The 71,588-nt window shown below is 38.4% G+C and overlaps 2 protein-coding genes and 2 long non-coding RNA genes across 6 annotated transcripts; 3 read left to right on the top strand and 1 right to left on the bottom strand.

The window, feature by feature from the left end:
• Positions 1–27,179: 27,179 nt before the first annotated feature.
• Positions 27,180–52,484, top strand: LOC125270355. Its single transcript, XR_007185334.1, has 2 exons — positions 27,180–27,812; positions 50,619–52,484. It is a non-coding gene; the product is annotated as an uncharacterized LOC125270355 (long non-coding RNA).
• Positions 51,927–57,847, bottom strand: zic2a (zic family member 2 (odd-paired homolog, Drosophila), a). Of its 3 annotated transcripts, none has more exons than XM_048193841.1 (4): positions 57,618–57,847; positions 54,778–56,344; positions 53,205–53,368; positions 51,927–52,912 (listed from the first exon to the last, which is right to left on the bottom strand). In XM_048193841.1, exons 2-4 carry the CDS (start codon positions 55,754–55,756, stop codon positions 52,718–52,720), a joined length of 1,338 nt encoding a protein of 445 aa, XP_048049798.1. In that variant the 5' UTR covers positions 55,757–56,344; positions 57,618–57,847; the 3' UTR covers positions 51,927–52,717. The 3 variants fall into 3 exon arrangements, with proteins under 3 accessions (XP_048049798.1, XP_048049799.1, XP_048049797.1); XM_048193842.1 differs by having other exon boundaries at positions 54,778–55,460; positions 57,618–57,842; XM_048193840.1 differs by lacking the exon at positions 57,618–57,847 and having other exon boundaries at positions 54,778–56,622.
• A 2,272-nt stretch (positions 57,848–60,119) lies between these two features.
• Positions 60,120–64,563, top strand: zic5 (zic family member 5 (odd-paired homolog, Drosophila)). The gene is made up of 2 exons (XM_048193839.1): positions 60,120–61,564; positions 63,090–64,563. The coding sequence occupies exons 1-2, from the start codon at positions 60,514–60,516 to the stop codon at positions 63,533–63,535; spliced, it is 1,497 nt and encodes a 498-aa protein (XP_048049796.1). The 5' UTR covers positions 60,120–60,513; the 3' UTR covers positions 63,536–64,563.
• A 2,268-nt stretch (positions 64,564–66,831) lies between these two features.
• LOC125270352 lies at positions 66,832–70,382 on the top strand. The gene is made up of 2 exons (XR_007185333.1): positions 66,832–67,172; positions 69,293–70,382. It is a non-coding gene; the product is annotated as an uncharacterized LOC125270352 (long non-coding RNA).
• The last annotated feature ends 1,206 nt before the right edge of the window (positions 70,383–71,588 follow it).

Here is a 71,588-nt window from a genome sequence, read left to right as displayed (position 1 = left end):
TTCAGGAGCCAGTAGCTTGAGCTGAGGTGCTACAGCGACACACTAAAGAGCCACAAAACGTTTTTTATTGTTTGAATTTCTTTAAAAAATTACATAATTTGAAAGCTGGGACTTTGTTTAATATCATAAGTAACCTGCTCTGTCTTGTCTGTCGACGTGTTGTCAGTGTCCTCTTTGCTCCAGTACGTTCAGAGACGGTCACGATGTGGAGTTCTTTTAAGGTTTGGGGGACATTATTTGGTGGGCCATCAGGAAACATTCAGGACGTTCTGGGAATGTTTAGGGGACTATTACTATAGGACGTTCTTATAACTTCCCAAATATCTTCTTTGTAACATTCTTATGTGACCATAAAATTAACCAAAATGGAATGTCCCCCTAAAGTCATTTAAGGAACCTTGAACTGCAGCACTTTCACTACCAAAAGAGGACGTTTTAGAAACATCCTGAATGTTCTGTAAAGGTTCAGAATTTTCGTCACCTTTAGAGAACTTTTAGGCAAAGTTGTGCAAGGTCACAAGAACGTCGCCTTCTGCGTGGGTGTTTTATAAAAAATAATAAAGTTTGAAGTCACCGTTATGGAGGTGAGCATTTGCTTTAGATGGGCTCTTGATTCTTGAGGTTTTAAAATTAGATTTTCTCTGGCTGCTTTAACTGTGTTTCCAAAACACACATGTTATAGCAAAAAATGCAAGAGAAAGTCTGATCAGATCACTTGGGTTTAGTGATCGTGATTCACTGATCCTCTTCAGAGTCTAAATTCTAAGTGTATTAACTGTTAGTTTTCCATTAATTAACAGTTAGTTTTTCTTACAGGTTTTATTTGTTTTAAAATATATTACAGACAGAGTTTTGAGCGGTGTCTTTTAGACTCACACAGACATCATGAATCAGAATACGAACTTCAACAATGGTGACAATAAACAAAAATCTTTTTTGTGAATTTAAATAGCTTGTTTTGTGATGTTCAAAGTTAATCTGTTTATCTGAAAATTTTGTCACCATAGTTGAGGTTCATAGGCAGAATCTTTATGTCTGTGTGAATCTACATGAAGCTGCCTGAGTAATTTGTGCATAATGATGATAACTTACAAAACATCAAAGAAGGGCAGGATTTTAGGCATTATCATAGAACTACAACAACATGAAAGAAATACAACATTCAGAGATCAGTGAATAAGGCCACTGTACGATGATAAAATCATCAACAAGCAACTAAATCTATTGTCAGAGTGATTTGTAATAAGTGAAGATGCAGAGATCTAGAGAGATCTGTTAGTGTTTAATGTTCTGTTTCTCTTATCTGAGTTTTGTGAAGTTACCATTGTGCTGGAGAGTAGAGCCTGTGCTTCAGTCAGTGATGAACCAGAAACACTGATGATCTGCTGCGTGTTGCTCTATTTAAAGGCTGCAGTAACTGTATAGTTGCTGATGCAGTAATACAGCAGTTACGTTAGCTCATGCATGTGCTGTTGTCATCTATAACTTACTGCAAAAGATTTGCATTTTAAAGAAAATGTTTCATAATATTGATCCAGGAATTACCTGTAAAGAGCTTTTTTTGTAAGACATTTAAGAAAAAATAGTTTTTGTTTGGACAGCCACTTTTGTAGTCAATTTAGCTCTAATTAAGGGTCCAAATAAAATATGGTTCCCTAAATGTTCAGAGAACGTCTTGAATGTACTGTGAAGGTCAGCCAAAAAACGTCCCCTAAACCTGAAAAAAACTCCACATCGTGACCGTCTCTGATCATACTGGGAACGTTACTAGGCAACGTCCTTAACACCATTGGGGATGCTCTGAGAATGTTCTGGGAACGTAAAATTTCTAGCGGGGACGCTTTCTCCAATGGTAAGAGATACAGACCCTCTCATCTCCCTATAATATACAATCTCTGGGAACAGTGTACTTCTAAACAACCAGCAGGAAATATGGGACACAAGGCGTGATTGGTGCAATATAGTCCGAAAAAATGTTTCTAGGGTTGTATACAGTTATATCACGAGTCATGCATGCGAAAACATGTACCTAAGTTGGAATGATAAATCGCCTCCCTCCAAAAGGTGGTGCGCTATTGGCGGTCGCCTATGTAGTAGGCCAGGCCTACATGTGCTTGGCCAGTTCTTAGTGTGAATAATATTACATTCAAAATGTTTTATTTTAAGGACATTTCTTTTCATCTTTAACTTTGATGGTAGCCACTTGGTGTGCTCATGTCGAAATCTTTTATTTTTGGTTTTATTCCTGTAAAAATATACAGATGTAGAATAGAGGAATGCAAGTTTATCCCGCCCTCCAGCTCTGATTCCACCCAGAGAAAAGACTTTACAAACGTGTGTTAATAATCTCTGCAGAAACAACATTTCACATCATGTGTGAAAGCCGCATCGTCTCAGGCTGGGGCTTTGGAAAAATAAATCAATAAAAAAACAAAATAAAGTAGGAAGAGAGGGTAGAGAATGAGAAAGTGGGAAAGAGAGAGGTGTAGAAGAAAGAGAGAAAATGGACGGACCGCTGTTCTACAAATATTTGGAGATGTGGTGCTGTTTTCATTGCTGACATCAACATAAATTTGTGCAACGGGGCCCAAGATGCTCAGCAGGTGTCACTTTCTGTGAAAGGAGTAGAAAGAGAAGTAGAAGATGGTAAGAGAGGTTTTGAGGGTGGGAATGGAATGAGAGAGATGGAAGACAATGACCTTTGCCCCTTTGAACTGTGGTTTCGCTCCCTCAGAGAAGTGTAGGTCATCTGCTCTCAACCCTTGGCCTCACCACCTCATACCGCAGTGCTTTCCTTCTGTAGCCATCTCATCTGCCAAACCTACAAACTCCACGTCAAACCACAGTTCTGACCACAGCGCGCATACACACAGGCAGAAAGAAAAAGAAAAACACATACACACACACAAACTCCACAGGAGGCAGAGGTTCTCTTTCTAAGAGGCTCTAGCAACACATTCACATTGCAAAAAGAAAAAAAGAAAAAAACATTATTAATGGCATCAAGTGCAATGTTTATTCCTTTACCTGGTGAATAGACATGGCACTTCTTAATTTTTTGAGAAACAATTGAATATTTGAATTTATTCAATTGTATTCTTTTTATTGATGTCTTTTATTCATTTCTTTTATAAATTTTTCATCTTTATGAATCTTATCCTATCTTTTCTTTATGAAGTCTAGATCCCTTCATGCCTTATGTTACATGATTATTCTTTTACGTTATTAATTTCTTGAATCATTTACATTTATTCTATATGCTCTGAGATGTTTCCAAATGTAAGATCTTTTGTGTTTCTTCTGTGCTGTAAGATCGGGTGTATTTTCCATTAGAATTAATTACGTGCATGTACCTTGGTATCAAAATATGTCTGCAGACATGAGATAATGCAAGATCTGCAATATTCTCTTAAAGGGATCACCCTTCAACAACAAGCACCACTTTAATTTACAGCCCGCAATGTCATACTTACCCTGTAACTACATGAAACAAAAGTATATTTCCCCATGTATTAAAAAAGATTGCAATAGTTCTTTCTACTTGCCTTGAAACAACTTAATCAGTGCACTTTCTCGCTAAATTGCTCCCAAGCGTAAGATTGTTATCTATCATAATAGTATAAGTACCCCTTAGTTCTAAAATACTTACAGTATAAATAATTTGTTATTTTCCTGGTTGTTATTCCCAAGACTTTACATATTGTTCCCCTATACTTACACATACTTACTTTATAGGTACACTATAATTATCGAAAGTTACGCTGTAAATTTGTTGTAATTATGCAGTACTTTCCGGGATGTAATCTAAAGCATTACCGGATATTTTTGAAAAACCCATTGCTTCGCTTCAGAAGGCCTTTATTAACCCCCTGGAGCCGTGTGGAATACTTTTATGATGGATGCATTTTTGGGGCTTAAAAAAAGCACCATTCATTATAAAGCTTTGAAGAGCCAGGATATTTTATAATATAACTCCAATTGTGTTCATCTTAAAGAAGATAGGCTTGCTTGAGGGTGAGTAAGTCATGGGATAATTTTCATTTTTGGATGAACTATCCCTTTAAAGGTCTTAAAGGTGTTAAAACCACAGTTTACGGTGGCTGAGAGAGCTCAACGCGCTGCAACTGAAGAAAACACATGCAAATAGCAAAAACACCAGCAAATAAAGAAAACATCTTCATCAGTTTGACAACACATGCGCTACAAAAGTTCACAATACATGCAAATACAGAAACACGCTGCAAAAGTTCACAACACGCTGCAAAAGTTCACAACACATCCCAATACAGAAACGCGCTGCAAAAGTTCACAACACATCCCAATACAAAAACGTGCTGCAAAAGTTCACAACACAAGCAAATACAGAAACGTGCTGCAAAAGTTCACAACACATCCAAATACATGCGCTGCAAATAGGCTACTCACAACACAAGCAAATACAGAAACGCACTGCAAATACCACATACCTAAGGCCTGGCGATCTTAAGCCCTCCTCTGCGATGATCTGAATGATGATGATGCGGCTACTTTTAATATTAAATTAATATTTTAATTTGCCCTGCAATAATCACGCATAACTGACGCGCTGTAATAAGTTAGCTAACTCCTCATTAAAAAAACAACTTGTTTAACATCTACATCTCTTCTCATTTTTTTCACTACGGGCCACAAGAGAAATATTAAGAAATAAATTAAGGTAAAATAGTGTTATCAGAACATGTTGAAATTTTCTGCAGTGAATAATTGACTGGGATTTGAGACATAAAATTGTTCAATGTTTACTCTTCAGTGGTGTGCACCTGAAAGGTGGGTTTTGTTTATCTTAACGTCCTGATCGTATGAGCATTGTGAGCAGGCCTATTTGCACCGCGTTTCTGTATTTGCTTGTGTTGTGAACTTTTGCAGCGCGTTTCTGTATTTGCTTGTGTTGTGAACTTTTGCAGCGCGTTTCTGTATTTGGATGTGTTGTGAACTTTTGCAGTGCGTTTCTGTATGTGCATTGTTGTGAACTTTTGCAGCGCGTTTCTGTATTTGGATGTGTTGTGAACTTTTGCAGCGCGTTTCTGTATTTGCATTGTTGTGAATTTTTGCAGCGTTTCTGTATTTGCATGTGTTGTGAACTTTTGCAGCGCATGTGTTGTCAATCTGATGAAGATGTTTTCTTTATTTGCTGGTGTTTTTTCTATTTTGTATGTGTTTTCTTCTTTTGCAGCGCATTGAGCTCTCTCGGCCACCGTAAAATTGCTTATTGAAGAGATAGTTCACCAAAAAAAAGAAAATTCTGGGGCACCACTGACTTCCATAGTACGGAAAAAAATACAGTGGAAGTCAATGGTGCCCCACAACTGTTTGGATAAAAACATTCTTCCAAATATCTTCCTTTGTGTTCAGCAGAACAAAGAAATTTATACAGGTTTGAAACAACTTGAGGGTGAGTAAATGATGACAGAATTTTTATTTTTGGGTGAACTATCCCTTTAAGTTATTCTGTGTGCTAAACAAGTACCATGGTGACCTTATAAGACCTGCTAGGATACATTTTGTTTTGAGTGCATCATTAAATGGTTGCAAGAGCTTCAATAGGTACTTTCAATAGGCACAGCATATAAAATGTTTAGTTTCAGAAGAAACTTCTTCTGCTTCTTCTCTTCTTCCTCTCCTTGTATTCTGCAAATATCTTACTTCTTTCTGGCCTTTCTTTCTCTGATCTTCACAAAATTCATATTTTAGATACAACACTTTGGATGTTAATAGAAGATTCAAAAGAACAGCATTTATTTGAAAGACATTTTTGTAACAATGAAAAATTCTTTACTGTCACTTTTGATCAATGTAATTGCATCCTAGCTGAATAAATATTATTTTATTTTAAAAAGAGTCTTACCGCAAAACTTTTGAATGGTAGTATATGTAACGATATATACTATACTTTGTGCATAAAAATGATGGCATAGGTGGCATGAAATAAACTTGTTTTGACATTCCATGACGTTCTTTTAATGAAACGTCATCACAAAGCTGACAGCATTTATGCCAGTTTCCTGCTGCCATTATCTGAGATTAGATTTAATTGCAGAATATCACCACAAGTGTCATTTGAGTATCGACCAGACCTGTTGATTCATTGCTTCTAACATTGCTTCCACACACATTATTTATTCAGCCATCTTGTCCAAGTCCCTGGACACTTCCTGGGTCAGGACTTCCTGGGCAGCAGCGCTGAGTCAGCAGCCAATCAGACAGCCCCACTGGGGCTTGCCGTGTCCAGAGGTATGCTTCCTGTTTTTGTCAGTGCTTGTCAGGAGCCACCTGGCCAGTGCCGACCAAAGAGGGTCAGTTTGCTCGGGGGTCCGTCCCTGAAGGGAGTTCAGGGGGTCAGGGAGCGGGTAAAAGCGACCCAGAATGACACACAGCGTAGCCGTAATGCCACACATGAAGCGTGACCTGTTTGCTACAGCATAGCGAAGGCAGCGAGGCTTAATCTAGTTAGTTCCAACAATTCCTGGGTCACTTATACAATGACAATTGATATACACAATTGAGGCTGACTGGATCTTTAGCATACCATGTACATGCTCAAAAAAATCAGGCCTCCATTCACAGCTGCATCAGTTAATTACTCACAAAGCCACAATTTCACCACATAAAAGATCATTGTGCAAAAGTGCAGGAGCAACAGTGCAGTAAATAACACAGCAATTAGCACAGGTTGCGGCAGCGATTAATAACTGTCCTGGCTCTGGATCACGTCTGCTCCTCTGTGCAAGTGCAGAATGGAGGTTCGGGTTCCTGCTGCCCACAGCAGTCTGGACCTTTCCACTTCACCTCCTCCTAAAAGATGCCCCACAATGGCCTCCGGCTCTAATGAGTTGGCTTTTTGCGTGGACACTAGCACGGCGAACAGGTGCGACTGGGACTGGAGCCGTGGGGAGAATGGGAAGAGGTCTCTGTTTGTCTCTCCAGTGTCTGCCAGATAAACAGACTGACCAGCAGAGCAACCTTAAATTCTTTCAGGGAATAGGTGAAAGACTCTACAGCTGGAGGGCTTGAATGGACCCTGCCACACTTCACCAAACTCTCTAATGAGCAAAAGCTTGGCACAGGCTATTCGAAAGGACAAAACAAAAAGCCACTGTGGAGCTAAAATGAGAAAGAAAGAAAGACATACCACACGGGTCATTATAGGGACATTCTGAAGGATGAAGTGAAGACATTGGGATGGGTAGTTCAGGATGTATGGATGCCAACACGGCTTGTCGTAATTATAAAGCTTTTCCGACTGTTCCTGCTCACTCAACCACCTTGTGAGTCTGAACCGAAGTCAAGAGACAATGGACATCAATGAATAGATATGGTGCTTATTTTCAGTGAACTCTAATGCAGTTTAGATGAGGGTGTTTTTGGAGTAGCAGACGTGGCAGGGTGGTCATTGTGTCTCTTTAGCAATAGTGGGTGGCGGAAGCTTTAAAATAATGCAATTAAACACTGACCTCTTGGATGCACTAACACACCCATCTGGGTAGGCCTTGTCAATCAAGTATGACAAGAGGGTCTTCATTGTTTTATTCTGAGTTTTAAATGTAATACTTCAGCCAAAAAAATGAAACTTCTGCTGTCATTCAAACCCATCTGACATCCTTTTTTCCTTGGAATACAAACTCCTACTACTCATGTACTATATTCCATGTCTTCTTCCATATGACTAAATAAATCAATCAATAAATAAACAATAATATATTTACACTATCGTTGGAAGGTTTGGGATCAGTAAAATTTTGTAATGTTTTTGAACGATGTCTCTTACGCTCACCAATGCAGCATTTATTTGATAAAAAAATACAGTAAAAAAGTAATATTATGAAAAAAAAATACAATTTAAAATACCTGTTTTCTATTTTAATATATTTTAAAATGTAATTTATTCTTGTGATCACAGAAATACATTTTCAGCATCATTACTTCAGTCTTCATTGTCACATGATCCTTTAGAAATCATTCTAATATGCTGATTTGGTAACCTTTCCTTAACCTCATGTAAAAAACAAAAACAAAAAAATTGTGCTGCTTAATATTTTTGTGGAAACCGTGAAACATTTTGTCCAAATTTATTTAAAATAGACTTTTTAAAAAGTCTTTACTGTCACTTAAATTGAATATGTCCTTGCTGAATAAAATTAGTAATTTCTTTAAAAAAATCTTACTGACCCTAAAAATTGTAAAAATATTTTGCTAATATAGATTTAAAATGTTTACATAAATATATTTATGAGAATTTTAATTATGTTTGATTTTATATTAAAAATACATTGAAAAAATATTTTCTTGCACTTTGAAATACATTTTGTAATAAATTCTTTCATTTTAAGGTTTAAAAAGTTGCACTGTTTCAGTTGTACAATATGCCAAAGTAACAGTCAGTCAGTAAAACACATTCTTTTTAAATGCTTTATTTTGTTATACCATGACCGCTGTCATATTAAACAGCAGTTAGAACAAAGTCCCTCAAAATATGTTTTGTCCAATGATTCAAATGGAACTATTTCTCTCCAAGATTTCTCTCCACTTCACAAAGAACTGCAGAGTGGCTATGAAGACTAAACAGTGCATTAGCATTATGCTAACATAGTCCAGGATTAAGGAACATGAAAGGCAGTAAAGCCTTGGTAAGATGGTCTTCAGCAGTTGGCAACTGGATAAATCGATGTCATTAAGACAAGCAAGGCGAGTCACTCTGGGCCACACAGAAAAAGAGAACCTGCTTTTCTTAAAACACATTATACTGGCATAGAAGAAACTCCATAAAAAATACATTCAAAAAGTGTGTAGTTCAGCCTCTGATGAATCAATAAAGTCATATATGTACAATTACAGTTTAGGAGGAAAAATAACAAACTCACAGCAATTGGCTGCCATTTATTGCTTTTCATTTGTCAAATTGGCATTTCTTAATTTTTTGACACTCTCAATGTTTACTCCACTCCTGTCAATCGCACAATCCTCTGTGCGATGTTTCTGCTCAGCTTCTATATAGGGAAATAATTGAAAACACATTTCTTATTTTATTCCATTAGCCTATATTTATTACATTTTATTTCACAATGCTAAAAAGAACGCTTTGAAAGCAATTTGAAAACGTCTCGAGCTCACACTTATCTTTGCAAAAAAAAAAAAAAAAACCCAGATGAGTGTGTTTTCTGACACAGCTGCATGGCCTGGCTGGAATATTGAGACAAGTGCATGGCATATGAATGCGGATCACCCACTGACACGCCTACAGCATCAAACATTCTTGCACCTTCCTGCCCGTCTAAACAAAATAAATCAATCATGTTAAAAACCCACACAGAAACAAGCCATGTCAACACTAGGCCTGATATAAGACCGATTGTAATTTTTAAGTAGATTTTCATGTTACATCCTTGGCCATTACAACAGAACACAAATACAGTGGTGAGCTTTGATCACAGCATGGTGAAAAATTTATGAAGAACAAGATGGCTGAGGGAGACCAGATCGAGGTATCAGTAGGCAGGACAGAAGGTTCTTTGGATGTGTGCAAAAACGTGCCGTCACACTTGTCTGCTGCCAAGGGAGAGATGAAGGGCTCCCAAAAAACCTTCAAATCACAAGCTGTAGGAACAAGACACATTTAAGAATTAAAATACCTTAACACAATCTGGACATTGGAAACCTGGCTCACTTTATATCTAAAACATCTCCAAGTGGAGATAGTGTTCATAGGTTTTTGCAATTCAGTAAATTCATGTTTCATTTGTTGTTAAAGGGTTAGTTCACCCAAAAATGAAATTTCTGTCATCAGTACTCACCCTCATGTCGTCCCAAACCCGTAAGACCTTCGTTCATCTTCAGAACACAAATTAAGATTTTTGATGAAATCCGAGTTGTTTTTCCATAGAAAGCAACGTAATTACCTTATTCAAGGTCCAGAAAAGTACAAAAAGACATTATTAAAACAGACAACGTGACTACAGTGGTTCAACCTTAATGTTATGAAGTGACGAGAATGTCGTCAAAAACAGAACAAAAATAACGACTTTATTCAACAATTTCTTCTCTACCCTTTCATTCTCCTAAGCTGTTTACGTTTTATAGACCTTATGTAGCCCCGCCCCTTTTCAGCGCTGCGCTCGTTGTCTTTTGACTTCCGGCTTGTATTTCCACAGCGATCTTATGTATTTATGAATGAACTGCTCATTTTAAAATCTTCCCGGTCTACTGACATTTGTTAAGACATCTGCTTTAAACATAACAATGCTCATGATAACTTTCATTAACTCTGCAACAGGTAAATCCACTTCACCAGCAATATGCCATAGAAATATACAGGGCTACCGCTAAAATGGAAGTTCAAAGACAATATTCTAAAGATGGCAGCGCGCTTGTTTCTCTGGTAAATAAGGTCTATAGACAGTACAGGTTTCCAGGTTCTATGGTAGAACACCGAGTATTGGTATTGGCCGGCTCCTGCGTCAGCATCACACGCACGAGTCATGCTGCTCACGTGTCCAGCATCAGCCAATACTCGAGTCGGCATTCTAACGTAGAACCGGAAGCTCTGCACTGTCTACAAAACGTAAACAGCATAGGAGAATGACAGGGGAGAGAAGAAATTGTTGAATAAAGTTATTTTTGTTTTGTTTTTGCGCACAAAAAGTGTTCTCGTCGCTTCATAACATTAAGGTTGAACCATTGTCATGTTGACTTTTTAACGATGACTTTACTACTTTTCTGGACCTTGTGTTCTGAAGATGAGCGAAGGGTTTGGAACAACATGAGGGTGAGTAATTAATGACAGAAATTTAATTTTTGAGTGAACTAACCCTTTAATGCTTGATGTTCATATATACAGTATATATAGTCAAAGAAAAGTGTAATCTCACTGATGTGTCCTTAAAAATGTAGTTATTACATTGCCACAAAACATTTTTTCTTTACCTTTCTGTAATAATTTTATAGTAATTTTGCATCTATTTTTTGCTTCCTTTTTGTCTATAATATGGGTGGCAGTAGGCACAAATATTTACGTTTAAAATGAGTATTAGCAATGGAAGTGTTGCATATACTACTTGCATTAAAGTTTGAGTTTTGGGTCAGACAAAATCAAAACAAACAAACAAAAAAAAAGGTTATTGGAGATTCTGAGTTGATGAGCAGCCCTCATGCATTCAGTTCCACTTGGTTCCACACAGATAAGACAGGAATTTTAACACACTCAAGCGTGGGCTAATTAAAACCCCACACTCTGTGTTTCCAGAACAGGAATCAATATGCTTATTTAATTAATCTATACATCACACAAGCACACACAAGATCAGCCCCAAAACAGCTCACTTGGCTAAAGACGAAACAGAAAGAGAAAAAAGACAAACATTCTTGGCTCTCCATTTGTGCTTGACGATAAACACTGAATGTTTAAAAGTGCTAAAAGTTTGTTCCTTGAGGGCTTACAAAGTCAACTGCATACAGAAACACATGTATACTGTGCACACTATATCACAAACATGGGCCCTTTTCGCTAATTGAATAGAGTTCAATGGCATTAACAAAAGAATCTCATTATCTAGACTTCTCCAAATGCTCTGCCCTCTGGAACTCTTTCACACTTTCAGGCTGCTCAGAAAACTCGGCTCCGTAAAGCTGGTCCCAGGCCTGTGAGAAGTGCTAATTTGTAAACGTGCCTGTGAAAGAGAACAGAAGGTTATTAATAATTCCCTTGACCTTGTTCGAATCAGATATCACAATGAAGGGTAATGTTCAATAATTGATTTACTCAGGCTCAGTTGTCTCTTTAAGAATGATGATTTTTAAACATGCTGACACTTTTGCTCTTGTCGAATTAAGGGATACTGGCAAAAACTGGTTGAGATTTAAAACCGAATGTGGGCTTACTTTTCTTGAGGCCTGGATTTTATATTCAAATGCGCAGTTTCTGGCAAATAGCACTGAAACCCCTGAAGGGATCTTGAGGGGGTGTTCTAAATTTTGTGTCATTTAAAATGCAAACGCTTTCAGTTATATATAAAACATAGAAAACATCCCAAGCTGATGTGCTAATGAACTTTAGACAAAACGGCAGCAATGATTTGGAGTGTATCTCTTTATCTGTCTCAGAGAGTGCATTTGCAAATGACGAGATGCTCATTTTTTTATTATTTAAAAAGCAATTCATAAATACAATTACACCTCTTCTATGATAAGCATGTTTTTTTATTTTTCCATTTCTAAAAAATAAAATATATTTTGATACTTGAGAGGGGCATGAAGGCAAAAAGTGTCGAGATAATACACCAATGAAGTCCTGAAGTCCTGATAATGAAAAAAAATAAATAAATCCCATTAAAAGAATTACATTCTTGAAAACAAAACCCTTAGAGGGATAGTTCACCCAAAAATGAAAATTCTGTCATCATTTACTCACCCTCAAGTAGTAGTATGAATTTCTTTGTTCTGCTGAACACAAAGGAAGATATTTGGAAGAATGTCAGTAACCAAACAGATCTCGCCCCCCATTGACTACCATAATATTTATTTTGCCTACTATGGTAGTAAATGGGGGGGGCGAGATATGTTTGGTTACTGACATTTTAGGGGCAGTTTGGGGGGAAATTAAAATTGTAAACATTGTTATACATATTCAAATATGGTGAGTTCAGGTGTACAATGTCATGCAGACTCACCAAAAACATAAATATTTATGAATTTTAATAAAAAATACTTTATCTTGAAAAATATAACTTCTTAATTAAGCACACTCACATATATTTGAGAAGATTTTTTTTTTTTAATTTATACTTGAAGGTTACATCACATTAAATTTACTTGAAAAACTTTACTTGAAAACGTTTTCTCAGAAGTTTTTCAAAAACGCATGAAATAAATAAGAAAAGAGCACATTTCTAAACGTTTTAAATAATATTTTTTAATTTCTTTAAAAGCTTTTTTCCTGGTATATATCATTGACCCTCCTACACCGGTTCTGACATCAGACGAGGATCTCGACCACATCTTTTCTCTCTCCTCAGCTGTGACTACAGTTCACTCCCCTTTCACTTTATCGGTTCCGTCTTCCCCTCCGTTATCTAACCCTCGTTTCTTTTATTTCTCCTTTTGTTTTTGGCCTCAAAATCCAATTAGGCTTCATCTGAAACACCAGCAGTGTGGGAACTTTATCCATTCATGAGGGGAGATAACCAAACTAATTAAGCCTAGGTTCCTCTCTGAAGCTCGCTTGAATGTGCAAATTAAAAATGCAGACACAGCCTAGATTGGATTAGATAGATAGGCCATGTAAATAGGGGGAGGACTTTATCTTTAAATGCCACTAAATTGTTTTCTGCTCCCTCTCTCGGCACCCGGTTTTTACACCTCCCGCTCACAGACACTTTTAATGACGCCACGGCGCAGGGAGGGAGGGGAGAGAGGGCAGAAACAGTGAGAGATCTGGAAAGCGGGGCCATCTGGGCACACTGGCTGGGTGTTAGTAGTGCCAAACAGGAGTGAATGAAGGTTGGGGTGATTTTCAGCAACATGTGAAGAAACGCTGGCTGTTTGCTCTAATGGCCTCCTCTCCAGCAGAGTAAACACAAACACTAAGCCTGCTGAGTCCTGTTTACTCCAGTTAGCTGCCCTCTCTAGCCCACAGGACCACCCTGTGCTCCCTAACACACCCACATGCTGCAGCCAGGCCCAAATAAGCTTCCTCTTGGGGCTTATGGCGCGTACAATCAATGGATGGGGGACTGGACAGAATGCTTCTGTTTGAGAGAATGAAAGGGTGATTAGGAGAAGATCCAACATTGTCGGGCACAATGTGTTCATCAGTCAGTATGTTAACATGCCCTGAACAACATGACACAATGCATCATTTAATATTTGAAAGATGAAATACATGTCAGGCATTACCTGTCTCTTATGCTTAACAAGGCTCTATTTATTTGATCAAACATACAGCAAAAACAGTAATTATTATTATTACAACTTAAAATATAAGTTTTCTATTTTAATATACTTTAAAATGTAATTTATTAAACCCAATCTTCTTATTCATGCGAATTCGTATGAGCTTTTTTTGCTAAATCGTACATATTTTATGAGTTGCCCAATTCGTATGAATTCGTCCAAATGACCTACACCTAACCCCACCCCTAAACCTACCTGTTACTGGAGTCTAGACAAATCGTACAAAATCGTATGACTGTGGTCATGTGAATTCGTACGAATTAGCCACCTCATAAAATACGTACGAATTGGTCATGAGATAGCGTTGAATTTATTCCCGTGTTAGCAAAGCTGAATTTTCAGCAGCCATTATTCCAGTCTTCAGTGTCACATGATCATTCAGAAATCATTCTAATATTCTGATTTGGTGTTCAAGAAACATTTCTCATTACTGTCAATGATAAAAATCATTGTGCTGCTGAATATTTTTTTTTGAAAACCATGATAATTTTCAGGATTCTTTGATTAATAGAAAGTTCAAAAGAACATTTATTTGAATAGAAATCTTTTGTAACATTACAAATGTCTTTACTGTTACTTTTGATCAGTTTAATGGATCCTTGCTAAAAAAACAAAAAACCTGAACCTAGGCAATCACATTAAAGGGTTAGTTCACCCAAAAATGAAATTTCTGTCATTAAGTACTCACCCTCATGTCGTCCCAAACCCATAAGACCTTCGTTTGTCTTCGGAACACAAATGAAGATATTTTTGATGAAATCCGAGGGTATCTGTTCCACATATAGGCAGCAACGACATTGCACCTTCTGTGGTCCAGAAAGGTACTATAGACATCATTAAAACCGGCGACGTGACTACAGTGGTTCAACCTTAATATTATGAAGTGACGAGAATACTTTTTGTGCGCAAAAACAAAACAAAAATAACTTTATTCAACAAATTCGTCTGTCCCCTGTCATACTGCTACTCTGTTTTCGTTGCGGAGCTTCAGTGTTTATGTTCGAACTGCGGCTTATTATTGGCCGGCTCTGGTCACGTGAGGATCACGACGCATGCGTGTCATGCATGCTGACGCAGGAGCCGGCCAATACTGAGCCCACGTTCGGATGTAAACACTGAAGCTCCGCAACGAAAATAGAGTAGTAGTATGACAGGGGACAGACGAATTTGTTGAATAAAGTTGTTCTTTTTGTTTTAATGGTTTTAATGATGTCTTTAGTACCTTTCTGGACCTCAAAAGGCGCAAGGTTGTTGCTGCCTATGTGTGGATCAGATACCCTTGGATTTCATCAAAAATATCTTAATTTGTGTTCTGAAAACAAACAAATGTCTTACGGGTTTGGGACGACATGAGGGTGAGTACTTAATGACAGAAATTTAATTTTTAAAGTCTATTAGTCCATCTTCACAAAAATCAGACGAGTACAATCTGCAAAAAACAATTTTAAAAAGACAAATTATTAATTTAGCCTGACTGAAACCTTTTAAAGTGCATGTAAAAATTTGGAATGTGAACAGACACACAGAACAAAGTGTGAAGTGAAACTGTTCATTGATAATGATAATGTGAGCTTTTTAAAACTACATTATATTCTTGTTTTTCAGCCCTGTTTGCAATGGAGATCTGGGAAAATTCTATTTAATGGCTTTAGAAATTTCCCTTTCACACAATCACAACACGTACTGAAAGCAAGCCTACCAGCATAGAACAACTTAATTTGAAGCTTTGATCAAGTAAAATTAAGAGTATGACCACTGACCACATTTAATATTACATGTGATACGTGCTACCACAGTGAAGAGGCCTAAAAAAACATTCATTTAAAGCTCTCAAGCATGATCAGATGAAGACAGAGTAACATGAAGACTCCGTAGGATGTCAAACATGGGAATCATGCGTTTGAGAGGCGGATGATTGAGTTCAACGGGACTTGATGACAAGGTGATTACAGTTATTATGTTGGCACGCTGAAACATTTCTAACAGGAGATTGAATTAAGCAAGCATCAGTACGAGTAAATTTAACCCACAAACACAGCACTACCGAGCCGGAAAACAGCAGCTGTATCCGTAGGAACGGGCCTCCCAGGTGGCTTTTCTGTCTCGCCACTAGCCTTACAGGCCTCTGCTCATGTCAGCCACTGTCAAACGAGTATCATCAGGACCATCCTGACTGTTTCACTGCAGAGAGATTGGGGGGGGGGGGATAAAAGTAGAGTAAATGTGAAAAGTTGATGTGTGCCAATGTAAGGGGTGAGGGAAGAGGAAGTTGTAGCATGAGACAGGCAGCAGGGGGAGCAGCTCTTCTATTGATTGGAGGCAGTGATAGAGGAGGCTTCAAACCTGCTGAGGGGCGGCCGGGCGAGACCAGCCAACACACCCAACTATGGCTTCACTTCAGCGGGCTCTGGAGGGGCCGTCTACCCGATCCTCCTCTCCATACTCTGTCTCCCCACTGCTCTTATGTGGAAATCATTGGCTTTGTTGCTAAGCAGGGAACAGATGACACTGGTGTAAATAAACTACACCCTGAATCGCTGTCTTCTAAAATGACTAATCAAACATATCAGTTTTACTCGAAAATGGATGCTAGAATTGTGAATAGTTCAAAAACAGCTATTCAAAAGCTGTAATGACAAAAATTAATGTGCATGTGAGTGAAATTATAAAAATTAAACAGACACCTCAGAGACTTTAAAGTCTGCAATTGAGTATTGGACAGCATGGCAGTGGAGATATAAATATCATCATCATAACCGCAGTTAATACCTGACTCATACATTTCCTGGAAATAGTGAAACATCGGAAAGATTTATCGGTTTATTTAGTATAAAATAAAAGTATCTGTCATTTTAAATTGTGAAGTAAAAAGCACCTGAATGGAAGGGGGAAATTGGCAGAAAAGGTAATTTCCTTTCATTAACTCGTCTGCTCTGGTAAGTGCTTGTTAAATTTAGGGTTCACCAGATCACACTGAGGTGTGTGTGTGTTGTGGCCAAAAACATCTGCTAATGAGAGATTCCTGATGGAAAATTGGCTGGCAGACAAAACTAGGCGCAGATAAAATCTCAAAATTTCTCGGTGGGAAATTTCCTCTTGGCATGTTTAATTCGGTCACTATGGATTATGAATATATTTGTATGTGTGTGTGTGTGTGTTTGTTCTGCATCTAGACCTTTCCTTTATCCCTATTCATTTTTAGTTATGCGAGGACATTCAAGCGAGACCACTCAAGTCAGGAAGTGTTAAACTTGCCAAATGCAGACAATTAAGAGCTTTTGAGACAAAATTGAGAAGTGAGAATCCGCAGAGCTGCTATTGAAGGAGATTTAATACTCTTTCATACTTTCAAAAACACACACACATACACATACTAGGGTTGTTCACCTCCTCATCTTTGTGTTAGCCTCTAACCCCAATATTTTAACAACAGGAACGCAAGACTTAAATTGGGTGAAACAATTTTTCCACAGCCTCTAACCATCTTAAATCACGGCCCCCGGAAGAGGCTTTTCTTTTGCAGCAGCATCATTAGGGCTTTAAATGTTTTCAAAACATCCCTCATTAGCAACGGCCCTTCCACCACACACACACACATTTACATCCACAAACAGCGAGTTTCTGGATCTCATTTCACGGGAGGTAAGAATTTGCAACAGCGGCAAAGTAACAAAAAAGGCCTAATCTGTTATTCCCAGAGCTGACATCTAACTGACAACACCTAGTCTTTATAAACACACACATCAGTACCGATGCCCCCATGACGGAATGACAGACGTGAGATGAGTCATTTGAGGTGGCCGAAAGAATAGACGTGTGTCTGTGTGCTTATGAAACTCTCCTCACTTTGACCAGCCCACGCGCATGGGGGCACGACACTGACCTTGGCATCTTGGCGATTAATTTGCCCCTGATCTTGTCTCCCACGGTTTGAGTAGCATGTGTGTCAGGTCCGATGAAGGTGACACCTTCTGCTGCCTGCCGAGATAATAAAGGCTTTACCTTTACAGCTCAAGCATATCAGGTAGAAACCGAGCATGCTCATTCTCGTGTAAATACGTGTGTGTGTGTGAGAGAAAGACAGTGTAGGTGGGCAATAGAAATTCTGCTATATATGCTCATTCCTGCCCATTTTCTTCAGAGCAGCTCATTGTCATGTGAACGAAGCTGGAGATATTTGCTTGAAACGGAGCGGCGGGTACCGTGGCAGACCTCCAGGCCCGTCTAGCTCAGAGAACAGCAGCAGTGAAGGGAATGGTTAATTACAGCTGATGCGGCGAAGAGACTCTGAGCTGAGCAGGAAGGCAGAGCGGTACGAGACACAGGCCGGTGGAAATGAACGTTGAAGATGAAGCTGTGGAAAATAGAATGTCTGCTAATTTTTGCTTGGATGATCCTGCACTCGGACATCCCCACTGCATTTCGGAAGTCATACGGACTGAGAGGAAGTTATACTGTAGATATAAAAATTTACATTAAAAGATTACCAGATTACAAAATTAAATACAAGGAATACCAGATTTTTTGTTTTGTTGACTACTGAAGTGATTTCAAAACTTATTGTGTTATATCCAGAGACTATTACTCACAGTAAGACATTAATTCACTATAGAATTGTTTATATTTATGGCACAGTCTCTAATAGTTACTTTATTATTTATTTTATATTAATTATAAATTAATAAATAACATAATTAGTATATATATGAAAAGTTCCAAGACTTCAGATGCAAAAACCTCTAAGTACCAGCTGAAATTTTCTTATAAAATTATCATTTTTATCAGGCTCCTATGTTTATGTTCAGTTATTTCAGTTTAATGGCAATAAAAAGGACTTAATGATTGCCATTAAAGTGAACCTAAATATAGGAGCCTGATAAAAATGCTCATTTTTGAAGAAAATTTCAGTTGGCGCTTAGAGGCTTTTGCATCTGAAGTCTTCAATATATATATATATATATATATATATATATATATATATATATATATAGGAGGTGTAGGAAGACACATCATGGCAATATTCCAGGATGACAATGTCAAGATTCACCAGGGTTAAAACTGAAATTAGAAATGAAAGAATGGTTCAGAGAGCATGAAGAATCATTTTCACACATGAATTGGATCCTCTGAGTCCAGACCTTAAATTTGTTGAAAGTCTTTGGGATGCGCTGGAGTGGACTTTACAGAGTGCTTACCTCTTGCATTGTCAGTACAAGATCTTGACCAAAAATTGATGCACCTCTTGATGGAAATAACATCACAACATTTAGTTCCATCGAGAGGTGCATCATTTTTTAGTCAAGATCTTGTATTGACAATGCAAGAGGTGAGCACTCCTCCAGCACATCCCAAAAACTTTCACTGAGAATAAGGTCAGTGCTAATTCATGTGTGAAAATGATTCTTTATGCTCCCTCCCAACAATTCTTTCACAATTTGAGCCTGATGAATCTTGACATTGTCATCCTGGAATACGGCCATGATACATCTTAATACATGGTTGTTTAAGAAATGAAAAGCTACACACTCCATCTTTTATGGTTAAAAGAACTGTTGCCAAACATATAACATGCTAGAAAAATAATAATCACTGTAATAACGATCCATCCATAGACTTTTAAGTATTTGCCGATTAAAATCCAAACAGACTTTTTTTTTTTGGCCGGGCAGAGTATATATATTTATATATATATATACACATATATACACATATATTATATATAAATTTATCTATATATATATATAGAGAGAGAGAGAGAGAGAGAGAGAGAGAGATAGAGACTTTTAAAAAATATATATTTATACATTTTATATAATAAATTAGCATTCCAAGAGGAATAATTTATTTTGCTTCCGATAATAGCGCAGACTTGTGATCTCTGTTGTGACATCTTGCAAATTAAGCACAATTAAAAGTTCAAGCTCTTGCAAATGTCACTCACTTTCCCTTCACAGGTCTCTGTTTACCAAAAACAAACCAGAGAGGGGCTGGAGGGGTTGACAGGAGCTGTTCTTCCACTGAAAACAGGTGTTTCACTGCCAATGCTCATTGGTAGCTCAACAACCTCATTGCAGCACACTCTGGCATTTGTGTGTCAGTGTGTGTGTAAACTGTGTCTAATATCACTGTTATCATGCCATTGAGGCCCTGCAGAGGAGGATATGTGCCCCCTCCCCAACACACAACCTTTACTTTACCTCACTTTTCCCTCATCACCATTTACTACAGACTCTTAACATAATAAAGGGAACCTGGAGAACTAATCCTCAGAAATCTGCTTTCCTCTCTCGCCTGCTCCTTCAGGCAATACAGCACGAGAAAACACTTCATTTGAATTCTTAAACTGTACAAACTGTGAATGAGCTCCTTTTAGCTGCAAATGTCATTACATCTCCATTTCCAGGGGAGAGCAGTAGGGGAAAAGAGGCTCTCTCACATTCATGACAAACCCTTTTAAATAGGGCACAATGGGGCAAGGGGGCTGATGAACCCCCCCCACCCCCCACCCCCAAAGGCAGGGGCCATAATATCAAATGTATTTACCTGCCACTTATGCTGCAAATGGGGGTCTTTACTCTTATTCCACAAAACAAATACACACTTGAGTGGCACTGACCCTTTTGAGTGCAATTGTAGCACAGTCTCTTAATAATTTAAAGGGATAGTTCGCCCAAAAATGAAAATTTGGTTATAACTTACTGACCTTCATGTTGTTCCAAAAATGTATAAATGTCTTTCTTCTGTGGAACATAAAAGACATTTTGAAAAAATGTTTTTTTTTTTTTAAGGAAGTCAATGGTTGTCAAATTGGTTGGGCTATCAACATTCTTATTTTAAGAAGAAAGAAAGTCAAACCGGTTTGGAACAACATGAGAATGATTAAATGATGACAAAATTTTCAGTCGGAGTGAACCAAATCTTTAAACCATGAATTGTGTCACGTTTAAAATTAATAACAATAGTGGAAACTTTCTGTTATGTACATCATGTTTTTTTTTTGTTTCACTGCTGAATGTCTTTATTCTTAAGAAACGGTCTAAAAATCCATTCAAGATTAGTGTATGCTTGTCAAAATGACATGTGAGGTGTCCGTCCACATTTACAAACAGCAGTGAGAAACATTAAACATGACATGAGAGAAATCTTGACAATCCTAAAAGCCGCAAAACACAAGCACAACATCTTGCGGGAAACCAGCCAAACCAAACATGGCATATGGCAGCCATTAAAGTGATCCGGCATCAGAGCCGACTTCAGCCATTAAAAAAGCCACACACAGTATTTCTGCTTGATCATGTCACTTTAGCAGATCTAATTGGCTGCGTTCTGTCCATGTTTCACAGCAACAGTAAACCACACTTCCCAGCCGGTCCCTTTCATCTCAGCAGAATTACATTAGCGCAGCTGTGTTCGACAGAGGCCGCAACACATCACGACAGCTAACAACACTCGGAATGATTAGAAAAGCAATAAATCCAAGCTTTCACGAGCTGCGCATTACGTTATGATATTTAAAATCACAGCCTCATCACTGTCAGTGGTCAGATTGCATTTGAACGTAAGTGTGGTTATTTTGAAAAGGATGAAATGTGAAATCAGGTTTTCAGATAGCCCATTTTCTGAGCTACATTGTGAATTAGCACATGCTAGCAGGCAGACAGGGGCTGAGACGACTTGCACTACATTGATATTCCCTCAGAGTACGTCCATTTACAACTTCACTCTGTTCACCCTGGTAGCGTACGGATCAAAGGAAACTTTCATTGAGGCACATCTGATCAAACTCCGCCGTACTTCAATCATACACAGCCACATTTGTATTCCCACAGTCATTCCGCTCAAAGATGCTATTTACAGTAATATAAGATGCACTGCACTGTTACTTGTAAACCAGCATGATTGTAGGACTTAAAGTCCCCCTGTAGTCAATTATTTTATCCCTTAAAACTCATCTTTGATCACCAAAATGATATATTTAAACATTTTATCCTTGAAAAAAAATTCTTCATGCCTTATAATAGCTTGAATGTAACTCTACACCCTTGCCTCATTTAGTAGGCCTATACGTGATTCTATGAATATGCAAATTAGCCTTGAATGGCCATTGGCTGGCACTCAATCACAACAGTTCAGAGAGCCACTAGTTGACGATCACACTTTGACGTGATTGGTTACAAGGTAGTTTGTGACGTCAGAAACACCAGCGATTTCAAACCGCATTTATAAAATACTCAGCAATGTTGTTGACTTATGAATTTGCACATGGTTTGTCTAAAAACACCACATAGACATATAAACAACATTAAAAGCTTTATATTGAGCCGCTTCTAGATGCGAATCGCCACGTAGCGAGTCCTTCACTGACCGTAGCGCTGACCCACTATGGTTATCCCTCTTTTTCCTGTTCTCAGAAGCATCTACATTGATTTGTGATGAAACTACTGGCATGGGGGGCCAAAAGCCCTCTGAATAGCGCAACACACACACACGCACAATCACACACACACTAATGCATGTTTGACTACCACTGAGCCTGGCACAAAAAAGGAGAAAAAAATGGCAAAGATTAACTTATTGAGGTCTCCATTGCCATAGCAACACAGAATAGTTTTGATGCGTCTCCCTTCACAGTCAATGAGGTTTGAACGTATCACGGAGCAGATAGCTTTTCCGTGGCTTGTTACTAAGGGGGCTATTTAATGCAGATACTGCTGTGCGTCTGAGCACAGATGGCTGAATACTCGAGCATGGCCACTTTGAAGAGAGCTCCCGTCCACATTTTCAGGGGGCCGCTTTGCAACATTGATCTGAAAGGGGGGAACGGTTGTTAATAATGAATAAATCAACAATGGGGAGAATAGCCCAGGCAGAAGCAGTTAAAATGGAATAGCGTATGACTCTGGAGTGATGCAGCGGATTAAAACATGATGGTTGTCATCACTCGCTGTACGATCGGGCCGTCGTGATATGACACACCAGAATCAAGTAAATATGGGTTTGGGAGAGATTCTAATCAAGAGGACATCATCTTAATTGAGCTGTCTGTCAAACTGAATACTGTTGTTCTGTTTTTCGTCACGGCGTATTACTGCATTACTCATAGACGCATGCTCGTACTGGACAGCGTAACGGCTTCGTTTAGTCACTCTGGCGTGGAGGAACACACTGTGGGTTTGGCCCATTCAAAATCATGCTTGCTAGCTGTCATGCAATCGTAGTTGAATATTTTATTTCCTCTTTTTGCGGTTTATTTTTTAATATTGTATGAGCAGGGAGAAATATAAGAGAACAAAAATCTCCCTCACATTTTTTGAGTAAACAACGTGCTCATTAACATGCTAATTTTCTCAGCGGGAATATGAAAAGTTGTGCAAAATACACTCCATTTGCAAAAACACTTCCGTCCTCACAAAAGAATTTAATTACACCGTAGGACACAAGCCATTCAGTGCTCACTGGCAACACTGAGACGAAATAGACACACAACAAGCACATATACAAAACATGGCAAACACCTGCCCTCGCTGAAAATCCCCACACCTGTGAAAGTTGCTGTGTGAACATCCATGTTTGACACGTTTGCCGCAGTTGTTCATACACGCACCTGAAGATATTGTTGACCCTGTGGCAGTGTCGCCACCCCTTTCCAGTCGCCCGGGCCTATCCCCCTGACGCTGAAGGACGTGGCAGACAGGTGAGTGTAAACAATTCATCACTACTGTGACACCTCCACATCTGCCAGGCACAACAGGGCCAGGGAAGCTGTCAGTCACCTCAGCCAGCCTAACTCCCCTCAGCCTCGCTGGAGCAGGACCACTATTACAAGCAGATGTTTCCTTTTATGAAAGCCGCATGCAAGACTTTCAGACCCCTTGGAGACCTATAGGAGATAACGCTAAATATCATTATTGCATAGATTTACTTAATATCTACAAAAATATAAAGTAAGACATTATCATGCATTATATGTTTTGCTTGGATATTCTGTTTCTTATAGTAGATAAAATAATTTGAATTATGGTGGTCACTATTTTTTTGCAGTTTGTTTGCGGATTTGAAAAACAGAAAGTTTAAAATCATGTATATTAAGGGACCAAAATCTCATCAAGCACAAGCTAGCAAATATATTCAATAATAATAATAACAATTTAACACTTTCAAAATATGATGATTATTATTATTATTTATTTGTTGCTGTTAAAATTATTGTTGTAATTATTATTATGCAGTTTTGTTGGCATAGCTGTTCAGAGAATATTTTTATAGCATTAATAAAATAATACAATAAAAAAACATACATTTGTCCTATTGTATTTATTTTATTAATAATACAGCATTGTTTTTAGTTGAACTACACCTACATAATTATATTCTAAAAAATTTATAAATAATAATAATAAGAAGAGAAACGTTTAGTTTGTCTATAACTTCAGTAGGTCAGTGGGCGGCTGAATGTATTCTATCTCTGAAAGACATCGACCTCTGCTTGATATGAAAAGCTCTCAATTACAAGTGTCACTTTGTGATGGCCACCATTGTCTAAATACACATACAGGCCTGGAGGAAAAAGCACCTACAGTGCTGGAACTGTGGCAGGGTAGTATTTTCATACGAATGAGGCTGACTAACAGGTGATGAGTGTCAGACCCACAAGTGGCCCATTGTCACACAGAACAAGGACAATATGAAGCTGAGTTGTTCCATGCCCTCTCCAGCAGGGGCTGGGATCATGTGCGACCACAGCCATCCATCACCCAAGCTTTAACAATAACGCAGGGCTATGTCTCCCCATGTATATGTACTGACCCCCAAACCCCCTTAAATACACAATGATATATAGTAAGCAAACGAATACAATTACAGGATACTCCAGATTCACACACCCTCCAGTTGAATCGTTTGCCAACCTCATTAATGCACCTTATTCTTACTGTGGCTTTTTATCAATTTTAATGTAAATCAACCCCACATGGTGGTACAACTCAAACTAGATCACGTACTTAAGTACTATACGTCAGATTAACAAGACCATCGGCATCAAGGTCTTACAGGTTGAGAAACTCAAGAGCAAATACTCACAGGGGACTCAATAACAATGCTGGGGTCCTGGTGGGCCACAAAGCCCATCAAGGCCTTTTGTTTCTAGAGGGGGGCTTGCATGACAATCACAGACTGACAAGCAGAGCAGGGGGTCAGAGGAACCTGGGACAAGGCCGTATTGTTCCTCTCCCTGTGCACAAGGTGCACCTCCTTCTTGCCGACAGGAAACAGAGAGCCAACTAAGAATAATCTGGGCAGGCCAGAGGGTTTTCAAACCAAATTACAACTAAAAAAGGCCTTCATTTAACAGTAGAGCTTACCTGTTTTGGTTAGGGGTAGAGAGAGGAGGACGGAGAGAATGAGGCAGGGAGTAAGGGAGAAAGAGACAAAAAGATAGAGAAAGCCACTGTGTGAATTAACCCGCCATTTTCCTACTCTTTAAAAGGTAATAATTATGGAAGCAGCTGGAAACTTTTGGGGCTAGAATTAAAAACTAAAAGCATAGCTCCCATTTGATTTTTGTTTGTTCTGCCTTGAATGGCCATTGGCTGGCCAGCAGAAGGGTTTTCACGGTTTCAGGGGGACTGCTCTTCTATTAGGCATTTTTTTTCCATGCCTCAATTTTTTTTTTCTTATCTAACACATACAAATTGAAGCAAAAGAAAAGACATGTAAATGTTGTGACATACAGAGAGGACTGCGAGTAAACAGAGGTAGGTGAAAATTGGGCAGGGTGGGGTAAAATCCCCTCAGGTAACAGGGGCAAAGATACCCCTCCCCTTTTTTTGGAGATTCGCCCCCTTTTCAACAAGCTCGACAAAATAGTGATTGCGCATATGAAAAGATGGCATAGATGGTGAGTGTCTGATTATTAACATAAAAGCCAGATATAACAAGGTAACAACCATGGCCAGGAAACACAAAAGAGCCTCTATTACCTGGATGTTTACAGTTATTTACAGCTACAGAGAGTCCTTTCCTCCTGCTTTTCTCTGGACAATAGATGAAAATGGCCTTTTTAACATGTCAAGAGCAGCAGTGAGGATTTCCACTACTAAACTGCTGAGGGCTTGACCTGAGTCCAGGTTCCCTTTAGACTGCTGGGAGGTTGGATGGCACACTTGGTTAAGATGTGGGAAGCCAGACCAAATTAAACTAGAAGTCGGGCCATCGGCCAAAGACTGCAGCTGCAGACAACAGGTGTCTCCATTAGGGTTGTGCACCACTCAGTATTAAATTGAGAATGCCATTTAAAGTCAATTATTAAATTTGAATTGAGGTAGCAAATAGGATGTAGAATTGCAATTTGAATTTCAATATAAGTCAGTAGAATTATAATAAATTGAAATTCAACAAATTTCATATAACTGTATTTTTAAAGCAAATATTGGGGGGTAGACAGACAGATAGATAGATAGATAGATAGATAGATAGATAGATAGATAGATAGATAGATAGATAGATAGATAGATAGATAGACATATACATACATACATACATACATATATAAAGTATGTAAACATATCTTCAGTTTGATAAGATTAGTTTCAAAGCACTTGACTTACACTTACACTTGACAGATCAATCTAAACAAAGTATGCATTAACCATGAAAGATCACATGCATCCTCATGCTAATACCTATTAATTAAATATAAAGACATAAACATATACCCCCAGTTTCACAGACAAGGCTTAAGCTAGTCCTGGACTAAAATACATGTTTGAGCTGTTTCAACTGAAAGTAACTTGTACTGACATATCTTAAAATATGCCAGTGTCATTGTTTTGTCTCAAGATGTACACCAATAATGTTTTTTTCTAGTGAACGTTTATAAAAGCTACTTAAATACCCAAATTGAACTAAGGTCTAATCCTGCTTAGTCTAAGCCCTGTCTGTGAAACCGGGCCATTGTGTATCAGACTCAATATCATGGTATTTTGTGGAAGATAAACTCTGGCAGTTGTTATTGCTAGACCTTTGGGAAAATTCCTTTCATTATATGAATAACTTTTTTTTAAGCCGGTGAATATCCATATTGAAATATTTTCCATTGTACTCACAGTTTGACAACTTCACTTTCAAGCCATGCTTGCCTCATTTCGTACAACATTTGCCACAATGCTGATCTCAGGTCTATTTGTTGACCTGGGAAGCAAAAACAGAGCAAACTAAGGTCATATGCTTGGCGTTAAGACCCTGACTATTCTAACATTTATGTCATTTTACACTCAAAAAATTGTATTTGATCCAGCTAGTGCTTGGCTTCAGGAAGCTAATATCTTCAGAACTGAGAAAACGGTGTAAATGCCTTCATGGGCTAGTAAGATCACTATTTCTAAATTAAGAACATTTTTTATTTCTAAATGCTTGTCTTATGAGGGAGATATAAGGTGTAGTCTACATAATACTTTCCTCCTTCTTTCCTCCAAAAAGAATTAATTTTTTTTTTTTTTTTTTTTTTTTGTCGTCTGTTTTGAATCAGATTCAGAACTAACGATGTCCGATTCGCGAACGAATCACTCTTTTGAGTCGAATTGGGAATACCATAACGATCTGAATCGGTTCGCGATTCTGTCTGAATAATTTATATACAGTGACGTACTAGAATCTGTAGAGTGGTTTCTCACTTCGAAGTAGCGTGATACTTTTGGACACAGAGGACAAAGAGATGGCAGAATGAACTGAATATGTACCCACAATTAGTTAAAATAAACTTGCAAAAGCATCCTGTCGTCAGCGTCGAAGAAGCTTCGACACACGTGCAGCTTGTTAACGCCCCTGCGCTGCAGGTAAATAGCATACATTTTCCGACCAAAGAGTATAAAAACACAGTAGGCCTACACCAAAACATTAAACGTAGCCTACCATTACCGTGTTTTGGGGGTGCCTGAATTGTTCATGCTAAGTTGTAACTTATGTTTATTTTATTATAGTTATGCCTGTTTATGAATTCCACAGCATGCTTGCCACTTTGCTTACTTTCCTAAGATTATATGGATTTTATTAGTTGATTGGTAATGAAAATGGCAGCATTTTCAATTAACAGCACATTTTATTAAATTGTTATTATTATTGTGCTGGGGGCGCCTTGTCATTGGTTGTGAGCTTCCTATTGCTCCCAAATATACTTTTACATTTTCATCTCACCACAAATGTGAATTTTTGGGTGGAATGCCCATTGTTACTTTTTTCTGTTTTCACTTAAATTTGCATTTATTCATTTAGCAAATTATTTTATCCAAAGCTAATGATCTCTGCATGTAGATTCCAGGCATAGCCTCAGGACTTGATTTTGTCCATCAGGAATTGATTGGATTGTTGTCAATCATTTGGATTGTTGTGATTTGCTATTGCTGTAAACTCGCAAGTGACAGTTTGTCCCGCTCTCGTGCCTATAAACACGTCATCGGAGAAGAGATGTCATTGCAAAACGGAGGGGAAGATATTTTTATTTCATGGTGATTTTAATAAGAATATACAAGCTTGAGTGTTCAGATTACAATTGTTTTGGACCCCATTTACACCTTAATTTAGAGTTGACCACTTGAGATTGGATCTCCCAAGATGGATAATAGTACAAGATGTAAATGGGCCTAAACCACTAGTTTGTTCCCAGCCTGTTAGCCAACAACTGACGGCAAACATTGTGCAGCTTTGTACTATGCACTCCATTAGGAAAAGATTTATCTCTTGTTAGTAGGAATGTTTAGCATGGAAGTGACCTTGTATTTGAGTAGGGCTATTTTCATTGCAATTGTCTTATTATTGGCGTCATTAGCACAAGAATTGATGAGTCGTTTTCATTTTGTAAGTGCATTTTTTAGTCAGGCTGTACTTGTCTCTGTCACTTTACGGAACTGCCCTCAATAAAAGATGCTTATGCAGTTTTATTGGGTATGGCCACAGCTAAATGTTAAACAGAATGACTCATGGGAAAGCATACAAATACAGCCTCTGCTCCTTTGCTATTCCACATCTGCAGGTCATCGGAAGAAAGAAACACCGGTGAGCTCTTAGATAAAAGATAAAGATGACAGAGCTCTTTAGTGCCCTGTTAAAAAAGAAAAGAGAACAAGACGCCACTCATCCTCACCAGGCCAGCTTCATTTGCTTAATGGCACACAGCTTGAGTTGGGCCAGCTCCCCTAATAATGATCTAACAGTGCAACAAGGCAAGAACTAAGATATGGAAATATTGAAATTCATATAGGCAGGCTGAAAGCATCTCAGCATTGATCTAGCCTCAGCATGGGTAAAAAGCAGCGCTCCTTTAATCAGGGCAGGCCAGGAGCCTTTGGCTACACAGAGGTCCCTCTCAAGATAAGCCTGTCCTACAGCACGGCTAACTGAGATGAGGGAGAGAGAGAGTGAAGCCTGGGGGCCTGAGCAGAGAGGAGAACCAGGACTGAATCTCAAATCAACTCATTATTCCCTACCTGCTGCACCTTTGTCGTGCATGGGGAGTGCTTCTGTATTCAAGCACCACTGCAGCACCAGAGTTACTTTTTCTTTTTTTTTCAAACCAGGGACCCATTTTCATGTTCCTTTTGTTTTGGGTCAAAGGTGTGACACTTGTATATATGCATATATATATTGCCTATTCATTTACTAAAAATGCATTTACCATGCATACAATGACTTGAATACACCTCTTCTTTGATGAACACTTTTTAAAATTCATTATGATATTTTTGGTGGGCAAAAAAACCTTATTAAAAGGTTCTGGTTGTAAAATGTCATGTTGTGTGACTTCCCAGTAACTTGAGGGAAGAAAATTATATTTATGAATTGATAATATAAATTTTAAAATTTACATTACACATTTTACATTTTCTTAAAATAATGATTAAAATGAAGTACTTTTTAAATAATCATTCTTTTTTTTTTTCTTATGAAAATGAAATGTTTTTCAAAACCAACATGTATACAAAGAGTACATATTTTAAACTAGATTTTCTTCATTTTAATAGATTTTTTATTTTGTGACTCTGACGTCATTGATATGGAAGCTTGTTTCCGCCACGGAATAAAACAATCTAAAAGGTAATGGCAACTTTTTGTCTCACGATTCTGACTTTTGTTCTTGCAATTGCAAGTTTACATTTCGCAATTCTGTCTTTTGTTCTCAGAATTGATATAAACTCACAATTACGAGTTATAAAGTCAGGATTGCAAGACAAACTCGAAATTGCGAAAAAATAGGGATTGTGGGATATAAACTCGCAATAGTGAGAAATAAAGGCAGAATTGTGAGAAACTCTCAATTCAGACTTTATGTCTCGCAATTCTGACTTTATAACTTGCAATTGCGAGTTTATATCACACAGTTCTGAGAAAAAAAAGTCGAAAACTTGCAATTGCAAGAAAAAAAGGCAGAATTGTGAGAAAAAGTTGCAATTACCTTTTTGTTTTTTATTCAGTGGCGGAAGCAAGCTTCCATACATTAACCCTTTTGCCCTTTTGACCAATTTTTTGTTAGTTTGGACTAATTGTTCTTTCTTTTCTCCTTATGACCCTTCCTATTTCTTTTTTCCCCTCTGCATGTGTGCAAATGAAGTTTTCACCATGGCAATCACACCTTTAATTAAATTAAAACAAAAGGTGCTAAGGCTGTTGATTGTCAAGGCAGAGGACGAAGGAGGGGAGAAGAGGGTTGTAGAATGCAATGAATATCAATGTGTGATGAATGACTGGGCTCCCCCAGCTGTCATCTAAATGAACGTGAATATTCAACTCTTTCCCCTCCACTTAGCTTCCATTTAGCTCTGATGACATTTCATTAGCTTGTCCCATGGTGCTGCGAAACGATAAGTGATCCACGGAAAGCTGTTTCGCCTTCATGTTTATTCTAAAACAATACTTACTCTGTTCTGCCATGCATTTCCTTTTCTTTCTCAGTTTTGGCATACGTCCTTACAACCAGCATGGATCAAAGTGTGTATCATTTTGCTGAGTGTTTTAATTTGTATTGAATTGATTAGCAGAACAGGCCTGTCCCTCTGGGACAGAGGGTTTCGCGTTCCCTCATTGCAGCAGTACATTGTAATATGTGTAATATTCTGGCATCCAGAGTTTCACTACACATGGGAAGAGGAGATTTTTAGCCAAGTTTTAATTGAAACTTATTGAAATCCTATAAATCTGTGCAGTGCTGGAAAACATTGTTGGACTAATGTCAGGGCTTCAGACTGTGACAAAAATGGCTGTAAATATGACAAAAAATTTAATTGAAAAGCCACTTTGACAGTCAGGTAAAGTTTCTGTGCTTCCACATGCACTTTCATCTTGTGTTGGCATTAATTCATTGCATTTTTCACACCAGTGTTTCCTGCATACAAAAATGAACAAATGACTCCTATAAACTACTTCTTTTTAATGAGTCAGTCAAGAAGATTCTCGAACTCCCTTGTGAGATAGAGCCACACGAACTTAGATCAAGTTCACTTGTGCATTCGTGTCATTTTGTGCATATTTGTAATATTCTGTTAATTTTCTATATATCTGATTAATCTCATATAGGACGTGATTTGTAGAGTTAAATATACCGCTATATCAAAGGCCTTCAGTTTACCGGTGTTCATTCAGTGCTTCAGCACATGCAGCTCAAACAGCAATGCACAGCTTATATGATTGGGACTGTCATGATTCATATTACATAACATTATAATGGGAACACTATTGTAATAAATCTTTGTGAATTCATTGGGTTTAGTTGCAGTGTTTTAGCACGTTTCTCCAGGAAGAGTGTATCCGCAACAGGAGTTCTGACTAGCACACATCTGTAGCGGCGTTGGTGACCCTTCTCATTTATTTGGTGGAGAATGGCGTTTTGAGAAGTATTTGCATACCCTGTAATGCTATTGGCTATATACCACTCCAATAGACACATACTGCAGTATTAAAGGTGCCCTAGAACTTTTTTTTAAAAGATGTAATATAAGTCTAAGGTGTCCCCTGAATGTGTCTGTGACGTTTCAGCTTAAAAAAAAACCATAGATTTTTTTTAATACATTTTTTAACTGCCTATTTTGGGGCATAATTAGAAATGAGCCGATTCAGGGTGTGTGGCCCTTTAAATCTGGTGCTCCACGCCCCAAGAGCTCGCGCTTGCCTTAAACAAAATAAAAAAAGTTCAAACAGCTAATATAACCCTCAAAATGGATCTTTACAAAGTGTTCGTCATGCAGCATGTCTAATCGCGTAAGTACAGTGTTTATTTTGATGTTTACATTGATTCTGAATGAGTTTGAGGCTATATGCTCCTTGGCTAACAGCTAATGCTACACTGTTGGAGAGATTTATAAAGAATGAAGTTGTGTTTATGCATTATACAGACTGCAAGTGTTTAAAAATGAAAATAGCGACGGCTCTTGTCTCCGTGAATACAGTAAGAAACGATGGTAACTTTAACCACATTTAACAGTAGATTAGCAACATGCTAACGAAACATTTAGAAAGACAATTTACAAATATCACTAAAAATATCATGATATCAATGATCATGTCAGTTATTATCGCTCCATCTGCCATTTTCCGCTATTGTCCTTGCTTGCTTACCTAGTCTGTTGATTCAGCTGTGCACAGATCCAGACGTTAATACTGGCTGCCCTTGTCTAATGCCTTTCATAATGTTGGGAACATGGGCTGGCATATGCAAATATTGGGGCGTACACCCCGACTGTTATGTAACAGTCGGTGTTATGTTGAGATTCGGCTGTTTTTCGGAGGTCTTTTAAACAAATGAGATTTATATAAGAAGGAGGAAACAATGGAGTTTGAGACTCACTGTATGTCTTTTCCATGTACTGAACTCTTGTTATTTAACTATGCCAAGGTAAATTCAATTTTTGAATCTAAGGCACCTTTAAGGCTAACAATTAATGGTTTAATTTATTGTTAATTTCAAACAACGATCGATCATGGGAATTTGTGTAAATTGACATTCCTAATATATATATATATATATATATATATATAATACTGCTACTTTTAATTAAAGATTCATATTTGACAATATTCTTTGTAATGCTTTTCAATCAAACATTTAATGTAAAAAAGTTTTTGTATATATAAGGGCTGTCAAGTGATTAAAAATGTTAATTTAATTAAATTTATCTAATTAATTGCAAATTAGTCGCACATCAAATTTGGCTGAGAAATTACCTCTAAAGGATAATTTAAAGTCATTATTGTGCTAAATGAGAAAAACATTGAATAGACATTACAAAAGTAGTTTTAGAAAGAAATTGCCGTGATTATTATGTTTCTAGCATGTTATGTGTTTGGCAACAGTTCTTCAAACCCTAACTGATGGACTGTGTAGCTTTTCATTTCTTAAACAACCATGTAGAAAGACACATCATGGCCGTTTTCCATGATGACGATTTCAAGATTCATTACAATCAAATTGTGAAAGAATGGTTGGGAGGGAGCATGAAGAATAATTTTCACACATGTATTAGCACCTCTGAGTCCAGACCTTAAATTTGTTGAAAGTCTTTGGGATGTGCTGGAGTAGACTTTACAGAGTGCTTACCTCTTGCATTGTCAGTACAAGATCTTGACCAAAATGATGCACTTCTTGATGGAAATAAATGTTGTGATGTTATTTCCATCAAGAGGTAAGTTGTAAGATGGACTACGCAGGTCTGGGCCGGGTGCATTAATTGCATTAAATTAACGCATAACTATTTAATTAAATTAACGCGTTAAATCGACTTGCCTAATATATTATTAAGAGAGAGAGAGAGGTGAATTTAGGTTGATTGGGACTCTTTTTGACTTTGTGATTACTTTAATTTTTTTATTATTGAATCAGTTCATTATCAGGGAATGAATCAGGGAAACATTATTTGGAAGTAAGATTGTAAGGTGTGTGACTAATATATATATATATATAATATATATATGTATATTTTATTTCATTTTTTTTTTTTTTTGTCTGGCCAATATAGACATCTTTTGCAGATTCAGGGTATGCTAGCAAACTGTTTTCTCTCTCCATTCGCCTTCACCTGCTTTTAGCCTATCCGCTCCACCACACCAATGTCAACACATCCTCTTCATGTCAAGACAGATTGGTGCGTTATCACGATGCTAAGCCTTGCATTTCAATCCCTGCTTTCCCAATTCTGCGCCACGTATTGATTTTGATGAAAACAACTTGCTAATCCAAATAAACAACATGTCAGTGAGCCATTCAAGCTAACTGAAATATTAGCACAGCATGATCCCCTGGCTGGGCTAGCCCAGGGTCTACCAGAGCTCCTGACCTGGCAGGGGGTTGCAGTGGAGGGTGGGGGCAGTTGTGTGTGTTAGGGGGATGCTTTTGCATGAACATCAAACCAGCAGTAGCAGCAGATTCCATTTCATTAATGCACTATGATTTAATGACTGTCAAATTTGCACATACATTTCTTGGAAGATTTTTATTTTAAGCTGTAGATTGAATTCACTGCCTCCTGAATTAAACGTATCCAAAAATGAAAATTCTGTCATCATTTTCTCACCCTCGTGTTGAGAATTTCTATATCTTTTTGTTTTGTGTGTGTGTTCTAGGTTAGAATGAAAGTCATACAGGTTTAAAACAACATGAGGCTGAGAAAATGATGATAGAATGTTCCTTTAAATTCATGCTCTGAATGGGCTGCACTGGCTAGGTGCTAGCCTGGCTTGGCCTCTCATTGTCATCTTGAAACAACATTAATCAACTGCAATAGGCCTACATGACCCTCAAACCCACCTTACTGCTAGATTTACCTCACAGACAAATTCAGGTGGTGTTAATTTTAAGTTTAGGGCTCTCCCACCTCCTCCCACAGGCCCTTATCTGGCCCAGTGACCCCTGGGCTAGTTCAGCTCACTGCTGCAGGGGAGCGTGTCAGCTTGGGGGCCATCTCGATCGCCCCAGCATGCCATGGGGCAGGCAAGGCTCTGCACAGCATGGGAAAGAGAGCGTCCGTGCCGGTTTTAAGGTCATGCTAATTGCCACACTCCTCCGTCGTGCCGTCACTTAGCGGCGGAGGCTGCATTCAGAGTATGGTGCAGGTGTTGGGTGCCCTTTAAACCTTTAATTAAATATCACTGTAAAAGGTTAATGCAGAAAGCCAGGTATTACAGCCTGCAATGAGCATGCAACCGTAAAACTCTATTTGAGTCTGTTAGTGTGTGAAGGATTGACCTGACGGTTATTTTATCAAATGAAACGGCAAGACAAGTCAGAATGAGAAAACCCCCTGTTTGAATAAACTATTGCCTGCACAATTATATATAATATTCCAGCATAAACGTGTCAACTGGAGCATCTGTATGATTTAGATCAAATATTTTTGCCGCTATATAAAGTACAGTGGTCACCTTTTGATAATCTAATCAGGATTTTGTGTGACCCTTGATAATGAGATCCATCTGCCAGTAGCTTACAATGATGCGAGCTAGGGAAAAAAAAGTATACAAATGCAATACAACTTCTTTCATTCTGGGCTGAAAAGAGACTTTACCAATTTAGTACATAATTAAAACGTGACAAAAAATAATGCCAAACAATTATGAATTACTAAACCTTCATAAGGACCATCAATTGCAGACTAAGTAAAGAGAGAAACGGAGACAAAAACACAGTATGTGAATGAGGAATGATTTGGAAATATGGCCAACAATTCTTAAATTTTTAGATTCCACCCAGCCACAAATCAGTAGACTCAATGTTGCACACTGTGGAAATATTTGGATATATTAGGAAAATATGTCTCTGCCCGAATTCTGAGCTGTGATATGAGACTTTATAAATATTTGCAGAGGAAATTTTACAGTGTCTGTTATTCAGCCTTTTGAGGAGAACACAGCTGTGATGGAAGAGCATTTATGATTGGTATGACACTAGGTTCCAACACACAATTAACACAAATAACCCTAATTAACAACCTTTTCTGAGACATGGAAATGCTGCCAATAAAAGTACTCAGTACTTTCAATAAAACATTAAATTTTTTTCAATAAATTTAAATAAATTAAATATATAGTTCACCAAAAATGAAATTCTGTCATTTAGTCACCCACATGTTGTTTTAAACATAGACTAAGACTTTTTTTTTTCTATTGGAACATAAAAGAAGATATTTTTGAAAGTTTTTTTTTTTTTTTTTTTTTTTTTTTTTTTGTCTATCCAATGAGAGTCAGATGTTGATTTTGACTTTCATTGTAACATTCTTCAAAATATTTTAATTTGTTATACGTGGCATGAAGATAAGTAAATACAGTATTTTCATTTTTGTGTGAGCTACCCCTTTAAACGGCAGCTTTTTAACTCATAATGAAAAGATTAAGATATTAATTTTGTTAATTAAGTCATTTAGCCAGTAAATTAAATCCGCAAGACACATTAATATGCTATTTTTTTTTTTATCTTGTTATTATCACTTACCTTCTTAGTCACTTTCTAAAGGCATATCATGAGCATCTTATTACAGTGTATTCAGTATGCATCGAGTGTCTGGAGGCGTCAGCCATTTTCATATGGTATTTTCATACCATATTTCAGCAAGGCAGAATAATCTCACTTAACATAAGAACGGTCCTTCTCTCTGGTGCACTGCATTGCCCCCTGCTGTGGTTTTGTTGTTTCTAGTTTTGTTAAATAATTAATTCTTCCTCATAATTCCTTCCATAATCTATAGCTCACCATAACCAGGAGTAACAGTGCCAGAGCCTTATCCACCCTGCCATGACAATGAAAATATGGACTTTGTGTGAACAAATATCTGTGGTATAAAGTGTAAAAATGTTAAATTTATTAATGTCATTGCAAAAACATCTTAATTTCTGAGTTCTCCATTGTGGCTCCTGGTTTTTTAAGGTTCTTTTGTGGTCCACCAGATCAGGGTATGAAGAGCTCAGTAATTTAATTCTCTTACCATCCACCTCCCAGCCCAACCTCCGGACCACAGCTTCTCTCAATCTCTTGTTTTCTTTTCAAGCCTGTATTTGCCTTCTCCCTCTCTCCCTCTTTCTCTGTCTCTCTCTGGGCTGAGCTGCCTCCCCGTGGTGAGGGTTGAATCCAGGGGCCACCTGCAGCAGCCGCCGCTAGCGCAGCCAGACGCCATCGGCCCCCTTTGATATCTGTGCGGCAGCCACCCCAGCCACATTTACGCCCGCGCACCAGCCGCAAAAACCACCAGCTAATGTGGGATATCAAACAACAGTCGCCCTCTCTTTCTCGCCCATTTTTTGTCTCTCTCTCCCTTTAGCCTTCATTCTCTCTTTTTCCCTCTCGTTTTCCGGGGGTTTGAATTTGGAGTATGTTTAAGCCGCCACACCAGCCGGGCTCAGGGCCTTTCAGAGGCACAGCTTGGGCTCCCCGTCTGGCCCATGGCCTCTGTGGCCGCCTCTATATTACACTGGCTTTTGTTAGCGGCGGCCCAGCCAAACAGGACCAGCCATAGGCCGCCATTTTCACCACCACCTGAGAGGAGATGAGAAACGGGGGAAACACACACTCGCACACAATGAAATGAGCCGCATTTTTCAAGTGAGCTCCTCAGGGAAGCCGAAGCGAAGATGAAAAGAGAGTAAGGAGGGACGGAGAATAAAACGTAAGGAAAAAATACTTTCATAAATACACATCTTACCAATCGTTGACATTGGTGCGCAAAATAAAATAGAAATATTGCAACATGTTACTTGTGAGTGACAGCCTGAGGCTATTTTTTTTCCACCTGTATATGTTAAACACCAGTAATTGACTGAATTGAGAGGCTAGGAAATACGGTTTGGTCACGTCTGACAACGTTTATACTTTTCAGGCAGAGGAAGCTATGTTCACGGAGGGATACTAGCAGGCACCCCAAGAAGACTGGGATAATTAAATGAATTGACTAAAAGGATGCAATGAATATCCCTGCACAGCATCAGGTTAAAGCCCACAAAATTGAAGTCTAATCTAAAGAGTGACATATCAATTTACTTAAACAGTAGAATGTATATCAACTGTCTCTGTGGTTAATTTCTGTTTGTGATGTATATGTGCACACGGTTATCCAACCATTAGCAGCAAAGCCTTCTCTATAAAGCCACCTTATGCTAATAAAAGATAGTTTCTAATGTGTTCTTAAATGAATACAAACTGAAACAACAACAGCACAGCGATCACTTTAAGGTGCTCTTCATTTCACCGACAGCAGGGAAAAAACATGATCAGGGTCCTCAACAATTCACAAACGTGTGGGTAAGCCCCTCTGTCTTTTACACGTAAACAAAAACATACACATGCAAAAAAAATAAACAATGAACAAGTGCTGTGTGTACAAACACCTACTTACAAAGACGCTAACACACCAGAGCAAATGCACACGCACACCTGAGGAGCATGTGGTGCTAAACTTAAGCTAATTAAGTGACAGACAATTGCACTCAGGGGAGACATTCCTAGGAATCACTATCAACAACTGGATCAACATGGCAGGGAAGAGAAGGTGTTTATTAGCCAGTTGTTCGTACTTTGCTTCGCACTAAAGTGTTAAAATGACTCATTGCTTCGGCAATCTCTTGTTTTTTTAGAGAGGTGTCATCACAAACTGTCATGAGAAACGTTTAGTATTAGATTGAAGGATGGTTTAGGTGGAACTGCTGGGCTAAGAAAAATAAAAATGACATGAAAGTGACAGTCCACCCAAAAATGAAAATTCTGTCATCATTTACTCACCCTTGTGTCATTCCAAATCTGTATCACTTTCTTGCTTCGAAGAATTTTGGTTAACGACTTTCATTGTATGGACTTAAAAAAACACCAAGACATTTCTCGAGATATCTTTTGTGTTTATACAGGTTTAGAACGACCAGTTCTATATATTTGCTCAAATTTTGATAAAATGTTATTACTATTACTATGTTAATTACTATTAACAGTATTTTTTTTATTTAATTTTTTTACGTTTTATATTATAAATATACATTTTATGATTTATTTCCTGTCTGTCAGGGAGACTATATTTTTTCTAGGAAATGATGCTGTTACTGTTGAGATCACTTTAAGGAAATCTGTGGCTCTGTGAGAATTTAAGCTGTAGATTGAACAATCATGCTAAAAGTGACATTTTGTAAATGTTGTAACTGGAAAAAAAAGAAGAAAGACATTACACAAGGGGTATCTGATGCAAAAAAGGAAGAATAGAATTCTGTCAAAAGGGGAAAAGAGAAATTACACTGACATCGTCAAATGTTATCGCCAGAGATTTAAGGAGGTTTCAAGATAACAAATGCCTGTCAAATCTGTTAGGAGCTGAAAATGTCTGATAAAAGCACACACCTTTGCCGCTAAAAAGTCTATCACAAACAATAAATGCTAATTCTACTGCAATACCGGATGATCCCAGATAGATGCAGATCCATTGTGCTACACAGGAGGAGTTTGGAACGCTCTGTGGTTATGGCTCTAATGGCTAGTCGTTAGTAATGCTCAATGATTGTCATTAGGAAAACTCGTGGCAGAGCGTGGAAAAGCATATTACAATACACACCAGGCTGAATGAAATGCAGAATAAGGCACGAATGTCTCACAAAGGAACTTAATGTTTTAACCATGTTTTATAGAAGTCTTTTGATGGATATCTATGGAAGGCATTTTACATTTTCTGTGGTCTGCAATGGGTTGTTATAGAACAAGCCTCCAAGGTTAGCAAAAAAAAAAAAAAAAGTGCAACGCCTGCTAAAGCTGCGGTACACAGACCAGAGGCCTTTTTTTGAATGGATGTCAATGGAGGAGAGGCTTCACTAAGCTGAATAAACTGCTTTTGTGGAAAAATGGCTTATCATTTAATGAATCAACAGCCCATCGGCTAATCTTCAACGTGTTTGCTCTTAAACATTCATTTCGGATTGATCTACTTCTAAGAGTTTACGCCGAAAAAAAAAAGAAGCTGTTTTAAAAGAGAAGTCAAGGACAATTGCGTGACAGGTATGATTCAGTTTATGGCATTTCTCATTCATTTCCATGGTATCCACAAACAGTGACTGACTGTCGCACAAATCTGAACGAAATTCAGTGACGTCAAGACTGTAATGTGATTGGTGGTCAAGGCACACGTGATCCAATGGTAGAGCCACAAACCCTCGCATCACCCAATAATAAGACCATCTCTGCTAGAAACTTCTAGGCAGATGTGTTGAGGCAAGCTGGAGCTAAACTCGGCAGGACAGTGCCCCTCCAGGACCGACTTTGGACACCGCTGTTATAGAACGAGCAATAAAGAGCCCTCTCTGAGTGCTGTGTTCTAGTCACTTCGCCTTGAACAAGCATGCAAATATGCTGTCTAATGTTGTAGACTGTCTACAAAAGCTGTGAAAACCCTAAACTATATCCACCAAAAGCCTATTTCTAAGACATGACCATGGCAAATTGGATTCAGTTGTAAGATATTGTGTAAAAGGTTGTAGATTACAGCACAGGAAGTGCTTAAGCCTGTAAAACTAGATATTTAACAATTGTATTTTGGTTATAGAAGTTATCAGTCATTTTAGAATATTTAAAATCTCCATTTGAAGTACAATTAGATGATTAAAATACTATATTTATGATAATAAAATCCAATTACATCACCAACCATTCTTTCATTTGTTCCTAAAACTGAGATGCATCTGTGACATTTTCTGTCTCAATTGCCCTATTGCTTAACAGAAGAGTGCTTTACGTAGCTTAAATAAAAACAAAATAGGTTAGAACTAGAAAGAGCATACAGCAGTTTAGAGCATGTCAGTTTTTCCTTGGGTCTGCAAAGGTTAAATTCAAGTGGCTGGTAACAACTCTATTATGTGGTGAGTCTCTCGTTGGCAAACAGAAGCGTTGCATGTAAAACTGCAGTGGAGGCCTGTCCCTGGAGACCCCTGTGCACAGCAGGTTAACCTGTCAGTGCTTTTTTAAGGCCTGATTGCTAAGCCCCCTGTAGCTTGAGGTAAACTGACAATTTTCCATCAGCAGGGAGGTTGGCTTTATTAGTGATAGGGTGAAAAAAGTAAATTCGAGCGCAAAGGGTATTGTTCCGTCCAATGGAGGATTAACATATGGTTCGATCAATTAGCTTGATGCTAAGAAACACATGAGCCTGGCTAATGAAGAGACATTCAGAAAACTGAATGAGCAGATTTCAAGAACAAACATGGTAAACATGTTTGCAATTGATAGATTCAGGTTAAGGTCATTTAGGGATCATGAAATCAACTGAATTGCACAGAAATCCTCACTGAATAACTGGCTAGTGTAGCTAAGCTTATATTTACAAAACATTTTGAAAGAATGAAATATCAACACACATTTTACATATGTAACATGGGATCTTGAATGTTATTGTTGCTCTACAGTAAAGATGTATATCTTTGGATCACAGATATCTAGGATATCTGTGGTCTGCGCCAGTTTCAAAACATGTCTCCGTTATATTGTCATTTTCTAAAAACAACTACCTAAGTTAGCTGATTAAAAGGCCACAGCCATTAGTTTATGCTGCTGTTAACACTTTCTCCGATAAGCAGATGCGTTGAGACGTTTTTCCTGTTTGTTCATGTGACATCTGACATAAAGCCTATTTCTGTCACTACTCTCTGAGTATTTAGCATGGTAATGGGTATGACAATGTTGATATATTTGGTCTTCGCAGAATAGATCTGCTACGCTGCGGCTGCTGCTGTTATTGCTGCTGCTTCTGTTGGTTATTGCTGCTGCTGCAGAGTAAGTACGGGACTTACTACTGCCAATACATACTCGAAACGCTGCTGTGAGCAAGTAAGACATGCTGCTGCTGTACAATACAGCATACGTGAATTACTCATAGCAGATCTATACAGGTGGAGCTGGGGAAGATGGAGGGTTTCTGAAAGCACGCTGCACTGCTACAGCAAATGCTGACCAATGTGCCATCTAGAGTTTCATGACAGAACTTTGTATTAACTCACCTTCATGTCGGAACACAAAAGCAGAAGAATTTTCAAGAATGTTTTTGTCTTCGTCCATACAAATATTGAGACTTTTTCTTTATTATATGTGTGTTCTGCAGCTGAAAGAAATTCATGTGGATTTGAAATGATGACGGGATGAGTAAATGATGATCATTTTTATTTTTGTACGAACTATCCATTTGAAAATAGAAAAGTGCTAGTTCATTGCATAGGATGGACATGCATTGTTGATGAGGCACCAAGTGATAAATAATTCAAGCCTTAAAACCACATATACACACACCCACAAGTCATTAAGGTAGAGGCTGACCCTAATAAGAAGACGTTGACACTGGAGGATGGGGGTAGATTCCTGACAGCATGGGAGCCATTTAATCTAGCCCTTGATTAACTCATCGTCTGTCCACTTGTCCTACAGACATGTGCTAACATGTCATAATCGTCATAATTCTCATCAGCCTCCACTTGCTCCCCAGCTTCCTGATTAGGGTCCTTTTCCCAGAAGTCCCCTGGTTAAAGCTTAATAATTCCCCTTAGCCTCACCCCAGTGTACTGTGGGCCCTTCAATTAAATACAGAATATCTAACACACGCATACTGACTCAGGATGGACCCTACCTCCAGTTATACGCCATGCTGACAAGCTGCACTGTTCTTCAGTTTGCAGCAATTAGTCCCCTCTTATCAAACCCCTGGCACAGAGTGTGCTCTCCAAATATGCTTGCTTGTTTTATTTTGTGAAGTGCCACCACAGTGCATTGTGGACGGGGAGGAGGGATTCGTGCGGCACAGAATTTGGCATTAAAAACACAGCTTGTTGCTCACTGCACCTTCAAATAGCTTTCCTCCCCTTTGTTTTATGTGCTTTTTTTGTACAACAGGACAATATCTGTCAGCAGTGCCACTCTTTTAACGCAATTCCCTCTCTTCGGCATCATTGTGAACAGCTGTCAACAGTGTTTCCCATTTATTTGTCGAGTGCTAGAAGGATGGGGGCCTAGCAGAATCCCCTAGTTCGTCAGAAAGCCCACCGGGGACCGTCTTCACTCAGACTTCCCACACAAGCTATACACGAGGTGGGAAGTAAATGCACTCGTTTCCCTTCCAGCTAGGCGCTGTTTACTTTTCAACACCTCCTTTGAGGGCCGCATCCCAGAGACCAGACAGCCAAGAGACTGGAGGGATGTCACTACACAACACCAATTTGTGGAGTATTGCGTTTGGCTCTCTGTTTATGAAGTCATCCTCTGCCTCACAAGCACTCATGTGATGATGAGATGTGCCGCCTCAAATAAGAATGCCTCTTGTCAGGATGAGCGAGCCGACCATGTCCTTCTCACCATAAATATGACTGCCAAGAGTTTGGGGATGTGCAGTGTTTCTCGTTGTTTTTGCCACTTGTGATTTGTCAAGAAATCAATATACTCATTATCACCGTGGCTACCTGAGAGTAGCGAAATAATGTATGTCAGGTACAGAAATGAACAAGAGAGGGGCATGCATGTGGCTGACACATAGAAAAGTGGGAGTATTAAGATGACACCTGTGTATAAGATCACGAATGACATCACAGATAAGTGTGAATGTAGAAGAGTCGGCCAAACCAACCTCTACTGATGTTAACTTGTGACAGTTAAAGGGACAATTCAAATTAAAAATGTCATTATTTACTCGCCCTGATGTCCAAACGACATTGGAACCCATTGATTTTCATTGTATGGACAATTTTCCCCCCAAAATATCTTCTGTTGTGTTCAACAGAATAAAGAAATTCATATCGGTTTGGAACCACATGAGGGTGAGTAAATGATGACATTAATAGGAAGGATTTTAAACAAACCTTCACACATTAGATAGTTGTTCAATAAAACGTTTTACGAGGTCAGTGCAATCTATGCACATTAATCTATATGCAGTTGCAGTTATGAATTTTCTAGCTGAAAACTTCACATCATTTTGATTAAATTAAATTAAATATAAATAATATTCAATATATTTAGTATTTAGTGTATCATAAAAATAATTGTTGCTGGGACAATTTCTGTTCTGTTTAAAATGTAAACTGGATGTGTGGAGGATTAGCTTCAGGTTTTTATTATGTTATGCTGTCAATTTAGCAATGAGTTGACTCTTATAAACAACGTTCTTTCTATTGAAAGGCAACATCATTTATATTCTTTTGAAATAACCTGTACAACTACATTGACTTTGTTTGAGCTGAGGTCACAAGGGAATCATTAGGTTCAGAACTGTCATTACGATATGTATTTGCACACACAAATTTAAATCTGCTCCATTCATTCAAATCACCATCACTTTGGGCATTTGCTTACGTTAGCGTGTATTGTTGTTCTAGACATTGACATGTCAGGTGCTAACTGACTAGCTGCTGATGAATTCACTGACCATGATCGTCGAGACTGTCAGGGGACCCTGGACCTCCAGCATGGAAACTTGACGTTCAAAGTCAATCAAATTAGCTCCTTCCAGTCCACTAGCCTGAGCAATGAACAGCCTTGCCCAAACCCAATAGCTTGGAGCTGACGACATCGACGGAGCGATCTCACATTCACCTCATGGGGTAAGACATACATTGATAAATATGGAGGACATGAACAATGCCATTTGAAGAGTCTCCAAAGAATAACATTCAGTGCAGCATAATGACGATAAGTCAGAGATATGCTTTCTCTCTCAGTGCCTTAAGCATTGTTTTGAAGAGTAGGTATCAAATTGGACTAATATTTGCATGAGACAGAGATGTTTTTGTAGTATTCAGAGAGCTCCATGGGCGCACGGCCTCCTCGTGTGACGACCAGACAGTGAAAATAAAAAAAGGATCAGTTCTACAACTTACGGCACAGGAATCCATTCCACACAGACTGCTACTGTTTTGATGTTCATCTTCAACTGTTCCTGGTGTTTTAATAACCTGTGGAGGGCCACTTGTAAATGCTTGATGTGGGCAAAGTCAAAAACTTGTAAGATATTAGATATGCGCAGGAATATCAAACCAAATCCTCGGAACACCAGGGTTTTTTGCTTTCACATTTGCTTTTAAGATTTAGTCAAAGGTGCTCAATGAGGAAAGTACGAAAGAGACAGCTGGGAAGAAGCTTATCTGCGAGACATAAGGAGGGTATCTGCACACTCCTTGATATTTTGAAAAGAGCCATCAACACTCATTTCTGTCAGCTTGTGTAAATTCTTCTGAATGGAGTTTGCCTGCTCTAAGTATTGTTAAACGCAAGAATAACAGCAGGAGAGAGATGTGGGGCGTCTCAGATACAGCATATCGAAAGTACACATTTTCAGAAGTCTTTGACTATCTCCATTAAACGATTGAATTAAGTGCTAAAGCAAATTCGTTTTGACATAAAATGCATATTTTTCCTCCTCTATGTTTTAGTATCTCATATGTTTTTGAGCTTGGCGGTGTCAAGGGTTTTTTATTTGTGAAAGCAACCAACTGAATCTAATCTTTCCCTCTTTAAATCTGATTTTTTTTTTTTTTTTTTTAATGCTGAAATTAACAGGTAACTCCAAACCTTATGCCGGTTTCCATGACAAACACAACATAAAGGTGGAGAACATGAGGGGTACTGTTCCATTAAGTCATTAAGTCCTTATAAAACCAAAACTCTGAGAGCATCTTTAGCCCTGCTGCTGCCCTCAGGCAGAGAACCGCTGTGTTTGAAGATCAAAGTTGTAGAGGTGTGACTCTAGGTTTATATGTGCAGGGAAATTGAAAATTTCCCTAAACTGGAGGGGTCTGCATAAAAAAGTAGGCCACAGCCCAGTAATAGTTTTCAAAAACAGGAGTTCTGTTATGACAACTCTTGGAGTGTTTGGCATAGTAATGGATATTAAAATGTTGAAATGTTTGGTCTTAGCAGAATAGATCTGCTACGCTGCTGCTGCTGCTGTTGTTGGTTATTCCTGCTGCAGAGCAAGTACGGGACTTGCTACTGCCAGTACATACATGACATGCTACTGTGAGCAAGTAAGACATGCTGCTGCTGTACAATATAGCATACATTAATTACCCATAGCAGATCTATACAGGTGGAGCTGGGGAAGGTGGAGGGTTTCTGAAAGTGCGCTGCCACTGCTACAGCAAATGCTGACCAAGTATTTAAAGGTTGAGCAGAGCGAGCTCATTGGCTAATGATACAGCAGGAACTAATCAGCAGAGAATGATGTGATTGCAAGCAGATTGAGTTAAGGACCTATCAGCCTGTGCCATCTAGGATTTCATGACAAAACTTTGTATTAAAGTGCACCTTTTGAACTGAGTTTTATTGAGTAACTGACTTATGTCATTAGACCTCAATTAGTGACTCAAATCTGACGTCCATCTCTAGGTGTGTGTGAACCGGTTCACCCAAATCCACCTACCACAATCAAAGATCCATTACAGCAAAAAAGCAAAAGAAACAAATCTACCAATTAGCGGCATATTTTATGTTCATATCCTTCTATACAATAAATTACTGAAATTATTTTACTGAATATTCTGAATGTAAACTTTCAAGAGAAATTTAACTAGCCTGTTCTCAGAATCTCATAATAGTGTGGAATATAAAAATTATTTAGATCTGGCAAAACATCATGTGGCTCAAAAGAAGAATACAATCTTTATGGTGTGTGCTGTAGCATGACTGTACTTCATAATTCACACTCAACTCTACTTGTGCGACTCACCAACAGAATGACTCCCATGAGTGAAAAACACTCATTCAAAGTGATCATATATAAAAGGGAAAGTGTTTAGCAGGGGAGGTTTTCAATGGCTCGGTCATGTTTGCCCTGAATAGGCGGTGCCAGCTTGGGTTTCCTCCAGGAATTAAGCTTTTTGTTTGTGTCTATAGGCCAGAAGTGACAGCTATTCCTGCTTGCTCAAAGTAAGCTTATACATTTGTCATGAGAAAGGCTGTGTCTACGTCCACCCCTTGTGACATGAAAGCCTCAGTTCTGTAACAGGAAGCTCAACTGTAGACTTCCACATAAACATACTATAATAGAAGGGTGGTCTAAACAGCCAGGGAGACAGAGAAAGGAGATAGAAAGGCCTGAGCTGTGCTTTGAGTAAAATTATATACCGCATGATCCCAAATAACTGTCTTCATTAAATTTATTGTGCGATGTCTATTTGTTTTTCCTCACAAACCCATTTAGAAACATGATAAATTTGCCACACTAATAAATCAGAGATTTTTAACATTATTTAATGTATTCACTGATTATTATTAAAACTAACATTTTATACATTTCCCTACCCCTCTGTAGCATATTTGAACACCAATAAAACAATGAAATAAACAATTTGCCATGCCTCACCTGTTTCTGTGACGAATTCATGAGTTGAGATCATGTATTTTGACTATTTACAATGTATACTGTTCATAATAACAGAACTCTTTTTGGTGTGGGTTATAGACATTTACACGGTTTATTTACAGGTTTATTGTCACTGTACTGCCTGGTTTCTCACAGCACAAAACTGAACGTTTGTAGCACGCAAATAGCGCATCTCTACGGCACATTTCCTCAAATCACTTCATCATTGTTAGTAAACGTCAGTAAATTAATGTGGGCCTTGAAGCACTCTTAAATATAGGCTATGCAACTGCTTTCTCACGTTATCAGAGACACATGTACACAAAAGTACCTACATTAATGCATTTTCATTATTGTAAAGCCAATATTCACTATAATTCAGAATAAAATAATCTTTGTTTGTTAAAACGATACTCCGCCCGCTTTGTTTGACACGTGACAGGCCTGAATGAATGGCAGACAAGACGTTAGCCTGTAAGCATATCCAGGACTAAATTATTTTAATCGAGGTATGATACAGGCCTATTTATTCTTAATAATGATATTACAATAACAACAGTTTTAAAAAAAAAAAAAAGAAAAAAAAAAAAATATATATATATATAAGAACTGAGATTTTAGTGAGTGTTTTCTAAACGAGCACCTGCCACTCTTTCTTTTTTCTTCATCCCTTTTCATCATCTTCTTTCTCCAATGGCGAGTTCAAATGCACATGTAACATGTTGCAGCAGTTACAAGTAGCCTAGCTATTGCACCTCTTAAGCCATCTTGGCTATAAACGTGACATTGTCTATCAATATGTAGATATGGATTAGTGAAATACAGTGTGGATGCAGCAGTATCCGTTGTAATCTGTCTAAAAACGAAGCCATAATTAATTTATTTGAATTATATATTCAGTAATGCCAGGATAAGCATATATATCAGCTTTATGTGTGATTTCAAGTGAAATTTTAGTGTTTTACTCGCTTAAGTAGTCTAATCTTTTTGAACCGAGTCACAAAAATCTCCAACTCTGTTGCCCGGGAAAAAAACAATGTGGGGGGAAATATGTTTTTTAAAGTTATTTTTTGCTCTTTTATTTATTCACCGGACATAAATATTTAATTTAATGTTTGCATATTTTAAAGTAACAAAATATGTCAACAAATGCTTTTTTCCCTAATAAAACTATTTATATTGTTTTTACTCTCATATTTGCTGTTTTACAGTGTGATTGTGTGTCAATAAAAATGTAACTACCAATTGAAAATTTGCTCTCCTTTTTACCGTCTGGGAACACCTGAACATGAGCCTCAGAAATATTATTGTTTATTTGTCTGTAAATTCGTTATGAAAATTATTCATTTATATTGAATCATAATTATATTCAATCATAATTTTCAGGTGGTCCAAATTCCATCAATATTTAATTAAAATTATTAGCAAATATACTGTTAAATATACCGTTGCTGTGGACCTCAATTAGAGACCTGTGTCGAGTTACTGCAGGTCACATAAGGTTATGTGGGCTTTCCGTGTTACAGGCCTATGTGTAGTTTTTGTCTTCATATCACTCTGTAACCCAGCGCAAAATGAACATTTGAAATGTAGAAATTGTAGCGTTTAATGTGGGTATTTGTCCATCTATTTTCGCAAAAGCACTTTCTCTCATTCTGTCACAAAATGACTCTTCTTTGCAGATAACTAATTCATATTTACAAGTCACATCATTAATATACCATCGGTGGAAGACACTGCCAAAACTGTATAACAGGGTTATTCAGAGTTAAACGTCAATCACAAAGACAATCGGTTTGATTCGATGCAGGTTGGCACTGTTTTTTTTTTGTTTTTGTTTTTTAACAAAGACAATGAAAGACATTGCGATTTGCGTCAATAAAAATAAAATAATATGAATAAAATGCCTCATTGATCATTTATTTATACTAATTTCATCTGAGATTTACAGACACATGCTGTTAACAAAAATACGTCCGACATGGCAATTCTGTCTCTTTCTGACTTAAAGAGGAAGCTATAATATTATAATGATTATGAAACATCGTTCTGTTATTCAGTGGCAGTCTCTAAGAGTGTAACACAAAACACATTTGGCACATAGTCTACGCTTTGTAGATTTTGTACAATAACCAATATGCGTAGGGAAAATGCGTATTAAACGATCAGAACAATAATACAGAATTAATAGGCTAATCATTTAGAATTAATTTTACGGCACAAAACTGTTTAGACAGAGGTACAATAAGGCGATAAAATATGATACCAAAATAGCTCTCGAATTGTTGATCGCTCCTGGGGAGGAAAAAAATCTAATTTTAACAAAATAATATATATAAAATAAAACAGTATGTTAAAGGTTGGCAAAAACATTCTGCTGTAGTTCGCTGTTATTTAAGTGTGTGTGTGTGTGTGTGTGTGTGTGTGTGTGTGTGTGTGTGTGTGTGTGTGTGTGTGTGTGTGTGTGTGTGTGAGAGAGAGGGAGTGTGTGTTTTGCTGAGTGAGTGAGTGAGTGAGTGAGTGAGTGAGTGAGCGAGAAAAAGACTGCGCATATATGTCTGCGCATATTTCTGCAGGTGTGGATGAAATCGACTGGAAAACGAAGGCAGCCATTGCTCTAATCATTGAAAGTGAGGTTATCACAGCCTAGGAACAATTACAGCTTTTGGTTAACATTTTGGTGTTAATTAATACATATTGTAACAAAAAACTTGTATAAAGTGTAATCATTTTATAAATAGTTTCTATTGTTCCTTAAATGTAAATGATGATATTTCGGTAGAAAAAAAAGTTATCCAGTGTCTTGTTTGTTGGTGGCCTCTATCCCTCCAGTCTATTAAATGGTAAGCTCCGCTGTATGAGCTCTATGAATGGGAGTTGGCAGCACTCACCAATGTCATAAATCAAAAAAAAAAAAAAAAAAAGAAAAGAAAAGAAGAAAAGTCTTTTGAAGCATAACGTAACTGCATATTTCAAGCAGACAATAAAAAAACTGTAGCATATGCAAAGGGTATATTTTATTATTATTATTATTATTAAGCCTATTAGTTCTATTTTTACATGCATGCAGTTGTAGAAGCTTTGTGTTTGTTTCCTTTGTTGCATTTCAGTGTCAAAATACCCTATAAAATAATATGAAGTCACTAACCATATATATATATATATATATATATATATATATATATATATATATATATATATATATATATTAATTTTCAGAAGAAATTTCCAAACATTACGTGTTTAAAAAAAGTCTGCTTTAAAGTGGAATGTACAGTCTTGAACAGTATTTATTTATTTATTTGTGGGCAGGTTTTTCTACACGGATCAATATCAGAGCAGCGTGCGCTGAGAAGGAAACGCCATCCAAGCACTGCAGGACGCTGACCTTTCACTCTCCCTACAGGTCACACCATCCTCCCCTAAACAGGTCAACACACCAACACACAACTATGTCAAAGTATGCCTTAACAGAGAATGTATCCAGCGGATACTAACACAAGCCAAGGAATGGGCGATTCAATCAAAAGCCGAAAACGCAAGAAAACATATACCCAGCAGCCCATAGGCATCTGCGCATTAATAATCAGTGTTCTGGTGATTTCTAAACAAACCGACTGGCTTCTTGGGAGTGGCCTTAAGTTGTATTTCCTGTGAATAAAATATGTAGGATATATATTATGTTCATGTGCCCATCTCAAAATACACTGTGGCACCGGGTGGTGATTTTACAGCCTATCCCTTCCCCCATGCTTTACACAAATGAATATTAATCTGATCCTTCACTGTATAAAGTTCTACACACTGCACTGGAGATTTAACACAGTGACACGGATGCGATCGCTCAAAGTCTCAAGAACCTCCAGTCTATTAATTACTTATGCTGAAGATTCGTGCTGTCACTGATATCATCATACACGAATAATAGCCTGCGACAATATTCATTAACGTTGCTGCTTGTCAAATGTGCGTTTACAATTATTTTATTTTATTCCGCTTTTATTGGGTTTATTCATCATCTGCGCACACGGAATTAAATAGAAAACCCGGCTTACAGTCGAGCGAACAAGTCGCAGGAACTGCCAGTCACCTCTTAATTCAGCAGGATTTTTTATATATATATAGAGAGCTTGTCAAGAGTGCCAGAGTCAAGTTCAAGTTCACGGCCACTTGATTTCAAACTCCATTTTATCCCAAGTGTGGAGGGAAGGGCGACTGCGGCATTAAATTGCGGCATTAATCCAAAATTAAACAAGGCTACTCTAATAGTGAAGAAAAACTTTATATTATTGGTACTGAGATTATGGACAGTTTTCCCGTGTATCTATTTTCTTCGTACTGCACTCAGTATGCCTGTGCATTGCTGCGAAAGCTCTATTAAAATGTTTCTGTCTTTTTTTCTTTTAAAATGCTGAAATATCAGTTCTAGTGGTCATTGGTGTTTGAAACGCCGAGATGTTTATGGAAAGATAATTCTGCCTAGTAACACAACAGCTAAATGCTTCTTCTGACCACTGTCAAATTTCTGTTTTAAAGTCTGTTTAGACTACACAGAAAGATGGCCTAAAAGTTGTCAAAGTTTATAAGCTATAGAAAGCATGGAAGGAACACGACGCGTTGTAAAGATTGTACACTTGCACCACGTTTTATTATATCTGTATGCAGTAAAATTTTTATCACAATAATGGAGAAAACACTTCTCAAACTTTGAACAAAACACATATAACAAAACAACTGCCCCTGTTCAGCCCATAATTGTACATATTTATAGTAAAGAAACATTCTTTATAAATATTGTTTCATCTGTAGCAAGTAAATACCATAATTTAATTACAAATGGATAAATATGGCAGTCGATATTTACAAAAAGAAGGGTGTAGTTACAGATATTTAACGGCACGACATTAATTTGCCCCACAATCTTCCAAATATATTTCACAATTCAAACTTGCAAAGCACAAAACATCACAAGTTAAGCCCAGCAAACTAAGATATACATTCACAAGCAAATATTGTGTCTGTCTTCGTTAAATGTTGACTTTGGCACTCTTTCCAGTTAATAGTTGTTTAGTTTACAATCAGTTTGCCTTAATGGGATCACAATATTCATTATGATAATACAACTTTATGGTAATATGTGCACTAAAAAGTCCAGTTAGAGAAATAGCTACCATTGAAGGAACATCTATACACCAAAAAACCGACAAAATCTATTACAACCATTGGGAAAGAGAGCGGGTAGTATGTACAAAAAAAAGATTATGTTTAGTGCTTTTGCGCACGTTTCTTCTGTCGATGTGGGAATGTTAAATCCTGCTGGACAAGCGCGTATTATAGGAGCGTTCGTTTTGTACAAGCTGTATATGGATCTCCTGGTTTTCTGAAATGGTTCCTCCAGGGATGGCACAGTCTTAAACATACCATTCACTGAAATTGGACGATAAACTGCTGTGGTTGTTGGAACTGTGGACCGCTGATGAAGGCGACAGATTGTTGTTGCTTTGGGTCTCAGTGGAGGGGGACACCAGACCAGGGGGTGTTGAGGACTCATAACCAGAACTTGCCGCTGGCGACGAGTCAGATGCAGATGGGGATGACTCGTGAACCTAAACACACACACGCGCGCACAAAAATTAAATAATTAATGATCCCGGAATGAATCATGAATAGCATGTATTGGTAAAACTTGTTCATGAGTAAATTCTGGACAAATAAATAGTTGGTTCAAATATGACAATATCAATGCATTAGCTAATAATCTGATATGTATATATAACAGTCATGTCTGTAAGTGTTTTTAATTAAATGCATCATTGATATTAATAAACGAAGTTGCCTTTAAACAGTTTAGTGACAAATAAATAATGTATTTCTCATTCTGTGTTCTAGAGGAATTACCTTCATATGCTTTCGAAGAGAACTGGGGTGAGTGTAGGACTTGTCGCACATTTTGCACAGATACGGTTTGTCTGACGTGTGAACGTGCATGTGCTTCTTTCGGTCACTGCTGTTCGCGAAGCGCCGATCACATCCCTCAAACTCACACTGAAATGGTTTCTCCCCTGAGAAGAAAAAAACGATATAAACATTCACACGATTAGTGATTAAGGTTTAAATCACCTTTATTTTTTAAAACACACCACAAAAATAGCCATATTACAACATATAATAAATCTGCGATTCAGGTATAGCTTCAAGAGAATATATAAATGTAATTATTTCTGAAGATAAAACATCTAAAACAAAGCATTTGAAATAAATTTAAAGGAAATCACTCAAGGGGTTATCATATGCACGTAGTTGTAATACAGAGCTGTAGTACGCCTTACAACGACACAGGGGGTCAACACAGCCTCATCTATAGCCTTTCAAATATGAGCAGTGTAAAAGTTACAACAATAAATAGATATATACAATTTAATTCTGCTGATAATTACGTTTGCAAGAATTTGCTTTATTCAGCAACCTGTCCAAACAAAACAAAATTAAAATAATCAATCACACTATTTTCAACGTTCAGCTTTTGTCAGCCCCACACAAAACTTAGCCATTTGCTTAGAAATAATCAAAATGCAATTAACACCTTGACAAATAGAAGGCTCAATACCTCCGTGTATTCTAAAGAGGAAATTGCTCAAATGTGCAACCCTGGTAATGGCCTGTCTAACACATAGACTGTCAATGCAATGGAAAGAATAACAAAAGGCCCACATATCGCCCATTCCTAAAGTAGGAAATATAGCCTATTCTTATTTTTATGTTGTCTTTTTTGTGTTGGAAATGGTCTGCATTTATTTTGTAATTCTTATATATGCATGTGTAGCTATGCGTTATGTATACATGTATATATGTTTTTAAATATAAAATGTATTATTGTTAGTGTGTGTGTGTGTATATATATATAGGCTATATACATTGTTTCTAATTTTAACAACAATTAAAATACTCCGGTACGTGGCCAAAAATCCTACAAAATAAACTGGAGTAAATTTCAAAATCCTGACGTAGTCACCCGAGTGCTTGAGCATTGGTCCACGCAAACATTAAACCGGTTGGAGAGATTTACGGCTGCTCTGCGCACGCGACGAGCCCTCGAGTCGCCTTTGACCCGTTTAAAGTTTATGAACCACAAACCCTCGACAGTCTCTTACATAATTCAGCACATTGTTGCAAAACATCGCATTTAGCCTACTCCGTACGAGTTCAGGTATAATCGCTTTCAGCCGCGTTCACTTAAACGAATTGGATATGTGCTCACAAACATCCGTTTTCTTTTAAAGATCTAAATCTGCTTGCGCTTTCAAAGTCTAAAAATACACCGTCCTGGCATAATCAGCTTAATTTTGTAAGAACCACTATTTGCGATACTATTTCTAGGATTGATAAAATAGACTATTGTAGCTCCAAAACATATTCAACACCCACAGATGTTAATGTTACGAGCTCAAGCAGAAATAAATATCATAATTACCTGTGTGTGTTCTCTTGTGAATCTTCAGGTTTTCTGATCTTGCGAAGACTTTGCCACATCCAGGGAACGGGCAGGGGAAAGGTTTTTCTCCCGTGTGCACGCGGATGTGATTGACCAGTTTATATTTGGCTTTAAAGGGCTTGCTTTCCCGGGGACACTCTTCCCAAAAGCAGACGTGGTTGCTCTGTTCGGGTCCTCCAACGTGCTCGACCGAGACGTGGGTGACCAGTTCGTGCATGGTGCTGAAAGTTTTATTGCAACTCTTCTTAGGATTACTGAGCTGCTCTGGATCGATCCACTTACAGATGAGCTCTTGCTTAATGCACTGCTGCCTCATGTAGCGAAAGAAGGCACCGGGGTGATGGTGATGCGCTGCCATATTCATCCCCATGTTCATATTCATGGAGCCGTATTGGTTGTGCAGCTGGGCGGCTGAGTAAGGGTCGGTCCTCGGGCTGGAGACCTGGTGGTACTGGTCTGATCGCCCGAAAACCTCCCCCGGTAGTCCGAGTCGCATCTGCCCGTTGAGCACGTTTGGGGAGCCGTGAGATCCATGCTGCTCGTGGATGCCAGGGAAGAGAATGTGGCCTTGGCTGTCTGTGTGAGAGTGATGGAGCGAGCCGGCAGTGGGGCCGAAGAGTGCGTGCTGGCCTCCCGCCGGTGACGATTCCCCGAATCCACGGCTGCGAAAGAGAAAGTCCCGCGTGGAGTTAAACGGCGAGCTCGCGTATGATGTGACATGAGCCGCGTGCGCGCCCAGAGCCGCTGCGGGGTAACCGGGCGCTTGGCTCGTGAATGCAGAACTCTGTCCGGGCGAGAGATCGTGGTTCAGTTTGAAGGCGCCCATGTGCGCCGAGTCGACGAAGCTGTTCTGCGCTAAACTCAAGTCTCTGTCCTGCATCTCACTGGAGGAGTGATGATGCCTGGCAAAGGTGCCCACTCCCAAACCAGGGAACTGATGCCCAGCGTCCAGTAACATGCTTTCGTTGAGCAAAACCAATTCTCTTTCAAGCAGTCTATGCACGGCGCTTCAACAAAACATATAAAAAATAAAATCGAATGCGCTACGGGAATATTAACTTCCAGATTTGATAACACGACATGAGGCGATGAAGTTCGATCCGCTCATAGGAAAAAAAGCTTTGCGTATTAAGTTAGGCTATATTTTTCTTGTGGATAACTTGTTACTCAAAATCCCCAATGCAACGAAATGAAAAGATTCCTTTGCGCTTTTCCTTTCAAACTGAGTCGATGTCGTTATTTTCAGAATACACGAAAATACAAGTCATTATCTTACTAAGTCTTCCTTGTTCTTGAAGCATCTCGAATTGGAATGTTTATTTCTTTCGCTTGTCTGTTTATCTCGGAGGGTCCCTCTTTCTCAGTGGACTGGCACTACCTCCTCTTACGCCCCCTTTAACTGGAGCCCGGTCATTCATTTGAAGCGCTCTCATTGGCCGCCGCTCCTCATCAATCCTAGGCGCCCCTCCAATCCAACGCACTCCTTTGGCAACTAATCGCTGATCGCCATCTTCCACCGATAATTACCGCCTACTTTTCGGAGAGCCTTTTCGGGGAATAGGTAGAGGGAAAGCAAAAATACTCGCGTTTAATCAGATCGTTTAATAAATCTAAATCAGTTGCCACGCGGGCTCATAAGAGTAAGTGTAACCCATAATTCTTTGGTGGACGTGTAAAACCTCGTGAGACATCAGTGTTGTTTGCATACTCATTTAATGATTTAAAATGTCTAAGATATTTAGGTTATAGCAAAATCCAATTACTTACTTTCGCATACTGTAATCCAACAAACAGTCAAGGTTAGCGTAAATGAAATACAAACTCTCAAACCTCGCTCCAGGTGCCTTGATTCAGTCTGCACGTGAGTATGACAACACATTTTGTCGATATGAAACAAGTAGGCTACGAATTCAATTTGTATGTGTTCGTCAGGACGTGATCATGTCTTCATGAGTGTTGATTGACACATCAAAAACAAACAAACGTGTATTCATAAATAAATAGCCTATTACATTAGCCTATTGAAACATGAAGTAGGCCTACTAAAAAATCAATAATATGGAAAACTGGGCAGTAGACGGAGTCGGCGATGGTACATTGTCGTCATTGCCATCAACCTCATCTTTAATAGGCCTACTTGGATTAATTTATTTGGTTTAAAAACGCACTTATTCGTAGCTGGTACCAAAGCTACTCTGAATAACAATATGCAAATTGTATTTCCTTTATAACAGAAGCATAAACTTCAGGTACTGTTTGAAACACAGCAAATACAACAACAGTATACATTTGAGATATTTTGTAGGCTACTACCTACATTTTTTCTACCACCAGGACTTATTCCTAAGCACCCAAATATGCGTATTCTGAGTATTTTAGCACATTCCAGAATGACAATTGATTTATTTTAGCTATATATGGTTGTATGCTTGTGTCAAACAAGCACGATATGATTTAGGCTGCCTTTAATATAAAAAAGTGACGTCATAGACCGAGAGCCTAGTCTTTCCGATTGAATAAATCAGGGAATCTGCATTATTTAAAATCAAGTTCAGCGGTATTTTGTGGTTACGGAACAAGCGTAAATGCGAGCTTTTACTAGCCAATGTAGACTATCCTGTACACTCACGGACAATAACGAAACCGTCCAACTGAAGTTATTCAAGCACATGTGGATGGAGTTACTGCATTACGGATTCCAGGCCAATGTACACAAGCCACTCCATGGACCATTTCTGATCTAAGAAATAGTCCTAAAGCTCCCCAGCGTTTATTTAAATGTTAACATTCATACATTCATTTAAAGGAGGTTTACTTACAATTTCATTGAACCTAAGTCCCATAAAGTCCCGTTCCAACGCACAACACACTTTGTCTTGTCTTTCCTCTTCTCCGAACGTTTTAAGCTGTAAATAATAGGGCGGAGGATGTATAAAACTTTGGGAATTCTGTGTGCCTCAGCTCAAAGCCATGCTGTTTGAACGTTATGTACCATTCTTCCAAGACTATTTCTACCCTCTCCACAGGAAACACAGGATCTGATCCAAGTTCAAAGTCACGTCTGCCGACCTCTCTAAGAAGTTCTTTATTTCTCCAGAAAACCACAAAAACCTTTCCCCCTTTCAATGGGCAGGGAGAAGAAGAAAGCGAAATTAGACTGCGAGTGCAGTCGGCCCGGAACACATAGCCGCAGTTTTTGTTCTTCTTTTCTCATGTAGCAAGGAAGGGAAAAAGTTCGAAAAGGCTAATACACACACACACACACACACACACACACACACACCTACACACACGGGAACAGGGGAAAAAACTTTGGTTTAATATTAAAAAATATACGTCAGTGCCTGAATATCATTGCCTAATTTTTTTCCTCTTATGTAAAAAGCAGAAAATCCCAACTAACCTTTGAATTACCATACCTGACGATCATAACTCTGTTGACATAAAATATAGTTTTGCATTAAAGTGTAATGCTCTTAGACAAAGCAACAAGCCACCTCTTTTAACTTTGACATTATCAATATGGCGATGCTTTGTTGGTTACTTTTAGTGACCTTGGGTATTTCAAGGGTGTTTGACCTTCGACCAGTAGAGAACACATATATGCTACCCTTTGAACTTGTTAAGAAATCCTCTCTGTTAAAGGTTTAAGACAAGTACTGCCCTTCTCTCTCCGTTACGTCGTTTCATAAACAAGAACCAACGAAAATTCAGATTCACTCACAAGCTTGTTTTAAACATATGTATTATTTATGAATTGTCATCATTATTAACTTTTATTGTAGGCTAAGTGTTCTCTGCAATTAATACGATTTAATTATTTTTCAAGACACTCTTGAATACGGTCTGTTCGTCCAACAGAATTCAGAAGGTAAATATTGGGATGTGTAAATCTCAATTAGAATGCATAGAATGTAATGCTTCTGTCACATTAACCGGCATACATCGTGGTTCCATTCACCCTAAATTAAGACCCTGACAAAGCTGACAGGCATGATATAGCTTACGCAGGAAATCACAACACTTTCAGTTACTATAATAACAAAATCTCATAAATAATTTTTTTTTTCTCTCAAGGTTTGATTAATTTGAGTATGCAGTTTTATCTGACTAAAAATGTTGATAAATTCCATATTTATTCAAGATTTTGAAATTATTTTTTAATATTGTTAGAAAGACATGTGACCTAACAATTGGTAAGTAGAATTGCTATTTTCTATTGTTAAAACAGGTTGGGCCTGTTATTCCAGTTTAACCTTCTGCTGTACTTTGTTAATTAGTTTTTGAAAAAAATATTTGAAATATGGTAACAACTGCCCTGAAGCATTTTAAAAGATGTCTTTGAATTAAGACATATTAAATCAATGGCATACACTTCCTGCTGAGTTCAACATGGACTCTAAAAGGGTGTGGACGTGCATCATGACACACACGTACAGCACACACAAACAAACATGAGATGAAAGTATGTGAATAGTAATATGTTTCTTAGACATTCTTAAAAAAAAAAAAAAAAAAAAAAAAAACAGAAAATAACTTTCAATTTAAAGGAAAATATTTCTTTATATAATTAGCAAGAATCATGTCACAGAACGCTTTTTGGAGAGATTATATTTTGTAATATGTATGTCAAGGGTCGCTTCTTTTCTTCTTTACTTTCTACACATGAATCTATCAGTGTCTGACAGCGCCCGGTGGACCGAAGATCTGCAATGTTCACAACCGTGTTTTTAACCACACATAACATGCTAAAACACATTGATGGCATTTGAATTTATTTTTTTTAAATTATTAATGTTGATTATATAAAATTATAGTGCTTTAAACTGGACAAAGCAGAAAGAATTTCATGAACGTATCTTCTTGCTGTTTCTGTTTATTAAGGCGTAAAGCTTTTTTGTTTTGCATACACACAAAACATATATGATATTGCTTTATGTGTCTAATAATTTAGTTTTACCTATATACTTTAAAACAATTAAAAACAAAGCTTGGTATAGCATGTGTATGTTTGTATCCCGCTGGTTATTTTATTTTAATTAATTTTAATTTTATTTTATTTGCATTATCCCCAATTGATCCTTAATCTGTACACGTCTGTCAACGTAATAAAACGTAATTTATTTGATGAAAAAAAAAAATTCAGGATTAATGCTCGACAACGTTTTAATTATTAATTTTATTTAGGCTATTTGAATTTAATTTATATATATATATATATATATATATATATATATATATATCAAACGGTGTGTGGAGTTTTGCACAATATGCTCCAGCGTGTGTAGTGTCACTGTTTTGCGCGCAGAGAAAAACAACATCCTTCCACGTGTGTATGTGTCTCGGTAAACAGATTTGCCTGTAAGTTTGTGAGCACAACTTTCTGGAGTGAACAGTGATGAAGAGAGTGAGGGGGCGGAACCCCGCTGAGCCTCTGCGCTGAAAGACAGCCAATCGCTTCGTTCTCTTAACTGCCAGTCACCGAAATCTGTCCAATACCCGCAGTGCCATTTCTAAACTCTATTCCCCACTGTGTCCTCCAACTGTTGTATGTTCTGCCAATCGCTTGAGGACAGAGTGGGAAAAGGAGCAAGCAGAGTTAGAGGCAGGACAAAAGAAGTTCTATAGACGGCCATATACATATATTTTAATGGTTTCAGAAGGCCCGTAGTTGGCGAAAACAATAGCGGTGAGCGTGGACATGACAGCGTAGTGATGGAGCCCCCTTTAAGCAAGAGGAATTCGGCGATAAGATTAGCGGATTTGGCATCGACTCAAGCCCTTCCTCATCAGAATATGACAGGCTTCCCGGGGATAGGGGGGCATCACCCGCACTCCCACCATGCCCACCTCCACCCTGGGGAGATGGGCAACGACCCCGGAGTGGCTCTCACTCCATTTGGACCCGAGCACATGGCACAGACCAATGCTCTCAAACTTAGTCCCTCTCAGCCTGTTCAAAGCCATCCCGAAGCCCAGACCGCGGCATCTTTCACGTCTTCTCAGACCACAGTTGGTTTCCCCGTGGCTCACCCCCACACAGGCTACACCACCAGCAGGGACTTCATCCTCAGGAGAGAGCTCTCAGCCTCTGCTATGCATGCACTTGGCGACCAGCATAGTTCCGCCTCCTCCCCTCATCACCATGGCATGTTCATTTCCCCAACAGGTGCTTATGGGCACGCGGAAGGTGGTGCCCATCCACTTTTCTCTGGACTGCACGAGCAAGCGGCCCCAGGTGCCCACCACCACCACCACCATGCCCTCAACGGGCAGATGCGTCTGGGTCTACCGGGGGACATCTACGGCAGGCCAGAGCACTTCGGCCACAGGCCCGAGCACTATGGATCTTCTTCACTTCACAGCTACAACTCCATGAACTTAAATGTGAACCTCGCCACGGCTCCTCACGGAGCCACGGGGGCGTTTTTGCGATACATGCGGCAGCCCATCAAGCAAGAGCTCATCTGCAAGTGGATTGACCAGGAGCAGACGTCCAAGAAACCCTGCTCGAAAACTTTCAGCACCATGCACGAGCTCGTCAACCATGTCACGGTGGAGCACGTCGGGGGACCGGAGCAGAGCAGTCACGTCTGCTTCTGGGAAGAGTGTCCGCGCGAGGGAAAGGCGTTTAAAGCCAAGTACAAACTGATCAATCACATTCGCGTGCACACGGGCGAGAAGCCGTTCCCGTGCCCCTTTCCCGGTTGTGGCAAAGTATTCGCGCGCTCGGAAAATCTCAAGATTCACAAGAGGACGCACACAGGTTAGTGAAAAGTTAACAAATTCCTTGAAAACGCTTCATAGGTGTCTGTTATTGAACGTTTTTGCGCTACTTGGCAGATAGTCGAATTTTCTTGATATGTAGCAACGTTAGTTATGAGGGAACAAAGTTACATTTTGTCCTCCCACTTCATGTATCCACAAATATCCCCCTTTCATACAGAACCAATGTTAAAGGGGCTGTTTGTTAAAGTGCGTATTCGCCAAGCAAAGCTATCCCTTGGTGTTGTTTTGCGTCATGCACTTTGAAAATGCAACGAGAGATCAACTTGCATATTTCTACTTGTACATATGGGGCAAAGTACTCTTAAGATACTACGCTGCTATGAGCAGACCAGTGTTTTACTTTTTTTTTTTTTAATGCATGCACTTTTATATTAAGGAGACATGCAAAAACTCTAAGGTGAAGAGATCTGGCTCTTCAGTGCTACTTGTGTAAATTCTAAAGAGGAAAACAGGGAAAGTATAAATTTAATTAGGCTGCAGGTAAAATAGTAACATGAAGTTTTCGACACATTTGTGTCTCTTTTGAAACCACAGGGAATTACAAACTGCGTGAATAGATCCATGCTATATGTACATATGGAGAATGGGCCAGCCATAGGGCATTTCCCACATTTTGATTAACCAAACTATGATAGCATTTTTGCAGAGCAGAGCAAGGCCTCTGCTTCGGGTGTTCCCCTCATGCCTGTATTAGAAATAAGAAAATGCTTCACGTGTGTGCTGTACATATAGACGATATTTTAATAAATATAAAGCTCTTCCTCCAGTCCAGTCAGTACAAATATGCTCTCATGTGAACATGCATACAGTGACATTTTGTTATTGCCAGTTGTTAAGAAGTTGCAGGTACTGTTTAGGGTCTTTAACTATATCCACTGTATAGTGTTCTGCTCTCAACACGTGCTGACGTAAATTGCGCCCTGAATTTGTAGGCTAGCGTGTCAAACCCACTTAGAGTATACATTTATAATGGTTGTAACATGGTGGTATCTTGAATCAGCAATGAATGTGTGTACAACGTCACCTGTGGTATTTTTGTAATAGGGACTTATATGATAACACTGAATCAATGCAATGTGTGATGTATATTTGACAAATGATTTGGATATCTTGTAAAGCTGGGCCAGTTCTTTTACTCCAGACAATCTGATACATATGTCGAGCCGAAATGTTTTATCAGTAGTTGACTCAGTTGCATATCCAGTAAAACAATAAAAAGAGTTCTTGAGAAGATTTGGCAAGCTTCAGTCAGAGAAAATGAGAGCATTTACAGAGTGGTTGCATAAGTCATGTGGTGCGCCTGAACATTCCATATGTAATAGCAGAAAATAAGTACTGTGGGGTTACAGTGGTAATGTTGTGATTTTCAAAACGAAACCATCCATTAGTAGTGCTTACTAGTAAAGAGTGTGGGACATAGCATTGGCTATTATTTTCTTGTAAACAACACAATTGTATACGTGATTTCCATATCTAAATGCTCTGTTTTTCTCTTTTGTCAGGTGAGAAGCCGTTCAAATGCGAGTTTGATGGCTGTGACAGGAAATTCGCGAACAGCAGTGACAGGAAAAAGCACTCTCACGTCCACACGAGCGATAAGCCTTACTTCTGTAAAGTGAGGGGTTGTGACAAGTCGTACACACACCCGAGCTCTCTACGCAAACACATGAAGGTTCACTGCAAGTCTCCTCCGCCCCCTTCCGCCAACACGGGCTCCTCTTACCATCCCTCGTCTACGACTATCGGTGATGCCCTCTCACCAAACCTGGATCCCCACAGGAACCGTTCGTCGAACCTTTCCCCTCAGGTGACCAACCTAAACGAATGGTACGTGTGCCAAGGGAGTGCTGGACCAAACAATCTACACACCCCCTCCAGCGATGTGCCAACGTCGGAATCCGACGATGAGGACTCTTTCAGACACACAGATCCAAGGGCAATGCTCTGATGTGAACAGCAAGGAATATATTCATTGTGAATTGTCCACATTAAAAAAATAATAATACAAAATTCAAGTGTTGCAATTCGAAGAAGTGGAACACCTATGGATGTCAGTGGGTGAAAAATTTTGCCCCCAGTTTGCCCTTAAAACATGCTCAGAGCATTGATGCAATTTATGTTTCATATGATTATCGCGTTTATAAGCAGCTGTAATTTGCAACATGAAATAACTGACATAAAAAAAAAACTGTCAATTTTTTAAAAAGATTTTACCTGACTTGACATCAAATAATTATGAGCTAAAAGGATTTATAAATTAGGTTTAAGTTGTTTTATTATTACTACACCCCTTTGTTGCACAGAAATCTTTTATAGAGAATCATTCTACACGTTAAATGTCTGAGGGGGAAAAAATTGCAGTGACAATAATTTTGAGTTTTTGTATATTGTCAGTGTCCAAAAAAAATGAATGGGTGGAGTCTTTGTTAAAGTTTATACAATATCTGTGGTCAGGACGGTTTTTTTGTGATATTTAAAATATTTAAACCTATATTTTATGCAAAATCAATGTAACTCTGATTAAGGAGTACTAAATATGTCCATTGAGACCCTAAATAATGTATCATTGACAGGCCTGTCCCTGACTGATTTGTAAATAGTAAATGGTATTGATGCTTGTGAATGTTTTCGTAGAGTCTCAACAAGTTTTGTACATTGTAATTTATTTGCTGGTATTAATGTTGGTCTGGAAGTACAGATACACCAAAGAATAATATAATTCTGGTGAAAAGAAGTGATGCTTTTTATCGTGTTCTGTAAAAAAGTCTTACTTGAATAGGATGTATAATGTGAAGAATATTTCGCATGAATCGTGTAGTAACTCTTTCTTTTGAGGTGCATGATGGTGTTGATGGAAAAAAACGTAAGAAGGTCGTGAAGAAATGTGATGTTTGTGTATAGCTATATGGAAAACTTGAATAAAAGGCAGGACGTGTAAATATGGTCTTTTCAATAAAAAAGGCCTTGATTCATTCATTGATCAGTGTGCGTATCTCTTTCAAAATTTAACAAATTTGCTAGTTTTGATTTAAACTAAACATTCAGTGAGTAACAATGTTTAATTTTCTGTAAAACTTGAGACAAGTCAAACCAACCAAACGAAACAGCGATGTTCTACAATACACACTTTCTATACAATTTTAACTATTTTCTCCTGAATAAAAATATTCCCTAGCCATTCAATGTCCGTTCAAAAGGGAACCGTCACTTAAAAGTGAAAAGTACAATAGCACAAAGCCATCAATACATGAATCATTCATGGGAATATACGACATAAAAGCTGCCTGACAATAAGAAGAAAGTAGTATGGAGAATATGAAACAAAGTGCCCCGTCTTATTTCCTTCATTAAAACGCACAATCACACTTTCAAAGTGTCCCCTGTCCCAGACTATAGACTCAGAATTGACCAGCGCAAGTCCTGCACCACTTCAAAGAGCTCCACATCAGAACGGAAGACTGCACGGTGCGTTAGGATTTCTATGGGTCCCATTTGAATAGTTGTGGTAGAAAAACTACTAACTACCGCTAAATGGTCAATCATCAAAGCTGAAACCTCTCCCACGAACCGTTTTGCCCCTTAAAATCAGCATATTCTTTCATTTTATATAAGCGCAAGAAACATACAAATATAGGCATCTTTAACATTTCATTTGGCAAGTGGAAGAGACGCTTCCTAAGAAAGTTTGGTTTTTAATTTCGTGCTAACGAACATCACGCTAACCCCTGTGGAATAAAGTACACAAGTCGGTGAGTCGTTTGAGATTGTAAATCTAGCGTTTTGTGTCAGTGAAACGCCCCATAAATAGTGTGAAGTTCAAGGGCACTTCATAAAGCGTGTGTGTATTTACCGGACACTGGGAAAAGGCCACTTCAATTGGAAACACTCTATTAAGATACAGTCGCACTGACCTTAGTTTCATGCTACGTTAGAGCAGTCAATTCGCTCTTAATCAGAATCGCTCATATTTTGTTCCCAAATCTTTGAAATCCCTCGCGCGCATTAATGTTTAATTCGGAAATAAGCGCGCGCTCTGCCCATCTTTTGTCCACGAACTATTATTTGCTCAAGGAATGAATGATCTTCTATTTATTTAAAACAAGTGCCCTTTGAATAGTGCAAAATAAACACGGTGAAAAATAACCAAAGAGATAGTCCCGTCGGAATGAAAAGGGGGGACTTCATAAAAGCTGCAGCAGTCACAGCTGAATGGGAGACGCTTTGAAGTAGAACTTATTATCTGAGGAATACTTTTCGGTCGTCCTAACGACGCTATTGAATCGAAAAGCTACCCCCTTTGTCAGCGATTTGTTCTCCTTTAGTGCAATGCCCGTGGAAATCACTTACATGGTCTACCTTAACATGCAGCCTGCAAATCAGTAACTCCAAGAGTCAGACTCTCAGACGCCACTTTTCAAAAGACAAAGCAGAAGTCAGTGTGAAAACGCAGCGAGTTCTCTCCCGTTTTGCCTTTATTGGACAGAATGATCACATCAGAGGAGGCTGTTTACTACAGTCTAGTCAGATTTCACACCGTCAGCTTCTCATTATGCGTTTGACGAGGGTTCAAAGTACCCGAGTCATTGTGCACCCTGTTTTAAGAGATGCACCAAGAGCACTTATAATGAAAAGAAAACATTAAATTTTCCCGTAATTTCTCCATTAGAAAAAAATGCACTTCACACTTTATCTGTTTGAACGTCGCACATATGTTCAACTCACACTGCCAGATTTCATCTGCGAGCTTGCAAAGTCTCTGAGGTAAATTACTGCACTAATGGAATATTTGCCATGGTGTTTGAGTGTCTGTAGGGAGAGAGAGAGAGAGAGAGAGAGAAAGAGAGAGAGAGAGAGAGAAAGAGAAAGAGAAGTGCATTAAATATTAAATAACACAAATATAATTCCAAAATCGTATTAAATTAATTGTACGTTGTTATAATTTTCCTTTTGATTTGGTAAACTTTGAGATAATTAAAACTGTACACTTGTCAACCACGTAGAATGAATCAAGAATTAATCTATTTTTATCAATAAAACGATTAGTAGTTTCCACAAAATTTAAATTTTGATCATTTTTAATCAATTAATAGATTAAATATTAAATATTAATAGATAATAATTGTATTATTTAATCATAACTTTAAATCACATTGATTAATTGTAACATTGCTAAAATATCAGTCTAGAAAAAGACTATTTTTTTGTCAGTCGGACTCTTTAAAGACAACCACGAAGAAACATTTTAAAAGAACCAAACTAAACTCTTCTCCTCCTCACCATTTCAAAATAAAAACAACATAAAGTATGCGAGGTATTATAAACATCCGTTGACTGTTTTACCACACTATGCTTTGAAGACCAAGAAAACTGGGCACATATTCATTCTCCAGGCACTCTGCCAAACTGCTCCAAGCACCCTACCTGCCTACTATCTTAAGTTTCCAGAATAAGTGAGAAAACACAATCCAGTTGCAGTTGCAGGGCTGCATGTTTCCTCCCTGCACTCCGAGACTGAACCCTAAAACACGGACACGAAAACTTTTGACGCATGGGCGAAAACTCATGGGGTGTTTATACAGTGAAACGTGAGTACATGTTTTATGAGCTCAACTCTGAAAAAAATGCTTTTATCGTTGTGACTAACAGTCGTTTAGCGCACTTATTGATTAGGTGTCGTGCTTGTCCTTCGTGCATGCGTGTCAAGATGAGGCTGTTGAGAAAGTTTGCCGTCCCATTACGTTAGAGGCCGGATGAGTAGTTGTTTGCTATTTGCTCTGAAAGCTCGAGCCCGACTCAGACAGCTGTGAGTTCACCTATTAGCCCCGATGTCTTTCCCAAAAGATTGCTTGAGTTAAACATCTGACAATGAGCTCTCAGGGGTGCCGCTCGCATGACCTCCACTCGCTTTTAATAGTTTCATAGGAACTTCATTAAATCAATTACTCCACGAGCACATCATCATTTATTTGTACTTATCTCTCAAAAGGTTCTTTGCTAACACTTTCATGAAGAAATCATTAACAAACATTATAAAAAGCTTAACAGAACAGTAATAGCCTACATACAACTATGAAGATACATGAATAAAAGTTCGTGACAATCTGTTTAGCAATGGAATTATGCTTGTTAATATTATATTCTTTATACATAAAACTATTATAAAGTGTTACCGATTTTGCAAAGTCATAATTCCACACAAACTAAAAGTTTTAATTTTAAAAATTAATTTTTAATTTTTCTGATTGTAGTGCAGTCCTATTTGGTTGCTATACAGTCAGGACATTTATGTTCACTGTTTAAAGTTTTCTTTCGACCAATTTATATTTTATTTAGCTCTCGTAACACTGACAGAGTTTTTGAATTAGTGAGGTATGCCTGCCCGGTATGACTAGGAATATGTCTGGAGGGTCCGTTAAGTTTAGTGGAAAAATTATAACAAAACTTATAATTAAAGAAAAGTAGCCTATCATATTGTGAACCGACCGCAAAGGTTTGTTTACAAAATTCATACGAATGTCTAAGGTAGAATTTGAGCAATTTGTGTCAACATTTTTGTATATTTCTTATTTTATAATGTTTAAGTAAACCTGGTTAATTAATTATTGCATTACTTCATATCATTAGTGAGATTAGTGTTCATGTATAAGCAAATAGATTTGCCTTTTTTTCCTCGAATAGCTTTGAGAGTACAGAAGGACAGTGTATATAACATTGTTTAAGTGTAGTGGCCATATTAACGGTACATATTGTGGGCATATCATGTGTAAAGAAGAAACTACAAGATAAAAAAATCTTGATAAAAAACAAGATAAAATGTGAATTTAACATATGCGCCACAGAGATGAACCTTTTCATCGTTCACACATATGAATCAGCTTGACTGTCTGCATGAGACAACTATCATAATATCTGGCCTCTCCACAACATCTGTGGGCCTCCAAACTTGGTGCTGGTCCAAATATGGATCCCCAGGATTGGGAGGCTTTCCAAGGCTCTTGGTGATGAGAGCAAGGTCGTCCACGGACATGTCCAAGAGCCAGAGCTCTACACCTGGTCCGTTCAGCCTATGCAGCACATGAACCAAACCTCAGAGCCATGCGACCATTTCTCTGCTTGCCTTGTATTTGACAGGTCCTGTTTAAATGGCCTTAAACGCAGGTCTGAACTTCTAAAAGAAAAACACTCCATCCATGTGGCAAATGTTCAGAAGCTTTTGCGGGCCGGGCCTTGACATAGGAGAGGATGTAAATGTTTTAAATAAAAGTGGTTTGAACTTTAAAAAAAAACAAACAAAAAAACATTTCAGCCAACTTGAATGAGGACAGTGTACATAATTAATATAAAGATACTTCACATATGGATACGTTTTGTTTACCAGTATTGCTGGTTGCTGTATACTTTATAAGACAAGTAAATTGAATTAATAGGAGAACCTTATTTCATCACCAAATATTCATAAGATAGAGAAAGAAGGTTTAAAGTTCTGCAAATGCACATGGCTTTTCAAAAAAAAAAAAAAAAAAACAGTTTTAGCTTTGGGGATGATGGGATATCACACGTCAGTTTTATATATAATTATATAACTATTTGGCAGTAAAACATTCTCGAATGTAAAAATTGGGAGATATTTTGATGCACAAATAATGTGCATTCATGTAACCATCTTTACAGCACTGGCTTCCCATTTTGATTTTACATCCTGTAGATGCTGATCCATTCCACATCTGACGAACTACCATGAGCATCACATCAGAGTCGTGCCTCTGAATACAGCATCTTTCATAGAGGAAAAGGTCAACATTCAGTGAGAGGAAATCATCCTGCACAGCTGGACAACCACAGTGCTGGATCATCTCAGTAAGAGAAAAGAAGAGAGAGCAAGTACAAATATACAACCCTCAGGTGTAAGAGAAGGGATGAGAAAAAAGAAGAGAAGAACAGTCAAACGGTCAAAGCCCTTAAAAAGCCAGTCCTCTTCTATGCAACTGACTTTACATTGCTATATTCTTTAAAACTCTAGATCGATGATCTCCTACCTTGAATATACAGGTTTTCCCCCCAAATGAAGGCCTAATCTGTGCTTATTAAACCCGTAAGCTCACCTATAGAATCCCCTGGACTACCCCTAGTGCGTCACTGGCCACCAGAACCTCCCGCTGGATTCACAAGGGTGGTTAGATGTTCTTAGACATCACAAGCCACTTTCTCTGTTTCAAGCTGACCTTGGAATGGCCATTAGGCATGGCTTTGAACTACTGGAACTATCTCTCATAGACCAGTGTCAAGGGTCCCCCTGAGTTGATAATGACTTGCTTTCATAACTGCTGTGACATTTTGTGAAGGTACGCTAGGCGTGCTCACAGGCCATATCTCCAGAATGCAATGCTTCCTTTCCCCCTCAGCAGGTGCGAATCCGAGCTGCATAGTCTGCGATTTACAGTGCTGTGTTTGCGCATCCTGGAATAAGTATAAGCCCGGGCACACGCATATGTCCAGCCTTGATAAGCAATTTGGCTCACTACAGTGTCGACAAGAACTCAGAATTACCACAGAACGATGAGTGACTGTATGATATTTGGTTTAAACATCATTGCCACAGTTCAGAGATGATTTAGCTACATTATATTATGGATATTTTTGGTATCACAAACCATATGCTATCCCTTGGATCAATTGCTTTGGCTTGCATTGTTTTCATTTGTAAATCTTTAAAAGTTACTGCTAAACAAATAAATGGAATGGAATGAACAATGCAATTACAATTGGCACAAAATAAAATGCACTACTTACTAGAATATATATATTTGGTTTTAGTTTTTGATAGGATTTACACAGTCTAATTGCATAAATAAAAGATTTCTTTTCAGTCCACTTTGAACATTAATAGCAAATATCTATTCTGTTGGTTCATATATCCTCACTCTATCTCGTAGAAACCTGACAACACTGTCAGATCGCCTGAAGATATGTCTAATGTTAAAAGCTGAATCTTGTAGTCTGCTGAATGTCTTCTTGCCATGTCTAGTTCCTGTGGTTGGAAAAAGAGATAAATGAACTCGCTCACTGTGCCCTTACATAAATGAGGGTTGATGAAACTGATGATAGGCTCGGGCTGCTGAAGAAGTGATCCCAGTGGAGACCTTACAGTGGTCTGTCCCACTCACAAGACAAATTATATAATTAGGCGCTTGTCTTAGGGGATGGCCACCTTTGCCCCCTTCTTGACATCTTCAATGGTAAATGACAGCATATCTTGCTAAAATAACTGAGCAAATTCATCTTGGTGACACAAGCGGAATTCTCTTTACAATTGTATTAATTGTCTGGTTTTGAGAAATCCCATGAAAATGATAATATGCACTCAAGGGAAACATTACATTTGATTATAAAGATGATCACGATTCTGAGAGATTTGCATGAATCAAAAGCAAATTATTTAAACAGTACAGTAATTTGCATACAAATATTGAAAGAGTCCATGAATAAAATACAATATCTTGGATGAATACATTGAATTAATTAATTTTGGGAAGAATAAAATAGAAACGTCTTTTTGTCCAATTCAAAACAAGTGTCCATTTTAGGCAGTGTTTTAAAGTTTACGTTTGGGAATCATCACCGCACTAAAATATGGGTGCTTTTTTGTCTTGTTTTGAAACCCACAATTCTTTATGAAGAATTATCATGCAGCAAAACAGGAACGCCCTCGCAGACAACTTCCTTTCATCACCTCGTGCTTATCACCGGCATTGTCAAAATGTTCGGTGAGGGCCGCGTGCTCTGCAAGGGGCTCCGATTGAAAAAACAGAGCCCGGGCTCCTGCCTCGTCCAGGCAGGGTTAAGCCACCTCTCCAACCAGGCGGCCCCCAGCGGAACCCTCATTACTTTGGCTCCTGGAGCAGTCAGCTGTGCTGTGGTTCAGAGAAGAGAGGCTCCTTACCTGAGCATCACTGCTTCCACACGCGCTTTCGCCAACCTGATTTGACAGCTCACGCTCAACT

Source organism: Megalobrama amblycephala, linkage group LG6, assembly GCF_018812025.1.
Source record: "Megalobrama amblycephala isolate DHTTF-2021 linkage group LG6, ASM1881202v1, whole genome shotgun sequence".
Lineage (NCBI taxonomy): Eukaryota > Metazoa > Chordata > Actinopteri > Cypriniformes > Xenocyprididae > Megalobrama > Megalobrama amblycephala.
This window is presented reverse-complemented; position numbering and strand designations above follow the sequence as displayed.

Bases quoted from the DNA above. Each gene is read 5' to 3' on its own strand.
- zic2a (XM_048193841.1), bottom strand. From the start codon at position 55,756: ATGTTACTGGACGCTGGGCATCAGTTCCCTGGTTTGGGAGTGGGCACC. The intron at 53,369-54,777 runs GTAATTATGATA...TTTTCTTCTCAG, and splicing joins TCACAAGAGAACACACACAG to GGGAGAAACCATTTCAGTGT. The intron at 52,913-53,204 runs GTAATTCCTCTA...GTGTGTGTTTAG, and splicing joins CTCTTCGAAAGCATATGAAG to GTTCACGAGTCATCCCCATC.
- zic5 (XM_048193839.1), top strand. From the start codon at position 60,514: ATGGAGCCCCCTTTAAGCAAGAGGAATTCGGCGATAAGATTAGCGGAT. The intron at 61,565-63,089 runs GTTAGTGAAAAG...CTCTTTTGTCAG, and splicing joins TCACAAGAGGACGCACACAG to GTGAGAAGCCGTTCAAATGC.